The sequence below is a fragment of the Rattus norvegicus genome, chromosome 10, assembly GCF_021556685.1.
Source record: "Rattus norvegicus strain SHRSP/BbbUtx chromosome 10, alternate assembly SHRSP_T2T, whole genome shotgun sequence".
In the NCBI taxonomy this organism is placed as follows: Eukaryota; Metazoa; Chordata; class Mammalia; order Rodentia; family Muridae; genus Rattus; species Rattus norvegicus.
Window position 1 is genome coordinate 106,109,401 of NC_141543.1, and position 61,469 is coordinate 106,170,869.

Consider the following 61,469-nt stretch of genomic DNA (forward strand, 5'->3'; position numbering starts at 1 on the left):
CTCAGAAAGGCTGAGCTCAAGTGAATTCATGGTGACTGACCTGTGGTTTCCCAACATTCCCTAGTTGAGGACTCTCGTGAAAAACAGAAGGGGACATTTTCATGAGCTTCATCCACATCCACCAGAGGGGAGGAAAGGGGACAGTGGCAGGTGAGATGAATTTAGCATCGGAATCAGCATGGGTACCCACGGCTGAGTCTGAAGATGCTTCCAGAAAGGTTTAACAGAGCAAGGAGGAGCCACCATGACCATAGACGGCACCATCCCCAAGGGTTGGAATCCAGGACCAAATAAGGAGAAAATGAGCTAAGTTTCCTTTGCCTCCTCCTCCCATTCCCCCCTCCCCTGTTCTCTTCCTCCTCTTCTTCCTGACTGTGGATATAATGTCTGCCTCTTGTTCCTGCCGCTATGTCTTGTCTGCCATGTTGGACTATACTCCCAAACTGTGAGCCAAAATAAACTCTTCCTTAACCTCTCATCGGGAATTTTGTCATAACAACCAAAAAATAACTAATACAACCCCAAAGTCAAGTGGAAGAGATTGAGAGTAGACATGAACCCAAGGCCGTTAATCCCAAAACTTGGGAGGCAGAGTCAGAGGGATCTCTGAGTTGGAAGCCGGTTTCTGTCTTTCAGGACAGCCAGGGCTACACAGAAAAAAAAAAAACAAACCTGTCTTGAAAAAAAAAAAGTCAAGAAACTTGTCATAAAAAGAGCTATTTTTTTGGGCTGGAGAGATGGCTCAGTGGTTAAGAGTACTGACTGCTCTTCCAAAGGTCCTGAGTTCAATTCCCAGCAACCACATGGTGGCTCACAACCATCTGTAATGAGATCCGATGCCCTCTTCTGGTGTGTCTGGAGACAGCTACAATGTACTTATACATAATAAATGTTTTAAAAAAAAAAGAGCTATTTTTAATGGTGTGTGTGTGTGTGTGTGTGTGTGTGTGTGTGTGTGTGTGTGTGTGTGTATGTGTGGTCATTTTGAGACTAGGTTTCCCTATATAAGGCAGGCTGGCTTCAAAGTCACCACAACCCTCCTGCCTCAGCTTCCCAAATGCTGGGATTACAGGTACACACAGCCATACCTGCTAAGATGCTTATTTTTACCCATCAGTCAGGACAGGCTGGCTTCTGGGAGGTTTATGTACTCAGAAGGATAACAAAGAAGAAAACTAGCCAAAGCCCAAATCAATTGACCAGGGACAGTCTCGATCCCCACCTCAAAATAAAATGAACAGGCAGGAAACCCTCTGGACTCACTACCGGTTCTCTTTGCAGTACGGCCCATTTGCAAAATGACCAGCCTCAGAGAGTCAGGCAATATCTGGGAACCCCCTGCAGGAGACTTTGGTTTCCAAGCTTAGCTTGGTTTATATATTTATCAAATATATATGTATATGCGTGCTAGCTGCTTCCTGCTGATGTTTATTAATAACTGTGCCCGACACCAGCTCCTGGGAGAAGCCCGGGAAACCAGTCCCAAGGCTGACAGTGTGCTCTACCTCTGGGGACCCGCCAGGTGGCTGACACAGCTCCAAAGGATGTGAGTGCTTGCTTTTCTAGTTCTTTCCTGGATTGCTAACACATGGAGTCTCCTTCTCTGGTCTTTGCAAGAGCTCTGGCCTCTCAGCTTCAGCGGGGACAGATGACACCAAGGACTGATCATTACATTCAGGAAGAGTTCCAACACCATCCAGATGACAGGCACACGGGTCAGGAGAACCAGGCTCTCAGCGGCTAGGCAAGTTTAAGGCAGAGGTAGGACTAGAATCCTGTTTTGCCCAGGCCTCCTGAGGCGAGGAAAATTTCCACTGGGCTCCCGGAGTGCGTTATTGTTGCTACTGTTACCAAGAATGAAAATTGCAACTGTTTATCCATTGTTCCACCTGGCCACCTGGCCGGGGAGCCAGCCTCTTGACATTGTAAAGTGATGTCATCTGCGAAGTTCACAATAGAGAACTAACTGTACAATCCAGTTTTTTGTTTGTTTGTTTTAATTTCAAGAAACTCCCCCAACCCAGAAAAAACAAACAAACCAAAAATCCAGGTGGCTGTCGCACTTGCCTTTAATCCTAACACTTGGGAGGCAGAGTCAGGGGGATCTCTGAGTTTGAAGCTGGCTTGGTCTTTCCTGACAGCCAGGGCTACACAGAAAAAAACTTGTCTTGAAAAAAAAAAAAGTCAAGAACCTTGTCATAAAAAGAGCTATTTTTAGTGGTGTGTGTGTGTGTGTGTGTGTGTGTGTGTGTGTGTGCACCTAATGGTGCTAGTGACTGATAGGACTGATAGTTGTGAGCGGCCTGAACTCAGTCCTCTGCCAAAGTAGGTGTGCTCTAACCTTCTGAGCTGTCTCTCCAGCATCCCCCTGCCCTCATACTTGAAAAAAAATTACATTTATGTATTATGTACATGTACTAGGGTAGAGAACAACAGAGAACAACATTTGGGTGTTGGGTGTGGCCTTTCCACCATGTGGTTCTCAGTAAGACTTAACAGCAAGCTCCCTTACAGGACAAGCCATCTAGATGACCCTCAGATTGTTTTAAGTAAGCATATACCCTTGTATTGAGCCACATCCACAGCTCACCTAGGCCAAACGCAACCTGAGGCTGCAGGTGGACTCTCCTGGAAGCCATCCATTTTGACCTCAGGCTTGGTTTGCTAATCTGCCTACACCGAGGGAACTTTTTCTTTTTTTTTTTTTTAATTTATTTTTTAAGATTTTATTTTATTGTATATGAGTACACTGTAGCTGCCTTCAGACACACCAGAAGAGGGCATCTGATCCCATTACAGATGGTTGTGAGCCACCATGTGGTTGTGGGATTTGAACTCAGGACCTCTGGAAGAGCAGTCTGTGCTCTTAACCACTGAGCCATCTCTCCAGCCCCGGAACTTTTTCATAAGATACACTCTACTAAGTCAGGTGCCAAAGGGTGCAGGGCCAGCTTTTCACCCACCCTCTCACTCCCTCATCCTCTCTTCCTCTGGACAATGGGTGCAGCCGCTCACACCCTAGGCACTGGCCTTCACCCACGCGATGCCCGCATCGCTCTTGGAAACTTGAGGCTGCTGGGCGCGCCCTGGAGACGCCCAGTAACAGCTAGGCGAGCAGCGGAAGATCGTGGCCGCAGGCAAGGTTGCTTCTGCCCAGCTAGTCGCGTGCCAGGCGGGTGTCGGGAGCGCAGAAGACACAGCCAGGGGCCGCGAGCCTGGGCACGGGTGTGTGCGGAGGGGCCACTAAACGGACGCCGCTGGGCCAGGAGGAGTTCCGGACGCTCAGACTGGGGGCTACTCGTACTGATAGAAAGCGTCAGGACCAGCAGCAGTAGCTGCAACAGTAGTGCAAGGGGACCGGGGAACATCCTGGGTGGAGGCGTCCAGCTCACCCAAGTTCAGGGGACCGAGCGCAGGGGGCGGGGCGAGCACAGGGGGCGGGGGAGCACAGGGGGGCGGGGCGGAGCCCGCCGAGCCCTCCTGGCCCCGCCTCCTGGTCAGCGCTCGGGCGGCAGGCGCGTTGTTGGTTTCGGGTTGTCAGGCAGCGGAGGCGGAAGAGCGACCCGAAGAGGTGACCACAGTGGAGGTGCGTCTCGGCCATGCCAGTTTTCGCGGCCTGAGGCTCTCTGCCTATCGCAATCATGAAGGACAGCGGTGACTCAAAGGACCAGCAACTCATGGTGAGACCCCTTATTGCTTGGTTCCCCACCATCAATCCTGAAACTTGACAGCCTCAAACATGGTGACCACTGAGAGCAAGAGATGGGAGTCTGGGACTGTGCAGAACAACGGTCCAAGTTCTAGGTGGCCAGAAGGTAGGATGGTACTCCCTGAGGCTGGGAAATTAGCACCCACTCCCCGCAACCCCTGCCCAAGTTCAACCTTCTTTGGGCGAAGGCTTAGAGCTCTGTCAAGACCCAAGAGAGGTATAGCTCAGGCTATTGCCTGAGAAGGAAGCTGGTTTCTCTAGTGAACCAGAGGGCTTAAACCCAGCCAGTTCTTGCTTTAAAGGGAGATGGAGCCACATATAGAAAGACAAAACAGGGGGAGCCAGCACCAAGCATGGAGCAGTTAGTTATGGGCTGTCACCCAGACTCTGTCCGAATCAGGACTCCAGATACTTCAGATAGTCCCAGGGTCTCCTGGCCTTCGATGAATGGGCACTGGGAGGGAGTAAATGTAGGTAGAGGCCAAAGATAGATTCTTGACGATCAGTGGTGGAGGCTGTAGCTGCAAGGAGAAGAAAGCTTTGGTCCTACTCAGGTTAGGGGATAGGTGGAGATCTCTCTCCTCTCTCTCTCTCTCCCAGCCCTCTTCCCAGCCCTTAGCCTTAATCTTTGACCTGTGGAAATGGTCCTTCAACCCCAGCAGATGGTAGTCAGCAGATAGAGCAATGCCAGGAACCTGCATCTGCAAAAGGCAGCTTGTATTCAGGCCTAGGAACCAGTGCCAGACTCGGTGGCACCCTCTCTGGCAGTGAGAATGGCCTCTTTGAAAGAGTTTGCACCAAGAATATTCATTGTCATTCAAGGGTAAAGACAAAGGCCCTCCTTTCACCAAGGAGGTGCAGCCAGGAGGCTGATAAAGGCAATCTGACAGGCTGTGTGGATGAAATGAACTGGAGGTCCTTTTGGTCCCCTCAGTATCCAGCAGGCACCTCCTTTTGCTCAGCAGAAGAAATTCTCCCCACTCGCTGACTCTGTTTTTTTGGGAGGTGGGACAATGAGAGTGAAGGCCCACTATCTCTCAGTGGCCAAGAAATAAAGAGCAGAGAAGTCCTTGGTGACACTTCCTGGGAGTGTTAGGATGTGGTCACAAGTTGTTGGAAGGACAAGGGGAGGATCCCTGTCCCACCTTCACTTCCAGGCCATTCCTGCCACAGTCCACCTCCCTTCCTCACTCTCAGATGCAGACAGTCTCAGTCCCCAAGGCTCCGGATTGCAGCCCAAGGGAGTGACAAGTGTTTAATTTGGGCATGTGACTGATGAGCCTGTGTAGACAGTTTTCCCCCTTGGGGCTCCCTCTGAGGTATACAAGCTTTTGAAAAGAGACACTCAGACTCAGCCAGACACCCTGTGGACTGGCTGCCCTCTGGCTTAGGCAATGCCCTAGCCCTACAGCCTATCTTAAGGACCAAGATGGAGATGGTTGAATGCCAGAGAACACAAGCCTGTTGGGGAAGGATTCAAAGACCTTCTCATCCCTCTCTCCATGGCCAAGTGCGGTCCTATTAACCCAGGGCTCTGATCTTCCTCCCAGGTGGCACTTAGGGTCCGGCCTATCAGCGTGTCTGAGTTGGAGGAGGGAGCCACCCTCATCGCTCACAAGGTGGATGAGCAGGTACTTGGGGCTGCAGTCAGAAGCTTCAGGGTGGAGTCTGGCTCAGCTTGCTTGGCACGCCTGGCTGGACATAGAGAACTCTGTGTCTCGCCACGACAGCCTCTGGGTGGGCTGTCCACAGCATCACCAAGAGGTTTTCTTCTCTCGGGAAGACTTCCTAGATCAGCCCAAGAAAAGCAAAGAGGTTTTGGAGCCTGGGTGGGGCGCAGACCATAAAATATATTTTGGTCCACATGCTGTAGATGTTCCCATGTATGTCTGCTATCCACAGAGCACACATTTAGCTGGTCTAGCGGAAACCCACCTCTAGAACACGTGAGCTTGGCAAAGTTCTTCGCTGTCTACTCTCTTGGTCTTCATGAGAGCATGATGAGAGAGGGCATCTAAGACAATAATTATTCACAAAGAACCCACAGTAAGCTGGGAGCTGTGCCAAGAATTAGTAAAACACTCCAACATGAAAGGCCCCACACTCTCTGCTGCCGGAGCTTACTGTGGCAAGAGAAGACAGGGCATTGATCAAAGAATTAAAGCAAATATAACAATGTGCAGCCAAGAAGGGCTAGAAAAAAAGACTCTGTTGTTAAGAGAGTGAGAAGGGTTTTGGGCCTAGGCTCCCTTAAGAGATGGTGATGGAGGATTGGGGAGATGTCTCAGTGGTTAAAACACTTGCCTCAGGGGCATGAGGGCTGGAGTTTGGGTCTCCAGAACCCACATAAAATGCTATACTTGTGGGTGTACTGACCCAACTGTAGTAACTCCAGCCTTGGAAGGCAGAGACTGGAAACTCCCAGACTGAGCTAGCTGACAAGAGTTGTCATATTCATGAGCTCTGGGTTTGATTGAGAGACCTTGCCTCAACGCGCCCGGTGGGAGAGTGCTCAGAAAGGTTGCAGAGCAATTCAGGATGATCATCAACATCAGCATTAGGGTTCCATGTGTACACGTACATGCAAACATACGTACCAACACACAAGAAAAAAAAAGGGGGGGGGACGAGTGATGAACCTGGCAGCGCACGTCTGTAATTCAGTACTCATGAGACTGAGGCTGGAGGATCAGGAATCCCCTGCAATCCTGGGCTTCAAATTGAGAGCCTGTCTTCACTGGCACTGGGGTTGATTATGACAATAAGCTCTTGCCAGGTGGTGGTGGTGGCGGTGGCACACACCTTTAATCCCAGCACTCTGGAAGCAGAGACAGACAGATCTCTGAGTTTGAGGCCAGCCTGGTCTATAGAGTGAGATCCAGGACAGCCAGGGCTACACAGAGAAACCCTGTCCATGGTGATGATGATGGTGGTGATGGTGATGACGATGATGATGGTGGTGATGGTGATGAAGAAAAGAGATCTTTGGGGAGGTACTCAAGAGGGAAAATTCTAACCACAAGGACTTGCTGTGTGCAAAGCCCTTGAGATGGGGCCACGATGCAATTGCATCACAGAGAGAAAGCTAGTGTGGCCCAAGAAGAGAGGGAAGAGGTGTGAGGTGAGGGTGATACAGGTAGGACCCCAACCAAACTCTTTGCCAACATGGCCACAATGCTTGTTTTGGGTTTGCTCGGGTAGGCACTTCAAGACCAAAGTACGAGAGTGGTCCAGGGGACGGGAGCATCTTGGTGTGACAGCCTGACACTCTGTGCTTCAGAGCTGTTTCACTGGGGCTCCCTGGCTGTGCTGTGGGATGGGCTGTGGCGTCAGGAGGCACGGACTGGAAGCTACAGTGGGCAGACGCTGCCCCTCGGCCAGGTCTCAGGAAGCCCCAAACGGTTTACTTCCTTTCGCCCCTTTCCTCAATGCCCTTGGGGAAAATGGAGGTGTCTGGAAGAACCCCACATGGTGAGCAGGAGCAGAGAATGTATGGAGACAGAGCAGGAGCCCCGTCTTTAAGTGGGGGAGCACGGCCTGCTGTCTTCTTTTCCAGTGGTTTGTAAGTTTTGATGTTGTTTGTTTGAGGCAGGGTCTCGTATAACCCAGGCTGGCCTTCAACTCACTATGTAGCCAGAAATGGCCTGGTCTCCATGCTTTTCCCTCCCGGGTGATAAAATTGTAGGTGAGCACCATTATTCTGGGGGATGAAATGCTGGAGATTCGATCCAAGGTGTCGTGCATGTCAGGCGAATATTCTATACAATGGAACTACATCCTTACAAACCAGCCCCACCCCCTCTCTTTAGCTTTTATTTTTATTCTATGGTGAACCTAGCAAACATACACACACACACACACACACACACACACACACACACCTTGCTACATGTTTGCAGGTATGTGTTTGCAGGTGCATGTTTGCAGGTGCATGTTTGCAGGTGCATGTTTGCAGGTGCATGTTTGGGGGATGTGCTTGTGGCTCTCTGGGATCAAACTCAGATTATCAGCTTCACCAGCTGGCCTATCTTCCTAGCCCCACCAGAGGATTTCTTTGGAAAGTCTTTGCTTGTGGCTGGCCCAGTGCTTGGTGCACAGGAAGGGCTCTGTGAATGTCGGTTCTCTTCTGTAGAGAAGGAGGTACCCGGGAGCTGCTGTTGTCTGCTGAGTGGGGCCAACTACAAGAGTCAAAGCCCTTGGGAGGAGACACCTCCTTCTAGACAAGGCCACTCCCTATTTCTGGTTCTAAGGATATCAGGTTCACAGTTTGGGACAATGGTGGCTCTCTCAGCTTCTCCTGGCTCCCGGCCACCTTGGGGGTTGATCAATATGAAGTGATGGCAACAGCCTCTGTTCAGGACCCACGCCTGTCAGACACTGGTTCCTTCTGTGTATGAGGGCAAAAGAGTGTGTCTCCTAGCCTGGCTCTGGCCTACCCCCAGCGAGCTACACCTCCCACCAGGCCAGAGCTGGGCCAGCCCAACAGGCTGCTCCTTTGTCAGCGGAGACTCTGAGAGTGCTGTCTAAGCATTATAGGCACAGGGCTATTCATGCCACCCCCTGCACTCTGCCCTAAGCTCCCCAGTGACTTCAAAACTGGGCTTGTAGAGGAGGACCTGGCCTAGCCCCTCTCACTGCTGCCTGGGAGTGGCTACAACAAAGGCCCAGTTGACAGCCCAAGTGAGCTGTCTATTGGCACACAGGCCCTGGCAACTGGGTGTTTAGGACACAGGAACCCAAGAATCAACATGGCGGAGAGACTTCCTTGTCTCTTGTTCTAATCAGCCTCAGCTGAAGAGGGTATACCAATGGGCAGAGTTCCTAAGCATCAAGCCAGTGTGAGTCCAAGGCAATAGCTAAGTTGTTAGACTGTTTTCCCAGCTCATACTGAGACCTAGATTTAATTCCCATCACCACAAAAACTGGGCATGGTGACACAGACCTGCACTCCTGGCACTTAAGAGGTAGAGGCAGGAGGATCGGAAGTTCATGGTCATCCTTGACTACATAGCAAGTGTGGGTCTAGCCTGGGGTTACATGATGAGACCCTGTCTCATTAAGTTAAAATGATGGAGAAAGGGAAGGAGAGAGGAAGAGAGGGAGAGAGGGAGAGAAGGAGAGAAGGAGAGAGAGAGAAAGAGAGAGAGAGAGAGAGAGAGAGAGAGAGAGAGAGAGAGAGAGAGAGAACAGGTCAATGTATGTCTAGATTCTGGGAACATTGAAGTGGGTCTTGGATTTGACAAGGAGTGGCTTCCAGGGACCTAGGATCACAGAGCCCTCATCCGGTTCAGGACAGTGATCTTCATGCCTCGGTCAGAGGGTCAGTACACAATGAGTAAACATGGCCTCCACCCAGAGGAAGGGGGCATGGGAGTTACTTCTCTCAAAGACTGCCCTGTGGGGTAGCCTCTGGCCCCAGGGTTAAGTAAACCCCTGTCTGCAGCCATATCAACTCTACACCAGAGCTCTCTGCAGTCCCCTGTGGCTGCTTCCCAGTGGTCTCCCCCTGGAGAGGTGTGGTGGGATCTCCCGCCTTAAGACTAGCTATGGTGTAGTGGATCCCGAAACCAGACCCTTCAAAAGAGCCAAGAAACCAGAAGGGGCCTGGACAATATCCCAGGTAGGGGTGGGGCTCAGGATAAACAACGGCCTTCTCCGCCCACCCACCCCTCCCAAAACCTCCTCCCAACCTCCCAGGCTGTTTATCTGCAGGATTTAAACCAAGCAGTTATACATATAATCCTGTAATTAGCACTTGTCCAACTGTCTGTCTTTGGGGCCTGGTGGAGCCACACAAGGGCTCTCCAGGAGGCCTACAAAAGGCCCAGGACAAATGAGGGAAGGAAGTTCAAGGCAGGGGGGCAGAGCATGAAGCAGAATGGCTACAAGGGTGGACCAGTGACCCAACCCTGACATGCCCTGGCTTGGTGCCTCCGGGCTGCTAATAACTCCCTGGGTCTCTATTTTCTGTCAGAGGACTGAAGAGTAAACACTTGCTCTACATACCCCAGAGCCATGGAGGGGATTATAGAGAGGAAAGGTGGCCATTGTGAAAGAAAATGTCATATAGGGTAACAGATGCCAGAGGTGCAACTGGAGTTAGCCTGCTTGCTGCCTAGAGTACAATGGGGATAGAGGCTCCTAGGCCCCCTCGTTCCCCATGAGCTGAGCATAGTGGGATAGGACCAGGGGATAGTCCAAGCTTAACCATATTCCCATTGTATGCCCAGGTTGGCGGTGATTGGATCCAACTCTCTCTGTGGTCCTTCATGTCTGGCTTCATTTTTTTTTTTTAGTATCCTGTTTTCAATGTTTGTGAATATTATAGCTTTTTGTCACTGTTTTTCATGACCAAGTAATACTTTAGAATATAGAGGTATGTATCATGGACATTTGAATTGTTTGATTTTTGTTTGTTTGTTTTTTTGGCTCTTACACACAATGCTACAAGTATCCAGGGATTCCTACACTTAGCAGATGGGTGGGTACAAGGAAGAGTGTTGTTTCTTCTTCTTTTTTGAGATTTATGTTTATATACACTGTAGCTGTCTTCAGACACACTAGAAGAAGGCATCAGATCTCATCACAGATGGTTATGAAGCCACCATGCGGTTGCTGGGATTTGAACTCAGGACCTCTGGAAGAGCAGTTAGTGCTCCTAACCACTGAGCCATCTCTCTAGCCCAGAGAGAGTGCTTCTTAATGCAGACTTGTGGGCCCACCTCTCCAGAGATTTTATGTAATTCTGAGCAGCGCCTGGGGATTTTGTGGTTTACAAGGCATGTGCCTTGGGGCCCTGTGATAAAGGACTCAGCAGACTCCCTGAGAGACACCACATTAGACAACCTCTAGGTCACACCTCCCACCACCCTGAGCCTCAGGGTCCCTAAAGTCCCGCAGTCAGATGAGGTCCTGACAGGGACATCAGCCAAATGTAACTGTGCCCTCAGCAGCTGGCTGGGCTTTGGAGGCATTGAGTCTAGTAGGCTCTGCTCTTCTTGGCATGAAAGCCCCTCTCCCTCTCCCTCTCCCTCTCCCTCCCTCTCCCTCTCCCTCTCCCTCTCCCTCTCCCTCTCCCTCTCCCTCTCCCTCTCCCTCTCCCTCTCCCTCTCCCTCTCCCTCTCCCTCTCCCCTCCCCCTCCCCCTCTCCTCCTCTCCCCCTCTCCCCCTCCCTCTTCTCCCCTTCTCCACCTCCCTCTCCCTCTCCCTCCCTCTCCCTCTCTCCCCCTCTCCCCCTAATCCTAACCCTAACCCTAACTTCCCCCTCTCCCCTCTCCTCCTCTCCCCCTCTCCCCCTCCTCTCCTCCTCTCCCCCTCCCTCTTCTCCCCTTCTCCCCCTCCCCCTTCCTCCCTCCCTCTCCCCCTCTCTCCCTCTCCTCCTCTTCCTCCCTCCCCCTCCCCGTCCTTCCCTCCCCCCCCTCCTCTCTGTTTCTCTCTCTCTCCTCTCTGTTTCTCTCTCTCAGCCTCATGGGGTCCCTGTGTCTACAGATAGAAATTTGACCAGCAACAGATGTTCTTATTAACAAAACCCCAGAATCAGCCTTTCAGGTATGATCGCCACGCAGAATCGGGGTTTGGCCCTGCTTCTTCTACCTGTGGGTATGGAGTGACTGTGAGCCTGCTCTCTGGACTGAGGATGAGTCACCCTGGCGTTTTGAGTCATGGCTTCTTCCTGTTCCTCCTCCTTTACCTCCAACTGAGCCACTCATGCCCCTCCCAACGTGATGCCTTAGCTCAAGGTCATACTTCCCTTGTCTCCGAGCCCCATTTGAGGAGGTTCTCTCATCTTTGGGGATCTTTACTGTCGGGCTTTGAAACCAGGGGAAAAGAGTGGGGGCTGTTGGGTTTTACACCAGGGCCATCTTGCCCTCAAGGGGACATTTGGCAACATCAAAGCTGGGGGAAGACTGTTACCAGCATCCAGTGGGTTACGGTCCACGGATCCTGCTCAATACACATAAGACAGTGGCAGTGAAGAATACTCAATGATAGGACACTGGGTTAGGTGCCATCACCACCAGAAGCCAGAGGAACCCCAGTAAAGCTGCAATGTTGATCAAAGCCCCACAGCTCAGCAGGAGAAAGGCCTGATATGTCTGTGCAGGCACTCCTCACCCAGGAGATATCAAGAGAGCCTGGTCCCTGCTGGAACCCCTCTCAGAGGCTAGACAGCCTCTCCCCGGGGTAAAGCCCCTCTTCTCTGCAGTAGTTCAAGGTTCTGAGCGACTCTAGAAGTCCTGATCACCTTTGTACTGGCCTAAGAGCCAGGCCAGAGCGAATTCATAGGAGGGGAGACCCACAGCTGCCAGGTCCCAAGGGCTTCAGGGTGGCTGAGCCTGCAGCTATGTGGGTGTGTAGGCCAGTGCCATTCAAGTTCAGACGGATTTTCACAGACAGGGAAGGCTGGCGAGCCGCCTGCCTTCTGCTCTTACCATCTCCCACCCGTGTCTTCTGTTAAGTTTTCTGGCCATGTCTATGGGAGTCCCCGATGCCTGTGCTACACCTACTTTGGGTCATGGCCACACCCAGTTCTCTGAGGCAGGGGAGCCGCCTTGAGTGAGGATGGTGCCTTGGGTGGTGCATGAGTTTGCAATGTGTAAGGAAGTTCACGTGGCTGCAGGGACTCAATGACAGTTATTGTCTCATAGGCTTGCTGGCCAGACGGCTCTGCAGAAAGAGTCTGTGTATGGGCTTATAGATGGCTCTGTCCACCCTGCCTCTCCACACCACCTTCCACCTGTGCAGAAAAGTGGTTCTGTTGTTTGTTTCAGCCAGAGTCACCCTGCCTAGACCAGGTTGACTTAGAACTTGCCATGCTCCTCCCAACTCTGCCTCCTTCATGGATCACACAGCACAACCATCGGTTTGGCGCTGTGGGTCTTTATGATTAGGTGTCCATCACAGCTGGGCCGTGGAGGGGACTCACAATACATAGAACTGTGCTCTTTACACAGGGCACTGGTTGGTTAGATGCAAGGTGGTTTGGTTCCGGGACCCAGATCCCTCACCCTCAGCCCACCCATGCCTGCTGCTTCCGGTGAGTGACTGTTCAGATAGCTGCCTGGAGCAAGTGCTCACCCACTGGGGGTTTAATTGTGTCTCCCATCTCCACCCCAAGTCCTCTAATCCCAGGACCCTAAACAGGGGCTTTTTTGGACATGCCTACTCATGAATGTCGTTACTTACATAAGGGTGAGGTCATAGTAAGAGTAAGATGGACCCTTAAGACATCAGACGTGTCAGGCTGGGGGTGCAGCTCAGTTGGTAGACTGCTTGTCTGTCATGCATGAAGCTCTGAGTTCGATTCCCCGACACTGTATAAAACTGGGTGTGGCGACACACTCTTACAATCTTAGCACTCAGAAACAAAGGTCATCTTCGGCTACATAGTGAGTCTGAGGCCAGTCTGGGCTAGCCAGGCCAGCATGGGCTAGCCAGGCCAGCATGGTGGCACATGCCTTTAATCTCACCATTTAAAAGGAAGAGGCAGGTAGATCTCTTGAGTTCAAGGCCATCCTGGTCTACATAGTGAGTTCCACAGTACTACACAGAGAAACCCTATCTTGAAAGAGAGAGAGAGAGAGAGAGAGAGAGAGAGAGAGAGAGAGAGAGAGAGAAGACCAAAAAAGCCTTTAGCCTGGTGCCTGGACATCCCAAACTGCCCCTAAAGGCAGCTGTATTGAGCAAATGTCCTTGGACCTGTGTTGTGTACCATCAGCCAGGGTGGCATTCAGAGGGTTCCAAAGCCAGGGTCATCACGAGCTTACAGCAGGGCCTGGGTCTACCGTGTGAGGATACCCAGGAAGCAGTACCAAAGCAAAACTGCAGGCTTTCTTATGTAATAGTGATTTGCCTGCGTGCATGCCTGCAGGCCAGAAGAGGTCATTGGATCCCATTACAGAGGGTTGTGAGCCACCCTGTGGTTGCTGGGAATTGAACTCAGGACCTCTGGAAGAGCAGTCAGTGCTCTTAACCACTGAGCCATCTCTCCAGTCCACAACTGCAGGCTTTCTTTCCAACCTGAATTTCTTCCTAGAGACCAGAGACCATGTCCGGCCTTTTACCTCCTGGCCTTCTTGCTCATGTTTTTCTCTTGAATGTTCTTCTGCCCCACCTTTCTTGGCTGCCTCCTGCTCAACCTTGAAGACACTTTACCAAGGTCGTCTCTTCCAGGTTGCCTTCCTGTGCCAGCAGGGCTGTATCTGGGGATCTCTCCTCCGTACACCAGCTCTCCCCTGGTTATGAATCTGAGTGTGTCAGAAAGCAAGACACCAGGCCTCATTCTCCTATTTCTCTAAGGCCTTTCCCATGTATGGGGCACATTGTAGGTGCTTCACAGATGAATTGCACTGTCCTGAATACCCCAAGCCAATCTCCGTGGCATCCCAGGCTTCCTTCCCAATCCTTTCTGGCTCAGCGATGGTTTACCTGGTCAAGGGGCACAAGGGCTCCCTTGTGCACTGTGACAGTCAGAAACAACATTGATAATCCGGGGTCCTGACAGATGGATCCCAGACAAAGCCCTCATTAAGTGGGATGGTGGCATGTGGGATGACATTTGGTGCTTTGATGCGGGAGCATTTGGTCATCAAAGAAACTGGGTGTCCAGGTGGACTTGGCAATGCCTGAAAGTCATATAAAGGCCATCTGTTAGAGTAGGTGACAATACATGCTGTTCACCCCCTTCACCAAAGCCCCTTGAGGCTCCTTGCCCACAGGAACCCCATTACTCAAAATGAGAGTTGTTCTAGCTGGCCCGCTCCTGTTGCAGCCCTCAGGAACCCACGCCAGAGCCCATGGGGCCAGGTTTTGTCTTCATCTAGGTCTGAAATCTGAGCAGGCTCAGGCTGATGACAGCCTGGGATAGGGCTTAAACCCTACAGAAGGCTTGGAGGACTTTAGGGCTGATTCCCTGAGGAGAGGCCAGTGACTAAGGATAGGTGACCTCCTAGGCAACAGTGTACACTGAGATCACAGTGGCTGCTAGCTTTTGGGGTGGGCAGGCAGAGTTGGTGGCTTTTCCCTGCACAGGACCACCACTCAAGCACCCAGCCTGTCTGTGACCCTTCCCTCTAGCCAGCTCACCTGAAGCCCCATCTGATTGACAAAAACTTCTGTCTCCTGAGGAGACACCCAACCCTGGAGAACCACAAAGGGGGGGAGGGTGGTTGCTGCTGTCTGGGGTGAGGTGGATGCAGGAAGCCTAGGTGCAGGCCTGCTCCAAGTATTGGGTGGAGGAAGGGAGGTGCTGATCCTAGGACAGACATGAAACGTGGAGACAAATCTGCTAGAATCCCAAGGCCCTGGTCCTCCTAAATCTTTAGTCCTGACTGGGAGACTCAAAGGAACCCACTGAGACCCTCCCAAGCTCCTGAGTTTAGTTGAGCATGTAAGCTGTTGTCCTGCCACCTCACCTTCACGACCAGCCTCTGTTGCTTGCTGATGCCTTTCCATGCCTGGCCTATTCACAAGTCCTTTGGAACAAGTCCTGGCTCTCCTGCTGATCCCTGGGAGTGGTGAAGGTGGGGCACAGCTACTGTCTCTGCCTTCCTCTTGGTCCTCTATGAGGACCCAGCTTACGCATGTGTACTGTGTCATTCCCTAAGGCCAAATGAGCACACAGGGCTAATGTGAACAGCGGCGGGTGGGAGCTTGGGGTGTTAAAGCACCCACAAGCCCCTGTGACAACAGAGGGAGCAGGGTCTGTTAGGGAGGGCTCAGAGGGTGAGGTGAGCAGGTACCAGCCTGAGAGCCAAGTCCATCCAGCTCTACCATTTTTAAGCAACTAGATGCTAGGCTCTGACCGCCCTGTCTGAGAGTAATAATGAGAAATCCATGTTGAAGGGCTCAGTTAAGAACTGGTATTGAGGGACTGGGGATTTAGCTCAGTGGTAGAGCGCTTACCTAGGAAGCGCAAGGCCCTGGGTTCGGTCCCCAGCTCCGAAAAAAAGAACCAAAAAAAAAAAAAAAGAACTGGTATTGACTGGGTGTGATGGTGCATGCCTGTAATCCCAGGCTGAGGGACGAGGAGGACTGCTCTAAGCCCAAAGCTAGCAGGGCTACAGAGCAAGACCCTGTCTTGAAGGAAAAGAAACCAGAACAAAGAAACAGTGCTTGTCAGTGTGCCCCAAGATGTAGCGTTAGTGTGCCCCAGGAGTGAACAGCAGCGTGCACGGGGAGTGAAGCCGCCCTCCTTGTCCTTCCCCTCCCTGGTAGAGGATCTAAGGCCACCATCTGGCCCCTGGGAGCAGCCCCATCTCATTAGGTAAGGATCATGGGACGGCTTATTTCCCTGGGCTGTCTGGCAGAGCCTGGTGTCTGGAGAACTGTGCCTCTCAGGGCCAACTACCTTGTGCAAGGGAGCCTCAGATGTTGCCACTCCGCCTGTCCTCTGCTTGTTCTTGCCATGATACATTTGATAGCAGAGTCTTGGGGTGAGGGCAGTTGGTGAAGTCCCTTCTCCTGCCTCCACGCCTACTCTTCCTCTTCATGACTCCTTGAAAGAGGACTCAGCATGTGTTGCACACTGTTCCCCTGGGCTCTTCATAGCCCTGAGGGAGATTACAGCACCATTTCTTCCACTGGGGAGGAGACTGAGGCTCAGGCAGGTCCCCATGGAGGGATGGGGCCACCCCGAGAATGAGAGGCAGGGCTAGGATTCAAAGTGCATCCCTAGTGTGCCTTGGTCCTCTCTGAAACTCAGACTCTGCCCCAGGAGTAGCTGAGTGTTTTCCGAGGTTCCCATCTTGCATCCTGTTCTAGACCAGGAACCCAGCAAAGACCCAGCCACTTGTTCCATGTTCCCACTCAGAGCTCTCTTGGCAAAGCTCAATACGGGAGCGGGGGGTGGGGAGCACCTGGGCAGAATGAAGTGGGCTCAGTGACTATTCTTAAAACAGGGGAGGGGCCCAACCAGCCTGTTCCACACCTTAATGTATGTGTGTGGACACATTCAGAGTACAGCTGACCTCACCCCACAGGGGTGGAACACCAGCTTCAGGTCCTGCGGACTCTCTAACCCCAGGTCTTGGCTAGGAATGTGGGGTTGTATTAAGTTCTTATAGGAGGGACCTAAGCCCACCTGCTTTTTTCACACGAGTCACCCAACTGTCAGCAGCTCTCGGCCTGCCTTGTTCTGCATCGGACTAGAGGCTGGGCGTGGAGGGCCAGGCAGGGTCTTGAGGGCCCCGGGGCTGCAGAGATGCAGTTAAGAGCCTTCTGGTTTGGGGTCAGGGTCCTGGGTTCTGAGATCTGACCCTCCACAGGCTAGAGTTTAGCTTGAAATTCCTCATGTGTCAGGCAGGACCCCGCAGCACTTCACCGTCACTGAAATGGGACGAAGCGAGGCTGTGGTGGACGTGGAGGTGGGAGTGGGCAAAACAGATCTCAAGACCTTGCCACAAAAGATGTGTGGCCATCCCTCTCCTGGGAAAGACAGCATGAGGGTGGTACTGTGGTTAAGGGAAGAGACCTTGGATCCGAGGTTCACTGTTAGCCGCCCCCCCCCCCCACACACACACAGAGAGAGAGAGAGAGAGAGAGAGAGAGAGAGAGAGAGAGAGAGAGAGAGGGAGAGAGAGTTCTCTGCTGCTAGTCACTCATCATCAGAGAGGTTTTATCTCCCAAGCCCAGATAGTGCTGGGAGAGGTCTACATGCTGTAGGAACTCCGTGTGACTGTGGTCTCCCTTCTCGGGTACATTTGCAGATGGTGGTTCTTATGGACCCGATGGAGGACCCTGATGACATTCTGCGGGCACACCGGTCCCGGGAGAAGTCATACCTCTTTGACGTGGCCTTTGACTTCACTGCTACCCAGGTAAGGGGAGAATGTGGTCTGGGAACACAGGAAAACAAAACCTCTCCACACTTCGCCCTGCAAGGACAGTCCTCAGGGGACCTGCTCACTCTTCTCCAACACTTGCTCAAGCACCCACTTCCCAGAGCCTTGCCCATTTGTGAACGGTTTGCCTGCAATGCCTCCCTCCTGCGCTTCTGCATGGCCCGGCATCACGTGACAGCTTGCCCATACAACTGCAGGGCCGCACAGAGGGCCTCCTGCAGAAGCACGCTTGGTTAGTTAACACTCAAATCCCACTTTGCATAGAGCAGCTACATGAGACACCCCCACAGCTGGCCTATAGGGGCCTGGGGAGGAGAACCGCGCAGCCCATCTGGTGAGGGGAGGGCAGGCGGCGGGCAGACGCAAGAAAATCCGACACCCTCCTAGGGATCCTATCTTGCTTATCTTCCGGATGCTCAGATGTTTCTAAGAGCTGACTGCACCCTCAGAGCAGGGAGTGTGGTAGGGGAGCCAGCTGTAGAGGAGGCTTCTCAGGTGTCCTGAGCCCTCTTTGCAGGCTGGTGTCCCCCCTGAGGGGTGTAAGCAGAGAGTACCTTCCTCCACTTTCCACACCCTCTTACCTCTCTGGCTTAGGGCTCCAGGGACAGACACTCCATCTGTTCTCTGCGAGAAACGGCCTGTAGGCACTGATGCCTTGTCCTATCCATCTCTCAGACCTCTAACAAGTCCCTTCCCTCTTCCCTGCAGGAGATGGTGTATCAGGCCACCACCAAGAGCCTCATCGAGGGTGTCATCTCAGGGTACAACGCCACCGTGTTTGCCTATGGCCCTACAGGTGAGGGGGAAGCCCAGACGTAGGCAAGAACTACAGCACCCTTCTTGTCTCCCCTGGGAGATCAGAGAACCAGCCTGGCCCGAAGATGGTCAGGGGTAGAGGGAATGAGGCAAACCTTGCCTCACCCAGGACCCTTCTCCCCCAAAGACCCCATTCCTCAGCTATGGGACGGGGGTCGGGGGAGCAGCCTCAAGGGCAGCTCAGGGTTGCCAGAACACTTTCCCAATAAGGCTTCATCCCCGGCCCCTGCCCTGCTCACCATCAGTCTGCCTTATCCAGGCTGTGGGAAGACCTACACCATGCTGGGCACTGACCACGAGCCAGGCATCTATGTTCGGACCCTCAATGACCTGTTCCGGGCCATCGAGGAGACCAGCAATGACATGGAATATGAGGTATCCATGTCCTACCTGGAGGCAAGTCCACACCGGGCTTGGGTAGGAGGTACATAGGACAGGGTGGTCCACCTCCCTAGAGCCAGTCACTGGCAGTCCCTGGGCAGCTCCACATGGCTGTCCCACAACCCACACATATAGCATTAGCCTCACTTGATAAAAACTGAGACTTGAGAGCCAGGCATGGTGGCACACGCCTTTACTCCCAGAACTCAGGGGGCAGAGGCAGCTGGATTTTTTTAGTTCAAGGCCAGCCTGGTCTACAGAGCAATTTCCAGGACAGCCAGGGCTACACAGAGAACCCTGTCTCAAAAATAAATAAATAAATAAATGAATAAATAAATAAATAAATTTATTTTTTGAACCCTGTCTCAAAAATAAATAAATAAATAAATAAATAAATAAATAAATAAATAAATAAATAAATTTTTTTGAAACACAGAGAACTTAGGCCACAGACTTGGGAGCCTGTGGCTCTAATGTGGCATTGCGTGCCACAGTAGCAGTTTGGGTACCATCCTCTGAAAGCACCCCTCCTATGAGCCCATTCCTTAAGCAAACATCAACCCATTCTGGATTTGATGGGTTGAGAGGTCAGGGGTGAGCCGGGGCTTATCTAAGCCAGCCAGCCAGCCTCCATCTGGCTCCTCTGGGAGCTGATTATCTCCAGGGCGATGCCTCAGAAAGAGTAGTGAGGGAGCAGCAAGCGGGTCTTGACTCAGCCAGCTGGGCTTGGTTTAAAGCAGGTTGGGGGAGGGAGTGGAAGCAGGGGGTGGTAGGGTGGGGGGATGGTTGCCTAGCAACATTCTGAGTTCCCCCTTCTGGCCAAAGCTCCTGCATAGATCAGGTCCACATGTCCTGCCCAGGACTGGCCTCTCTGTGGAGAGAGCCCCAGATGATCCTGAAGCCTCCTGCAATGTTGGCTTTGAAACCTCTATCATCCTGTAACGGTAGCACTTCCCCGAGTTAGGACTTCTCTCACACCGCCTGGGGTCCAGCAAACAGAAGCACGAGGTCCTGCTCCAGGCCCGGACCTCTTATCGTTCATCTCCCTCCTCCTCTCGCACTGTCCCATCAGATCTACAATGAAATGATCCGGGACCTACTGAACCCGGCCCTGGGGTACCTGGAGCTGAGGGAAGACTCCAAGGGGGTGATCCAGGTGGCCGGGATCACCGAAGTGTCCACCATCAATGCCAAGGAGGCAAGTCGCCAGCAACTGGCTAGGAACCACGGGCAGGACAATCACTCTGAGGGGAGCAGAACAAGGGACCAAGGCCAGGGTACCACTAGGACAGAGATACCCTGAATGGTGGCAAGAGGTCACACCCCCCCCATCATGCCCTAACATAATCATCCTAGTAAAGAGCCAGATCTCAGAGCCTCTCTATTTACAGAGAGACCTGCTTGCAGAGAACTGCCCGGACCCCTTAGCCCACGCTGGGAGGCTAATAGGCTGGACCTCTCGCGCCAAGCCCAGGCTGCTCTCTACAGGGTCCTCACCAGTCATATCCGTCTCCCCTTCCCAGATCATGCAGCTGCTGATGAAGGGGAACCGGCAGAGGACACAAGAGCCCACAGCTGCCAATCAGACTTCCTCCCGCTCCCACGCTGTGCTCCAGGTGGCTGTGCGCCAGCGCAACCGGGTCAAGAACATCCTCCAGGAGGTGCGGCAGGGCCGCCTGTTCATGATTGATCTGGCTGGCTCCGAGCGTGCCTCCCAGGTAAGGCCTGATCAGTGGGCACAACGGGGTGGGGAGGGGGCATGGCTTCCCAGAGGCAAGCAATAGGGTGGGGTGGGGCTATGCAAGGGTGATGGCCCTCCGGCTAAGGTTAGCTTTCAGAGGAGGAGGGACCTCAGGAGAGGCTAACGAGATAGGGCAGTTGGGAAGGCAGGATGTCTCCAGGATGGGGAGGAGTTTCGGGGAGGGGTGTGGCTGAATGAGGCTCCGGTGGGTTAACCTCCTGGGCTATAGTGATACCCCTTGCCATCTACCCAGACGCAGAACCGGGGGCAGCGCATGAAGGAAGGAGCCCACATCAACCGCTCTCTGCTGGCCCTGGGCAACTGCATCAACGCGCTGAGTGACAAGGGCGGTAATAAATACATCAACTACCGGGACAGCAAACTCACCCGGCTCCTGAAGGTACCAGAGCAAGCTAGGCCTGAGCTCTGTGGTTAAGAGCAGGCCTGCCGGGCCACACCCAGACAAAGCTCAGCTACCCCCACTTGGATTTCAGACGAATGTCTCACGCAAGAAGAGTTGAGACGACCTTAACTAAACCAGTCCCTTTGCTGTGAATCTGAAATTTGATTGCAGACAGAAGTTCTCTGTGTTTCTGGCAACTGTAACCAAAAGCACGGGTGGGGAAAAACAAACACAGGCTGTGTCGGACTGCCTTCCGGAGCTGTGAGCCAGTCAAAGAGAACCAAGACTCACCTAGATTTGGGGCTTTGTGGTGGTCAGCCCTGTGGCCTCTGGAGCTGCTCCTTGCTTGGAGCCAGTTACTCATGGCGGAGCCACCCGTGGCCTTCAGTTGTAGACATGGGAATCAATGGGCGCCCAGACTTTGCTGGGTTCAAGGGATTCTCCCCAGCCCTAAAGTCTCCCAGTGTGTCTGTGAGTTAGGAAGGTTACAGTTACAGACAAGGAAACGGAGGCACAGACAGGCTAAGGAATCTCCCTGTAGGCTTACATTTATAAGCACTAAATCAAGACCCCAGCAGAGGCCTGTGGGTCTTGTATCGGCCTGCCATGAAGATTGCATCCACAAGCCAGGGAAGTGGAGTTATATGGAAATGATCACCACTGTATGCACGTGTTTATGTTGTATGAGTGTATGTGTGTGGGCGGGGGTGTGCATGTGTGCATTGTGTGTGTACATGTTGTGCGAGTGTGTGCGTGTGTGTGTGTACTCGCATGTCTGTGACTGTGAGTGTATGTGCATGCGTATGTGCATGTGTATACATGTGTGTGCACCCAGGGTGTGGTAAACAGCCTTGGGGAACCTCTGGGGAGGGTGTCCTCCAGCTAACCAGCTCCCTGTCCTCACCAGGACTCGCTAGGGGGAAACAGCCGCACCGTGATGATTGCCCACATCAGTCCAGCGAGCACTGCCTTTGAAGAGTCCCGGAACACCCTGACCTACGCCGGTCGAGCCAAGAATATTAGGACTCGGGTGAGGGCCCTTGGACTACCCCCTAGACACACCCTCCTGGACTGAGATTTGAGGTCCAGAGAGGATCCTTGCCAGCCGCTCCACTCTTCCAGCAGTGACCTCCTTACCCAGACTGACATCACTCCAAGCCCTTTCCCTGCATTCCCAGAAGCTGCCTGCCTGCCTGGAGCCCTTAGCTCCCGAAGGCTCTCTTCTGCCTCTTGGTCCAGGCTCGTTTCCCCCCACCCATCCCTCTCCTGTCTCTTCCTCTTAAGAGGTTTACCCAGTCTTCGGTGTGTCCAAAGTGTGTCATCACCACAGTGGCCATCAAAGGCTGCCTTAACGATGTCCCATCTGACCTCAGAACCAGGCAGGAGTTACAGTCTCCCTACCATACAGTTTAGGATGAGGGACCTTGGGGACATAAAGTGACTTCACAGCTAGTAGAGGATAGGCCAGAGGCGGGAGCGCTGAGCCTGCCTGGTTTCCGAGTTCATAATGGACCTCATGTTCTCTGGTAAGAAAGTCTTAGCCTTTGTGTGTTTGTGTGTGGGGGTGGGGATGGCTAACTTTGAAGTGGTGTGCAGTGAGCTTTCTTTCAATGTCTACAACTCCTCCAACACTGCCCTGCAGCTACCAGGCTCTTCAGGGGGACAGGCTGCATGATCGTGACTAGTTAGTCAGAGGCAGTTTATCCTGCCAGGGTAGAGAACACTGCAGCCCAACATTCAGAAGCAGAGACAGAGGCAGGGGAATTAAGAGATCAAGGTCATCCTTAGTTACACAACGGGTTCAAAGCTAACTTGGGCCACGTGAGACCCTATTTTTCTTCTTAAGGAGATTAGTTTTTAATTGATGCTAACAGTAGGAAGCCGAGGCAAGCCAGGGAAAGAAGTAAGGATGGGCTGTCTGTGGTGGGTATGGGGAGACCAGGAGGCTTGCCTAACTAAAACAGGACACTCATACAGAAACGGTATAAACAGGGGGAAGGATATCATGGGGCTAGAATGATGGTTAATGGTTCAGAGTTCTTGCTGCTCTTCCAGAGGACCTGAGTTCAGATCCCAGCACCCACATCAGGCACAAATGCCTGTAGCTCCAGTTCCAGGGGGATCTTATACCTCCTCCTGGCACCCACAGTCATAGGTGCATACTCCCCACACAGACACACGCGCAGACACATAAAATAAAAATAAAAGATAAAAATCTGGAAAAAAGAAAAAGAAAAGGATCTTAGCAAGACCTTAGAATCTTAGCAAGAATCTTAGAAAACCAGGTGAAGAAGGGAGCCAGTGGGTAGGGGCAGAACTTTAGGATCCAACAGAGCCATACAGATGTTACAGATGGAGGCAAGGAGGAGACCATTACTGTTGTTGAAAAGAACTGGCAGGGGTTGGGGATTTAGCTCAGTGGTAGAGCGCTTGCCTAGCAAGCACAAAGTCCTGGGTTGGTCCTCAGCTCTTGGAAAAAAAAAAAAAAAACTGGCAAAGGGAAAAAAAATGGGAGAAGCAGTTAGGAGCACTGGCTGTTCTTCCAGAGGACCTGGGCTCAATTCCCAGCACCCATGTGGCAGCTCACAACTGGTCTGTAACTCCAGTTCTAGAAAGCCTATGGCACCAGGCACGCACGCATCGGTTGTGCATGCATGGAAGCAAAATACCCATGCAAATAAAACAAATACATTTCTTAAAGGGGAAATGGAAGAAAAGAGAAAGGAAGTCCCGACTCTTGGGGTGACTGTACCCCTTCATACCTCATCCCGGGCTCCCTCCAGGTGAAGCAGAACCTGCTCAATGTCTCCTACCACATCGCTCAGTACACCAGCATCATCGCCGACCTGAGAGGCGAGATCCAGAGACTCAAGTGCAAGATCGACCAGCAGGCTGGGCGGGGCCAGGCCCGGGGCAAACTGGACAGGGGTGACATCCGTCATATCCAAGGTATGCAGATGGGCCTGAACTGGGGGCCTGAACTGGTCTCAGCAGCCCTCTCTTAAGTGTCTGTATGAGGTTATAGGGCCAGGCAGCATTAACCCTGGCTCCTCTTGGCTGAGTGGCCTTGAGCTAGTTATCTTGGAGCCTTCCCCTGTAAAATGGGACTACACTGTTTGCTTTGCAGAGATGGGGTGGGATGGCATGAGGATATTATATGGGGGCTCCCCTGTCGGGCTGTAGAAGGCTCGCCACCCACTGAGGCGTGCGTGCTCACCGCCATGACGGTTTTCTAAAAGATGTCAGAGAAACAGGCATTCTAAAAGATGGCAGAGAAAAATCCTTGTTAGTTGACACAAAGATACTGTGAGGGCGAGCAGAATCTCGGTTCTCAGAGAAGAACCAGAGTCGGGAAGATGCACTGTGGGAGGTGGGTGTGGGAGAAGAGGAATCTGAGAAGTTGGAAAGGAGAAGCACTGGTCCGGGAAGAAACTGAGGGAACAGAGCCTCAGGCGGGTCCGAGCTGGCGGCCCCTCTGCTCACGCCACTCCCCCTCCGCAGCTGAGGTACAGCTACACAGCGGGCAGGAAGAGCAGGCGGAGATGGGGCAGCTTCGGGAGCAACTCATCAGCGCCTTCCACGAGCAGATGGATGTGCGACGGCGCCTGCTGGAGCTGGAGAACCAGGCCATGGAAGTCCAGATTGACACCTCCCGTCACCTACTCACCATCGCCAGGTATGCTCGCCCCTATCCTGGGACCCTTTAGACCCACCCAGGTTCAGGTTTGGCATGGGGGAGCCTGGAGCTTAGAAGCACAGGTGAGCTGAGCTGAATCCTGTGTCTCTTGGTGGGGAATGCTGGCAGCTGGGAGCATGAGAAGTCACGCCGGGCTCTCAAGTGGCGGGAGGAGCGAAGGAAGGAGTCCTACACCAAAGAAGACAGTGAGAAGGACTCAGACACAGGAGATGAGCCAGATAACCTGGAGCCACCCGAGGTGGCCTCAGCCCGGGAAAACATCGCTGCCCTGGTGGGCGAACAGAAGAAGCTGCGCAAGGAGAAGGTGTACGGGGCTTGGGGGCAGAGGGCTGGGGAAGAGGGAAACCCAGAGCTCAAGCCACAAATCTTGGGTGTCCAAGTCGCTACACCTCAGGGTACTTCATATTTCTCATCTCTAAAATGGGAGCAGCCGTGATGATACCCAAAAGGGGTCGCTGGAGACAGTTAAACTAATGCTTGGCATAAAGCAAGAGCATGGTGATCAATATAACAACAGATGTTTACCTTCTGAGTTGGAATAGGGACGTCACAGGGCATGGGTGAGTCAAGTGGGCACAAGGGCACCGACGACTTGCAAGACCCAGAATAATCTTAGAAGGCTAGCCTGGGCTTGGAGTACCAGCCAGAAGGCCTGAGACCAGTGGCTGTCTGGACTGGTGGGACTGGTCTGGTGCTGACCCTTGCTGCCCTCCCGCAGCTGGCTCTGGAGCAGCGCTGTCGGGAGCTGCGCGCGCGTGGCCGGCGCCTGGAAGAGACGCTGCCGCGCCGCATCGGCTCCGAGGAGCAGCGCGAGGTGCTCAGCCTGCTGTGCCGCGTGCACGAACTGGAGGTGGAAAACACCGAGATGCAGTCGCACGCTCTGCTCCGCGACAGCGCCCTGCGCCACCGCCGCGAGGCCGTGCGCCGCCTGGAGCAGCACCGCAGCCTCTGCGACGAGATCATCCAGGGCCAGCGGCAGATCATCGACGGTAGGGCCCCACCGACCTCGCAGGCCTGGGGCGTTGTCGCTGGGGCTGAAGGCCCATGCCGAGCCCTCATCCCCCCCTTACCCCGGACAGACTACAATCTGGAGATTCCCCGGCACCTGGAGGAACTCTACGAAGTCTACCTTCGGGAGCTGGAAGAGGGCAGCCTGGAGCGGGCCACCATCATGGACCGTGTGGCCTCCAGGGCCCTGCAGGTGGGCTCGTGGGTAGGCCGACCTAAATTCATGTGGGGAATCCCACCAATCCAGCCAAGTTCCAAGAGGAATTGCGCCCTCTCTCCTCTCTTCTCCTCCCCTCTCCTTCCCTTCCCCCTTCCCCCTCCCGCCTCCCTTCCCTCCCTCCCCACCTTCCCAAGCCTGGATGAGGTTCCCCCATTCCTGGGCAGTACTTCCTGGCCTGGCTATTTTCCCAACCTAGGGTCACAAGGTCAGGACTGCTCTCTGAGACTTCACAATTACTTAATCCCAACACTTGGGAGGCTGAGGCAGGAGGATTGAAAGATCAGCCATTACTGTAGGACAGGATTCTATCTCAAACAATAAATGGATAGATGGATGAATGGCTTAATTCTTTTTTTTTCTTTCTTTTCTTTTTTTCGGAGCTGGGGACCGAACCCAGGGCCTTGAGCTTGCTAGGCAAGCGCTCTACCACTGAGCTAAATCCCCAACCCCGAATGACTTAATTCTAAATATCAAGGAACCAATGGATGCTCTAAAGGACCAGGGCACTGAGACTGCCTAATGGTCTGTCTCCTGCTTGCTGGGGATGCAGAGCACAAGCCCAGTGTCCTTCCACCCCACCCTCACCTCCATCTTATAGCCCTTATGGCTCTGTGCTGTTACGTGGCTCAAGGCCTGGTCTTCTGACTGTTCGCTCTTGTCTTTGCCCCTCTCCCTTCCCACCATACACACAGGACAGCTCCTTGCCCAAAATCACTCCAGCAGGGACCACACTGACCCCGGACTCTGACCTGGAGAGCGTGAAGACACTGAGTTCTGAGGCCCAGTGCCCCCAAAACAACACCCTACCCCCACTTGGCACAGACAGGTGAGACTCTCTGCCTGAGGGATGTCAGCTCTCCCCCCCCCACCCCCCCCCACCCCCGAGCCAAGGGCTGGGGGAAGGGAGATGAAGCTAGAGGCACACGAAGCTGTGACGTGGGTCTGCAGCCAGGATTTGTGGGTTCTCCCTCCCTTGGCACCAACAGGTTTTTCTCTGGGGTGGGGGTGGACTTTGGTGTGACTAGCCTGGCCAACAGCTGCCTCCTCCCGTTCCTCTGCCAACTGCAGCGACTCCTACCACATGTTCAAAGCCAGTCCCAGGGCCTGGCAGGTGAAGAGCTCCTCTGTACCTACTCCGCCTCCCATCCAGGTGGGCAGCCTAGTGACCCAGGAGGTGAGCTCTGGGTGCCCAGCAGTGGGTTGAATCCTTCCAAAATGCCTAGCACCTCATGAGGCTGGCCACACGGCCTCTGTAGTGTGGAGTCCCAGATGTCTTCAAGGCCTTCCCCTCTCCAAACAACTTACCCGTAGGCCCCACCACAGGACAGCCTGGGCAGCCAGATCAACTCTTCCCCAGACAGCAGTGAGAACCTGTCAGAGATCCTTCTGTCCCATAAAGGTGAGTGTGCCCGCCCCGCCCCCGGCCGCCTGACAAGGTCTAAACCGCTCAGATTGTAAAGCTGGACAATCCTTTCTACTCTCTGCCCTGCTGAGGGTCCCCATTCCCTGGCTTTATCGGGATTAGCCACCTGCTCAGGGACATGCAGAAGATGGGGCACAATCAGAAATTAAAATGGGGATACCTGGCACCCCCTTCCCATTAGCAAATTCTAAAATTCAACCCATCCCTGCCCCCTAGACTACACCCACTGTCTAAAATATGTGGGGGTTTTTTGGAGGGGGTACTAGGAATTGAACCTAGGGCCTCACACACAATAGGCTGGGGTTAAGGGCAGATGCCACCACCTGGCTCACTTTTAATCTTGAAATCAGATCTAAGTTGCCTGGGTTGGCAGGCCACCTCCTCCTCCTCCTCCTCCTCCTCCTCCTCCTCCTCCTCCTCCTCCTCTTCCTCCTCCTCCTTTTCCTCTTCTTCCTCCTCCTCCTCCTCCTCTTCTTCCTCTTCTTCCTCCTCTTCCTCCTCCTTCTCTTCTCCTCTTCTCCTGAGACAGGGTCTATGTAGCCCAGGCTATCCTGGAACTCACTGTGGAGACCAGGCTGGCCTGGTCAAATTCACAGAGACTGTCTGCTTCTGCCTTCCAAGTGTTGGGATTAAAGATTTGCACCACCATGTCCAGCCAGCCTTAAACTTTTGATTTTCCTGCCTCAGTCTCCGGAGGACCTAAGATTATAGGCCCATGACACCAGTCCAGACTCCCAGTGTTTCAGTTATTCCTTGAAGTTGCCCCAGGGTAATCATTTTGCAATCCATTTACAAATGAAATTAAGATTCTGGGAGTTCGCCCCAAGCTTCTCAAAAAGTCGGCAAGTTAGGGTTCTGGAGGTGAGTTCTGTGAGTCCTGGCTCTCGCTCACTTTTGTCCCGTGCGGAAGGGGTATGGGAGATGGCCTTGACCCTGGATTTGCTATCTGCTATAGAGAGGAAAGAGATCCTAACCCGGACCAAGTGTATCTCCGTGAAGGCCGCCCAGCGGCGCTCCCGGGCTCTGGGAACGGAAGGGCGCCACCTGCTGGCACCTGCCACAGAGCGCAGCAGCCTGTCCCTGCACTCGTTGAGCGAAGCTGATGACGTTCGTCCACCGGGTCCACTGGCCTGCAAGCGGCCGCCCAGTCCCACACTGCAGCATGCTATCAGCGAGGACAATCTATCTAGCAGCACAGGCGAAGGCCCCGCCAGGGCGGTAGGACCTCGAGGTGATGGCTCTGGGCCCTGGGTGCGTGGCCAAAAGAAATGCCTCAGCAAAAAAAGGGAGGAGTCACTGGAGGCCAAGAGGAGGAAGCGGAGGTCTCAGTCCTTCGAGGTCACGGGACAAGGGGTGAGGCTAAGGGCAGGGGGGAAATGTCTGCACCCGTTACAAATGGGTAGGGGCCTGAGAGTTAGCTCCCCCAGAAGCTACACTTCCATCCCTTTACTACACCCAGAGCCCTGACTGGAAACATAACTACCCCCAGGCTGATAAAATAGCTAGGACTGGGTTCTGTAGCTGAGCCCGGGACATCTCTCCGCTCCATTTCACTGTTTTCCAACTGTACAGCTGTCCCGTTCCAAGACACACCTGCTGGGGCCGCGTCCCTCGGAGGGCGTTTCAGACCGCAGGATGCCAGCGTGTGGACGGCCATCCCCTGGTGTCAGGCATTTGGGGAAAGTCTCTCTGCCTCTGGCCAAGGTCAAATTTCCTCCAAACCAGAATACAGGTCAGTACTAACAAAAAAGGGACTGAGGTGGGAGAGGCCTTGACCAGCTCAGAGGGGAAACATACAGGCCTTCTGGCCATATCTAGAAGCATGATTCAGGGAGCAGTACTGCTGGGGTTGGCAAACTGAGACTGGTCCTCTTACGAGTTTGAGGCCACTGGGTGGGGGATGGGAGGAGGAAAGACATTTCTCAACTAGTGCTGCCTTTACTTCTGTCATAGGCTCTGGAAACCCTTCACCCCTTCTTGTCCCCTCCAACCAAGCTGGTGTTTCCCGTAGAGCTACGCGTGGGCCCAACCTGCCTCATGGCTCAAGCACCTTTGGCAAAGATGGCCGCCTCCAACATAACTGAGGGGCCCTGGTACCTACTATTCTGCCCCCAAGACTGAACGGGGTGTAGCAGGGATTGGGAGTGGAAGCTGGGCAGTTGGGGATCCCGTGGAGCAAGAGCTTGGAGGGCTGGGCTCCCATGACCCAGAAACGGTTGGGCTGCCTGCACAGCTCTTCCATGTTCACTCTGCCACTAGAATGGGAGATGAGTCCCAGAGACCCGGCTTCCCAGCCCGGGACAGAACATTGTTGCCAAAAACTTATACAGACCTGAGGCCAGTCTCGGCTTCGGCTTCGGCAATGGGGGAGAGGAGCTGTTAGTAAGACAGGACTTGGCCCACCCCTGGGCTTGGCTGAAGATGGGGGATGGGAAGGAGCCCACAGGACTTCACATAAGGAGGGGAGGGGATGGGGAGGGAGTCTGGTTTTGTAACTTCTTTGTTGCTCTTTTTTTTTTTTTCTTTCTTTTTGCCTTTCTTTTAAATAAAGTCCTACTGGGGTTTTGATGGCTGTGTTGGGAGCGGTGAATGTGCAGTGTTGGGACTAAGACTCGTTTAGATCCTAACCCTTTCTCTCCCAGCACCCCACCTCCCTCGGCGCACACCTACACACAACAGGGGAATGGGTTTTTTCCTCAGGATGCCAAGACTCTCCCTCGCCAGAAGGATGGGGCTAGAGCTAGGTCTGGTTTTCAGCCGTCTCTCAAGGGCCATTCCACTAGCCTGGACCATTCGTTAAGAGGCCAGGGATTTGGTGACAGTGACAGACCCCCCACAAGCCACAGCGGCGGCTGTCCCCTGGAGATTGCAGCACAGAAAGTTACCAGCCTCCTATGCGGAAATTCCTATCTGAAAGGGAGATGGCTCAGAACCAACAACCCCTAAGTCAATCAGTCCTCCCCGCCCTAATTCATGCACAGGTGGGGTCTCTGGCAGGGAGATGCTCAGTGGAGGGCATGTGAACCCCAGACTTTTGAGAGCCGGAATGGCTTCAGTACCTGGCCTCTCTGGGCATCGGTTTATTCTTGACCAAAAATGCTGCCTTCAAGTTATCTGGGAAAGGCACTCCTGAAACCAGAGCCATCTTGTCTACCACATTCACCTGCCTCCACCCTAGTCCCAACCAGCTGCACTTGGTCACCCAAGGCCCAGGCCAAAGTCACTTTAACAACGTGGAGCGCCACCCAGGTCAAGCCTTATCTCTTAATCCAGAGACTAACTGGGAGTCCGGATGAGGGTGTGGTACACCGGCTTGACAATGAGATGGAGATGCAGTGCATTCTCCACCAGGTATTCGGAGTTGCGCCTCTGCAGATCTGCGTGGGCCAGGAAGTCGCCAGCCTCCTCGCTGCTCTGATGGAAGCTGTAGGCGTGGCGGACCAAGAGGCGGCCCTGATGGCGCGCACCCACCAGCACGGTCTTCTGGAAACTCACGCCCGCCGCGTCCCCACCGCTGCTAGCCGGCGTGACCACCAGTCGCGGCCTCCCATCTTCCGGGCGCGCGGCGGGCAGCGCGGTACCCGCGGCGTCCGCGTAGACGGGCCGCAGGCTGACGGGTAGCCAGCGCGGGGAGAAGAGCACGTTCCAGGTAATCCGACGACCCGCGTCGTGGCCGCTTGGCCCCAGCTGCGTCTGGAAGCTGGTGCTGCGATCGTCGCGAGCCGGGTTGTTGATGACCCATGGGGCGCCCCAGGCCGGGGCGAGGTAGTTGCGCGGCAGGAAAGCACTGCTGTTCACGTGGAAGAACTTGGCGTAGTGCAACGGCGAGGCGGCGTGGAACTGATAAGCCTGCAGCAAGAGATCTGCCACCGCCGGGCCGTGGCGCGCCAGCGCGGCCGAGCGCGCCTGCAGCTGGAACAGCTGTGCCGGCGGGATCATGGGGTAGCGGATGGCGCGCAGCGCTCGCTCGGCCACGGTGGGGGGCGGCCGCGTTCGGCCCAGCCACGCCTCCAGCGCGTGGAACAGCTCCAGCTCATCCTGCAGCACCAGGTCCGAGCGCTGCAAGAGCTGTGCCAGCAACTCGGGGCTCACGGCGCCCCACTCCGCGCTCCCCGCCACGGCAGAAAGGTTCCAAGCCAGGAACTGCAGGCAGCTCTCGCGCAGAGCCTCATCCCCGGTGCTCACTGCATAGTGGTACCAGCCCACAGCGGGGCCCGCGCCTCCCGCCAGGTGCGCGCGCATGTAGTCGGCCACGCCTCGCTGCAAGGATGCTACTCGGTATTTGGTGGCCAGCCTATGCAGTGGGATAGCCTGGGCCAGTAGTACCGTCAGCTCACCACAGTACAAATACCTGCAAGAGAGTTGGAGAGGGACCCGTTGAGATGGCACAGCAGTTAAGAACACTTTCCCGGAGCACCGGAGTTCGGTCTCCAGTATCCATCCGCACTGGGTGCCTGGAAAACCATCTGTAACTCCAGCCCTCTTCTGCCCGGAGCAGGGCACCCATTTACATGCGGCATACACTCATACAGACACACAAGTTAGTAATATGATTTAAAAAAAATAAAAGTAGGGATTGGGGATTTAGCTCAGTGGTAGAGCGCTTGCCTAGCAAGCTCAAGGCCCTGGGTTCGGTCCCCAGCTCCGGAAAAAAGAAAAAAGAAAAAAAAAAAAAGTAGAGATCGGAAGATCGGTGGGGCTGAGTCTTGTCAAGGCCAACCACACCACCCCAGAACCTAGAGGGGACACAGGTTTATGTAAGGGATAAACGGGATGAATGGGCCTTGAGGCTTCCCGTGTTTCCCTCCTGACCTGTTCAGTCATCTTTAGCTTCTGGTACTGTGGAAATCATATGGATTTATTGAGCATGTACACGTCTAACGATAAGCGCAAACGAGAAGGGGCTGCCAGTAACCGTGGTGTCCATAGTCTGGATTTAGATGCCCATCTGACTTCCTCCTTGCCGTTAGACAAGGCAAGTCCAGAATGTGGAGAGGCAGTGAAAAATCTGGCTACACAGTACACGGCCGACCCGTGCTACTTCCTGTTCCAGCTCTGGCTTTTCCTCTGATCCCCTTCCCCTCTTAGTTATGTTACTGTCTTTGGTTCTCTTACAGCGCTGCCCCCCTTACAGCGCCGCCCCCGCCCAGCCCCCGCCTCATTCTTCCTGGCAGTCTCAGTGGCACACAGCACCCCGCTTGGCTCTGTGGGAAAACCTTCCGTTTTATCCCTATTCCTGTTGCCTGGAACTCGGAGGTGCAGCTTGTCTGAGCGGTTAGAACAGGGCTACCTCCTCAGACCATTTTACAATTTTGCAAGGCTTTCCCTGTGCAAGAAGGAGAGGCAGAGGCCGTTGACCTTTCCACTCCTTAAGCTTTCAAAGGCCCGTGGCCATTTAAGATACTTGAAACTGACCAAGAGTCTGTTGCTTCTGTAAGTGTTCTTAGCCAGGTTTGAAGTAGTTCAGAAGGGACCCCCAAAGTACAGAAGGGACACGGGACATAGCAGGGAGGCCAGACTTCTGTGACCCTGAAGGCGGAGAGGCTGGGGGGCTGCGGTCAGGATACAGCACGGTGCCCTTTCCCTGCCATACCTGATGAACTTGTCAAAGACGGCAGCACAGTCCCCCGGTTCCTGCAGCACCACCTCACTCTGGTTGCTCAGCAGCTCCCGGAACAGCTCACTGTGTAGCCCCAGCAACAAGCGATGGGTGTGGAAGGCTCGGACCTCGTCCGTGCCCACAGCTTGTACTCGGAGGACGACATCACTGGCGTTGCCGTGGCGCAGCAGGTCCTGCAGTCGCTGGAGCAGCATGTGGGAGTGGTTGATGGAGATGCCTGCTGCCTCCCCAACCACATCGGCTCTCTGAGCTGCAGCAGGAAGGGACATGGCAGAGCCTGAGAAGGCACCCAGCCTGGTGCTTCCAACTAAGGATACAAAGGGACGAACTGGTGGCTCTGTGGCAGTGTGCAGGAGAAGGCTGAGAGGCCCAAAGAGGGAGCTGTGTGCACACACAAAGTACATGAGTGCCCAAGGGCTAATTCATCCTGGGTGTACATGGTGACCCCAGGCAGATTCAGGAGTACGTTCTCAGAAGAGCATGTTCTGGTCGGGCAGAAGTCAAGGACCAGTTGCTGCTTCCATGACCTGATGTCCATGGTTCTTGAACCTCAGGTGAGGGTGAAGAAAACCCCGGGTCCCACCTCTCTCACCAGCTCAAAAACCAGTCAGAGGTGGCACAGCCTTGGGTACTGAGAACTTACATGGCTGCCGCCAGTTCTCACACTCAGGACAGCTCAGGGGCCAGAACAGATATGTGGTAAAGACACATGTGAAAGGGTGAGACAGAAGGATAGCCCGAGTTCAAGGCCAGCCTGGGCTCCACAGCCAGTATCAGATCAAGTGTCACTGCTTAACAAGACCCTGTCTAAAAGTGGGGCAGGTGGGACGTCAGATGGCTCAGTCAGTAAAGGCAGCTGCTGAGGACGTGGGTTTGATCCTGGGGACACACATGGTGTAGGGAAAGAACTGATTCTTGAAAGTTGTCCTTTGACCTTCAACACACACACACACACACACACACACACACACACACACACACACACACACAGAGAGAGAGAGAGAGAGAGAGAGAGAGAGAGAGAGAGAGAGAGAATAAGAGAGTAAAATAAATAAAATGTAATTGGGGGAGGAGACTCCTGGAGAAAGAGACAGAGCTCCGTTGGGAAAATGACTGACACAGAAGCTCGAGGGCCTGGATTCTGTCCCCAGAACCCAGGTAAAGCAGCTAGATGGAAAGGCCATGCTTGTAACCCTAGCACTGTGGAGGCAGACAGGTGATCACTGAGGCTCTCTGGTCAGCCAGCTCAGCCTATGCAATGAGCTCCAAGTCAGTAGGGGAAACTGTCTCAAGATCCAAGGTGGACAACACCTGGGGAAACATACCTTGGCCTCTGGCTTCCACATGCACATTCAGCACACACACATACATGCACATGTGCACACACATACACATACACATGTACACACATACACATGCACACATATACATACACACATACATATACACATATACATGCACACATTCACACCACATACATATGCATATACACATATATGTGCATCTTCACACATACATACTTGAACAGTGAACATATACATTCACACATACACATACATGCACACATTCACACATGCACATACATACACACATATAAACATATACATACACACACATGCATATACACATATACATACATACACACCACATGAACACACATACACATGCACATACACACATATACATACACATACATACACACATACATGCACATGCACACGTGCGCGCACACACACACACACAAATCAATTTTAAAAATAAACAAATGCCCAAGTGAGCAGCTTGGAAACAGCCAGGGAGAGAGTGCACAGAGACAAAGGGGTACAGCCAGCCCTAAAGACCTCAGTGGGGATGGGCTGGTGGAGCTCATGGTCAGGGACAGTGTTAGGGAGACCACAGTGAGACTGAAGCTGGGACAGCAGGCATAGGGTTTTTGTCTATTTTCTTTTTAGCTTTTTGAGATAGGGTCTCTTGTAGCTCAGGCTAACCCCAATTCATTATTAGCTAAGGTTGGCCTTGAACTCTTGACCCCCCTCCCTTGTCCTACATGCTAGGATTACAGGAATGCATGACCAGTCCCCAATAAGAAGCACTGCCCCAGCCCTACTCAGAGAGACAGTAAGGGACCCAAGGAAGTACCAAGGACCGAATGTTGAAGGAATAGGATTCTAGGGGTAACAATGTTAAAACTAGCCTCTCCCTTCCAAGGAGGCCTGTTTCTTGTGTTCCCAGGGCAGCTATGGGGTCAGATGGGGACACATGCTGAGTTATAGAAAAGACAGCCCCCAGCCAGAGCAGCGCAGGGAGCCTTGCAAACTGAGAAAAGCAGGCGGTTAACAGTCTGACAATTGCAGAAGGGCACCAGCAGGCAGCTCTTGTGTGTGTGCGCGCGCAGGCGCACACAGTGGGCACAGGGCCTATGTGTGGATTGTTGAAAGGAAGGCTCGCAAGAGTAAGCATCTGTGTGTGGGAGAGGGAGACCCAGCAAGGGAGAAAAGGAGCAGCTGCTGGTGGTGAATTTCCCAGCCCCGCCTCCCCAGCTGCCACTCTGAAGGACCTGAATGCTGATGGCGTCCCCGTGCAGCCTCTGCCTGGACCTAGCTGCCTGAGACAATGAACAATAGAGGGTCTTTTGTCATTAAGACCCCTGCCTGCTGGCCAGCCCCTCTTTCCCTTGAAGTCCCCTTTCTCTTTGTCCCCTTTCTCTCTGTCCTCGGAGATGTCTAATCTCTCCATGTTCTCTGGAGCCGGCTGGCGGGCTCCACCTCCTGGCCAGCCCTATGTAGCTCCTAGCAGAAGTTCTTACCCCCAACCCTTACCTTTCTCCTTACCAGGCACCTGATCCCTGTACTGCCCACTCACCTGCACGAGTGGCCAGTCCCACCAAGGCCAGGATAGCCCAGAAGCTGCCCCAGGACCCGGGCTTGCAGGAGCCTTTTCTAATCATCTTTGTGCTCTCTCCCTAAGTCCACTGGAGGGACAGTCAAGTCCAAAGCACTCCGATCCCATCCCTCCTCCTTATATAGGATCCAGCAAGAGGACAGAACCCCCTTCCCTCCTCGCCTCCCTCCCCCTACCAGTCTCTGCCATGGATTGGTTGAAGCTGGCCCCTGCTGTTGCCTAGGCAACTACTTAAGCCAGAGTGTGGCAGCCCCAGGGGCTATTGTGCAGGCCTGGGTCCCCAAGGGGAACAGATCCGGACACCCTCCCCCGCCTCCAGACAACCCAGCAAAGCTAGCTGTTCCCCTCCGAGGAAGTTTTAAGCTCTCTGAAGGGCAAAGCAAAGGGCTTCAGGACCCCTGGCAGCCACCAACCCTAGGGCCCCAGCCCCCAGGCCCAGCCTCCATCCTGGCACCGAGCATATTTGGCAGTGTCCTGGTGAGCTGGCTGCAAAGGGAGAGCCTGGAGGAGGCAAGGAAGAGCTGGCTTAGGGCTCTACCCCTCCCCCTCCCCCATTTTAGGATGGATCAATTATCCAGAGGGGAGGATAAGGACCTTGAATAGGGGTATGGATGGGGTAATGGGGATTATTCTCTGGCTGTTTGTTGAAGAAAGTTCCCCGTCATGCTCTGGAGAGGATGATGAGCCTTTAGAAAAGCTGCGGAGGGATTGACTGTCTCCCACCAGGAAGCACTATACTGTGGCCTTTGCTCTAGGAACACAGCCCATTCCTCTACCAAGACAGCCTGAGTCTTCAGTTCACACCTATGCATGACCCCACATTTCGAGGTTCCCCTCCCTAGAAGGTGCCTTTCACCAGTTCCAAGAAGGCATGCAGCAAACTTGGCACCATAGTTCACGTATAGAGAAACTGAGGCAGGGAGCTAGATTGCAGTCTCAGCTAGACAGAACAGAGAAATGCCCTAAAAACAAAGGCAATGGAGAAGGGGAGGGTGGGGTCTAGAGTCCTGTATATGTGTGCTCATGTCTATGTGTGCATGATGCATATGTCTGTGTGTACATGTGTTCATATGTATGTGTGTTTGCATTCATGTGTATGTGAATGTGCATGCATGTATATGTGTGTGCACACATGGGTGTGGGCATATAGTGTGCATGTGTATGTATGTGTGTGCACACGTGTGGATTGTGGAGAGCTGTATGTTGTGCATGTATATGTGTGTGCATGTGTGTGAGCACACATGGATGTGGGCATATATTGTGGATATGTGTGCTTGTGTGTGCATGCACACATGGGGGTATGTGTTGTGCATGTACATGTGTGTGTTGAGACCTCACTTTCACATAGAATCTACAGGATTTGCTCCCACTTCCTTGCGAGAGGGACTCCCTTGAGGTTCATGAAACATGGAAGTCAGAGGATCCTGGGAAATCTGAGTTTCTCAGAGGCCAGATCCTGCTCTAAGGATGGGTTGAAACTTGTTGCCCTTGCTCTTTGGATCCCAGGAACTAGATTCATGCGTTGGGTTCCATCTCTTTCCGGTGCAGAGATACCCAACAGCTTCACCTCCTGGAGCCACAGAGAAAGCACAAATTGGGTCTGGCACCAGCGTTGTCTGGGTTGGCAGAATAAGAGCTGTCCAACTTAGCAGAAACACCTCCCAGCTGAATGAACTCTCATGCCTGGTCTTCCTTGTTCAGCTGCACCATGGGTCCCCCACTGGCTGCCTGCCTAGCTTTCCCAAAGACTGTACAACACCTAGGCTCAATTGAGGCAGCCAGAGCCTATGTGGATCAGGGCTGTCCGGTCATGGAGGCAGCATCACTCCCATGCACAATGCCCATCAGAAGGAATGATTGTTTCTCAGTAGGCATGCTTCATCCCCCTCCTTGGCGAACCTCCATTAGATTCTCGTGATGCCTGGTCTACCTGCACTGACATCTCCTGTGCTCCCCTAAGGACCTGGAATACCCAAGAGCAGAACTGGACATTCTGTTTCCTCAGCAAACCAACTGGTCGTTATGAATACTCCAAGCTATGATCTCTGACTGACATCTCAAGTGTGATGGACCAAGAGGTCTTAGGCTATCAAGAAGACCGTCTGTTCCCCATCTCTAACAGGCCCTTCCCATGATTCCAACTTCCCTCAGCCTTGCCTCTCTTCTAATGATTTAGAAACTGACCCACGGATAAAGTTTCCATTGCTACAGTGTGTGTAAGTGTATGTGTGCATGCATGTGCTATCTATTCATACATGTCTGTGGTGAGGGTGTCTCAAGACTAGATATGTGCAGAAGAGTGCTCAGCCTACACGGTCTTCAAGGTGACAGATGGACAACATCACACTTTATTCTCTGCCATCCATCCCACCACTCCCATAGTCTGGAAGCTCCATCACTCCTTGAGCACAAGTCTAAAGACCTCGTACTCGAGAACATCCCCACAGAGGAGCCAGTGAAGTGTGACTCCCTGCCCAGAGTACATATGCACTGTATAAGGGACTCGTTTATGCTCAGCCAGAACAGACATGGCATGGGCATTAATGTCCATACAGTCAGGGTATCTCTTCTTGGAAGCTATGTCAAGCCCAATAAATGATCTCCATGTAGCAAGGTATCTCAAGAGGGTCTAGAAGCAACTGGAAACTTCTATAGTCGTGGAAGGGTGAGTTTCTGAATCTTTGCAGATTCAGAAGAAGGTGAAGAGCAGACTCTGGACACTAAGCTTGAGGGAACATGAAGACCCAGACTGTCCCTACCTAGCAGCCTCCTTACACTCATGTCTTCTATCCCCTCACTTCACTGGGCAAGAAATCCCAGGCTGAATCCACCCAGTGGACCCACTAAAGATAAAAGAAAGGCCTGGTGAGATGGAAGCAGGAGAATCAGGAATTCGGGGTCAGCCTCTGCTACATAGAGCACATAGGGCCAGCCTGGGCTATAAGAGATTCATCTCAAAAGGGTAAAGAATCACCCTAAAGTCACTCAGGTGCTGTGGACAGCTCACAGTGGCACAGCTTCTCACCTGTTCTCTCCCTTGGTCACATCCTTCCCCAGCCAACACAGCCAGCCATCTACTCCATAGACCTCTCTTCCATGGAACCTCCGCTTATTCCCAAGAACATTGTGTGAAGGAGTGAAACAGAACAATCCTAGGGGAGACAACAACGGGAGGAACAAACCTGAAATCAAATCCCAATGACCATACCTGTGATTCCCACCAATGTGCTGACCTATGGTTCTTGGTCTCCTCTGTGTTAACACAGATAGGCAGTTAGCTAAGTGGGGCTGCCATTAGGATGAGCAGTGGCAGAACAAACAGATGTGGGACCCGTGGATGCTCCCTCCAGGTAGCTCTGGATGGATGGACTGGTGATGGGTGAAGATGTTGAGAACCAGGAAATCAAGGTGTGTTGCTGTTGGATGACAACATCTTTCACTTTACACAGCCAGGTAGATGCCTAAGGGCAGTTCCTTCGTCTGAGGTGTCAGTGTTGCACCCTGGCCACTGACATAGATACAATGTAGGAAGAAACTCCCTCACCAAGAATAGGAAACACTGTAGCTGGGCTTGGTTACTTTGTGGCTTCTTCTTTCTTCCCCCTTTCAATCCTGCTAACACTAGATAAGAGAAGAAAAAGGATAGGGAGGAAAGATATCCCTGAATAAAGTCAGGGGTCAGAGAGGGGGTAATGTCATTGTTAGACTACTTCCCGTTGACTAGTGGCCTCAAATTCCTTGATCTTCACCGTCAGGATATCTAATTTCTTCTTGTTTCTTCTTTGCACACAACTACTTAATAAACGGTCAACAACGGCAACCAGCAACCTTCCACCTCTCCCGGCCCTAGGATTCCAAATGTCACACAATTGTAGAAACTATCTGCTGCTGGCAAATTCATGCCCTTGCTAGAGCATGAGGCAAATCATAGTCAGCTGATATGGACACTCTGAAACAGCCCCATATCCTGCACCTGGGATTAAAACAAAAGCATTCTTTTTTTTTTCTTTTTTTCAGAGCTGGGGACCGAACCCAGGGCCTTGCACTTGCCAGACAAGCGCTCTACCACTGAGCTAAATCCCCAACCCCAAACAAAAGCATTCTTTTTTTCTTTTTTCTTTTTTTCCGGAGCTGGGGACAGAACCCAGGGCCTTGCACTTGCCAGACAAGCGCTCTACCACTGAGCTAAATCCCCAACCCCAAAAGCATTCTTATAATAGTCCTGCACAGGCTGTATACCTCCTGATGACTTGGTGGTCCTATTTCTGCCACCACCTGTGCCCAGTCAGGTACTGCTACTCCATGGAATGTCAGTGCTGATGGTGCTGTTCCCCTGGTTATGGATCTTGTAGACCCCAGCTCTTGTTTTGCGTAGCTCAATGTCATTGGCAAGCATGACATCTCCTGTGGGGTGTGAAGGGTCCTGGAAGTCTTGTGTCCCTGAATTATAGCATTTTCTGTCTAGAAAGCTACACTTTTACCTTGAAGATTCCAAGGCAATTAAAAAACTATATTTTTTTTTGGTTCTTTTTTTTCGGAGATGGGGACCGAACCCAGGGCCTTGCGCTTCCTAGGCAAGCGCTCTACCACTGAGCTAAATCCCCAACCCCCTATTTTCTTATTTATATGTATGAGTCTTTGCCTGAATGTATGGCTGTGCATCATGGGTTAGCTTTTCTTAGGCTCCGCCCAACAGTTACCTAGCAACAGCCAGGTATAAGCCTGGTTTGCCATAAAAGGACTGTTTGCCCACCCCACCCACTGGCCTCTCTCTCTCCCTCCCTCTCTGCCCCAATGTGTACCTGGATGATTTCTTCTCTTTCTCTTATCTCTTTCTGTCCCTTTGTTTCCCACATCCCCCTTCTCATGTCCCAAATAAATTTCATTCTATACTAGACCCGTTGTATGGCTGGTACCTACCTGGTGGTAAGGGTGGGGTTGGGGGCGGTGTGCCTCAACATGGGCCTACTAAGGCACTCCCTCCCACCACATCATGCCACTGCATTGCAAAACATACCACCACGTGCATATAGTACCCCCAGGAGCCAGAAGGGGACATCAGATCCCCTGAAATTGGAGTTAACAGATGTTTTTGAGTTCTGGGAATTGAACTCTTGTCTTCCAGAAGAGCAGCCAGCACTCTTAACTCCTGAGACTTCTTTCCAGTTCCTTCCAAGGCAGTGTGTGTGTGTGTGTGTGTGTGTGTGTGTGTGTGTGTGTGTGAGAGAGAGAGAGAGAGAGAGAGAGAGAGAGAGAGAGAGAGAGAGAGGTATGCTTGGAGGCCAGAATACAGTGTTAGATTCCCTGGAGCTACAGTTCTATAGAAGGTTGAGAGCTATCAAACATGGCTGTTGGGAAAACAAACTCATCCCATGGGAACTGAACTTGGGTCTTCTGCAAAAGGTGAATCAAGCCACCCCCTCCAAATATGATGGATGGATAGATAGAGAGAGAGATAGGCAGATAGATAAATAGATAGATAGATAGATAGATAGATAGATAGATAGATAGATAGATAGGCAGACAGATAGAGAGATGCAAAGATACTTTCACAAGGAGGGACCCAAGGGCAAAGATGGCTGAAGGCACAAATGTGTTTTAGCAAACATAGCTTCCCTCCTCTCCTCTGTCTTCGCCTCATCCCTGGTCCAATGCTCTGGTTATCCATGTAGGTCACAGGAGAGTGGTAACGGAGAACACTGGGCACTGTCTAAAGAGCACTAAGCTTCCCTACAACGTTTATCCTGCAAAATAAAAATAAATAAAGTGGGAGCAGAATAGGGAAATAGGTAGTCCCCTCAGACATGATTGACCTTCCCAGCGCCAGTCTTTGACTCACTCCTGCCTCGTGGTGCAGGGAGGTGGAAGTCTGCTGGGTCTGTCTGGGACACTTGTGTTTTTTCTTAGCTGAATTCCCAACACTATACTTGGAGACTCTCCTGAGCAGACAGCACCTACCTCGGTCTCATTGCTGCTAAGGGGGCTTGGCAGAACCTTTCGGAATCCCTGTGTGGCCACCAGGGGGAGGCGGGGGCAGGTAGCAAGGCTTCTGCTCTGAGAATAAAAAAGAGGCTCAGGATCAGGTGCTTAGCTCCAGCCCCAGGCATGGGATTTACCTCAGGGAACCTGAAAATGCCTGACATTCTTGCCACAGTTCCTGGTACATTTCCAGAAGCTAGACCACAGTAGTGGCTAGAATGAAAATGGCCCTCGTAAGCTCGTATATCAGCACACTTAGACAACAGTGAGTGGAACTATTTGGGAAGGATTGAGAGGCGTGGTCTTGTTGGAGGAGGTGCATCCCTGGGGATGGGTTTTGAGGTTTCCTAAGCCCAGCCCAGGCCCAGCCTCACTCTCTGCCTGCTACCTGAGGATCGGGCTGTAAAGTTCTCAGTTACCACTCCAACATCATGCCTGTCTGCCTCCCACCATAATGATCATGGACTGACTAACCCTCTGAAACTATAAGCCAGCCCCACTTAAATGCTTTCTTTTATAAGAGTTGCCTTGGTCCTGATGTCTTCTTATAGTAGCAGAAAAGTAACTAAGACAACCATGGAAAGTGACTCCAGGGTAGACTTGAGTTGTACACCCCAGGCAGTACCACTAAAGTCTGTCCTGATGCCCACAGTAGGCCGACCTGGTTATTCCTCATTCAGGTGCAGGGAGCTGCTCACCAGGGACTCCAGCTTCTTTGCAGGTCGCCGGCACCGGCTGGTGTTTATTTACCAGGGAATGGGGTTCCTGAGAGCTGCTTGGCTGCACCACGTCCAGGGGAAAAAACAGCTTGCTGGACCACAGGGTCCTGCGCTCCTCACCCTGCAGGCAGCCTTGGCAGCCTTCTGCTCAGGGCAGCACAGCACATGGCTTCCTGCTAGTCTTTGTTCCAACGTCCGCTGTCCTCTGGGTAACCTGGACCTCATCCCACCCTTCCACTCTGGCTTCTACAGGTGAGACTCTGAACCTAGCTCCTGAGACCTCCCTGGGGATCTAAGCCCTGCCTGCAGCTGCTTTCCTCTAAGGCTTTGTGCTAATCTCCCAGTTCCTGGACACAAATGTCCTCCTTTCTGGCAAGCAAGAGTCGTTCCTCATGTGGGAACCCCTAAAACCGGCCCCTTGTATCTTTTAGCCTCCCCCAAGAGCCTCAACTTCAGGGTGTGGCTGCCCCCACTGAGTAGGCCAGTTTACGGTGGACCCTTGCACACAAGGCAGCTATCTAGATGTAGGCCTCCCTTCCCTTTCCCCTAAGCATAGAAAAGCCTTGCCCTCAGCCTTTCTCTCCCGAAGGCCCTTGCCTAGCAAACCTTCCCCACCAGTATTGTTTTGTTCCTACTGGATCCACACGCGCACCTCCACCGAGGACTGGATGGCTGAGGCCCTCCCCTTCTTTCTATCTCTCCCCACCCCCACTCTCCCACTCTTTGTACCAACAGACTCAGAGCTACTGGGAGAAGCATTGGGGCAAATAACTCTTCCTCAGAGAGCCAGTGTGGGGCCAATAACTCTTCCTCAGAGGGCCGGTGTGAGAGACACGGTTGGTGATGTTGCAAGTTGCTGCAGAGATCCCGAGGAAAAGCTGCTGGTGACCTGGGTGGGACCCAGGACCTGGAACTATGGGACTTGAGGGACCAGAGACAGGTAAAGCCTTTTCAAATGGGAGAAGGAGTAAGTAGTAAGACAAAGGTCAGGTATAGGAGGTGAAGCTGGGTGTGGAGAGGGTAATGGAGAGGAGAGGGAAGTGGGAGAACCGAGAGGTGGGAGGGAGCCCCCCTCTCACGCTTAGCTTCAGCAGGAAAGTAAAGCCTGTATGTTCAATTCTAAAAAAGGCTTGAAATGGATCCAAGGTGACTAGAGGCCAGCGCAGATGTGTAGGGGTCCTGGTTTCATACCAGCCCCTAGACAACTGCACCACCCAGTTTCCACATGGGGCAGTCTGGGTCCTTGGAGCATCAGCTGTGGTAACCTGTGAGGAAGGACGCTCTTGGGCTTGGGACGAAAGGGAACCCCTTCTGTCTTTCCTGAGAGGGACTGGCTGTTTCATGGAACTGAGCAGTGCCTGGGACCCGGGTGTCAGACTCCCCCAGAATCCTCATTAAAGGAGCAGCTGTTCCAGTCCCACTCCAGCCCCTGCGCGTCCACAACTACCACGGGGTAGCCGGTCTCCTTGGTGGCAGGGATGACGATGTGGGGGAAGAGAGGTTGCCACGGCCAATGACCCTCCCCACTGATAAGAGAGCAGACAGGGGGCGGAGGGGGTGAGATACCATAGAGATAGCGGCTGCATTTGTCTGGGTCTGTCCCAGGACTCCGCTCAGATCAGCACTGACTAGAAGCTGCCTTGGGGTCAGGCAGGGGCTGCTGTTCTTCAAACCCCAGTGAAAAGAGAGCAACATCTGTGGCTCTGCCTTTCCATCCTTCTTAGCTGCGCAGCCACAAGTGACCCTGCTGTCTACCATCAATGGGAGTAACCCACAATACGACAGTGTGGACGGCCACTGGCCAGAGACCCCAGAGAAGTCGCCCTGCGTGGCTGGTATCATACCTGTCATCTACTACAGTGTCCTACTGAGCCTGGGGCTGCCTGGTGAGTGGGGAGCCAGGATCCGGGACCTCAGGCTGAGCCAGAACTGGGGTCCCTCCTTCAGCCATTGCCAATTCTCCCAAGATAGGTGAATCACAGAGGATCTTTGAGGCACTGTCGAAGACCCTGGGTAGCCACTGTGCAGAGTGGAGCCTGAATGGGGCGGTGGTGGTGCTGGTGGGGTGCATTGATGTGAGAAAGGCCAAGTGGGTTTGTTTGGGAGGTACCCCCTAAGTCTAGTAAATAAATCTGTGCCGGGACACCTCTGCTCTGAAGGACATAGAACATCTGAGAAAGACTAGGTTGGAAAGCCAGTGTGGATGCTCACCCAGACGAGGGCATCTAGTATTACCAAGTCGGTCCAAGTTGGCCTTGATCTGACAGGGCAAGGCTGACCAGATTATGCAACTCGACAAAGTAAGCTTCGTTCTGATACGATTTTTGCTATGGGGACCGCTTAAATCCAACATAGCTCAAACACCAGGTCAAGGCGGGTGACAAAAACCTATTGTACTCAAGCCACTGCTGATCGATCAGGGCCACAGAGCAGACTCAGGAGCTGAACTGCGACAAGACAGAATATCGCAGGATATTTAAGCTTGCCGATCATAAACATCCGTGTCAAGTTATTGTCACATTTTTCCCCACCAATCTGGGTAGGAGTTGGTTCCTGGGCTGGTGAACATGGACTTAGTTTGACAGGGCCAGCAAGATGGAGAAGTTGTCCCTGGACTCAGGCAACTGTCCCTTTACAACAGAAGCTGTTCAGCTATTGGGAAGTCCCAAGCTCCCCGAAGGGCCTGGAATCTTTAGCTCACCTCTCCCCTGTGAGTAAATGGAGTCAGTAAACTGGTAGTACTTAGAATACGTTACTTCTGCTCGTTCCCAGCGATTTGGTTTTGCTGTTACAGGAGACAGACCCCAGGATCTGTGGCATGCTAGGTGGATGATCTGCCACTCAAACTAGACTTGCAAGCAGTTGAAGGGCTTGGCCCTGACTCATCTGGCTGAGTGTTTGTCTAGCACGCACAAAGCCCTGGGTTGCCCCCCACCCCCAGCACCACATAAAGTGGGTATAGTGGCTCACACGTGTCATCTAAGCACTTGGGGGATGCAGTCAGGAAGATCAGAAAGGTTCAAAGTCATCCTCAACTCGACAGAGAGTTTGAGGCCAGCTAGATCTGGGAGAGCAAAACAGGAAGTACAGGGCCAACCTGGCTACCCCGTGAGTTCTGGGCCAGCCAGGGCAACTTTGTTAGACCCTGACTCAAAATACAAAGTGAGAAAGAAGGCTAATGCACTAGGACATACTGCATTGAGTCTAGTGCTTGCCTGGCCCTAGATTCAGGCCCTGGGTTCAGTTCCCAGTACTGCGGGAAGGAGTAAGAGGGAACTGGAAACAGGAAGGCAGCGATGTCCTTTGTACTGACCAGTGGGAGGGACCATACAAACTAACACCCCTTCTGATGCCTCTGACCTCTCTCCCTTCCGCGACACGGGTCTCCATCAGTCAACGTCCTGACTACAGTGGTCCTGGCCCGCCTTGCTGTCAGGACCAAGAAACCCTCCTACCATTATCTCCTGGCACTCACAGCCTCAGATATCGTCACACAAGTGGTCATCGTCTTCATAGGCTTCCTCCTGCAGGGAGCCGTGCTGGCCCGCCAGGTGCCTCAGGCCGTGGTGCGCACGGCTAACATCCTGGAGTTTGCTGCCAATCACGCCTCAGTCTGGATTGCAGTCTTGTTCACGGTGGACCGCTACAACGCCCTGTGCCGCCCCTTGCGCCATCGGGCCACCTCGTCCCCAGGCCGGACCCACCGCGCTATTGCCACTGTCCTTAGCGTTACCCTACTGACCGGCATCCCATTCTACTGGTGGCTGGATGTGTGGAGGGATGCAGACCCTCCTAGCACTATGGACAAACTCCTCAAGTGGGCTCACTGTCTCATCGTCTACTTCATTCCCTGCAATGTTTTCCTGGTCACCAACTCTGCCATCATCCTTCGGCTACGGAAGAGGGGCCAGAGAGGGCTGCAGCCATGGATGAGCAAGAGCACAGCCATCCTCCTGGGTGTCACTTCTCTCTTCGCTCTCCTCTGGGCACCGCGCATTTCTGTCATGCTGTACCATCTGTATGTGGCTCCTGTTCACCGGGACTGGAGGGTCCACCTCGCCTTGGACATAGCCAACATGTTGGCCATGCTCAACACGGCGGTCAACTTTGGCCTCTACTGCTTCATCAGCAAGACTTTCAGAGCCACAGTCCGACAGGTCATCCAGGATGTCCACATGTCTTGTGCTTTAAAGTCACAGCCAAAGGGAACGGTGACAGAACTTGTGCTGAAGTCTGTAGGGGCAGAGTTATAGAGGTAAAGGGGCCAGGCTAGACATCCCAGGAGCCTTGGGGCCACCTGCACAGAGATCTTTGCAATTGTTTTGGTTTGGTTTTGGTTTTTGGAGACAAGGGTTTCCCTGTGTAGACTTGGCTGTCCTGCAACTCTTCTGTAGACCACGCTGGCCTCCAACTCAGAGGCCTCTCCCTCTGCTTCCCAAGTGCTGGGGTTAAAGGTGCATGCCACCGCCACCTGAGGAGACCTTTGCAGTTGTATTCATCAAAACAACTCAACAACTTTGCGATCTGGACGAGCAAAGGCTCCTGCTTTGGATGACTCGAGGTAAAAAGAAGAAAAAAAAAATCAGTCACCTTATCAGTGACTTAATCCCAATTGCAGTTTTCTGGGGGAAAGACAGTTCTCTCCTGACCCACACATCATAATAGCACATACGGGGCAAATGCTAATGTGAGCTGAAGGAATGAATAGAAGGATGGATGGATGGATGGATGGATGGACAGATGGATGGATGGGTGGATGGACAGACAGATAGATGGATGGGTGGGTGGATGGGTGGATGAGTAGATGGACAGACAGATGGACAGACAGACAGATGGATGGATGGATAGATAGATGGACAGGTGGACAGGTGAATGGCTGAGTGGATGGACAGACAGATGCACATATTCATGTAAACCTAGCCTGCCTCCCACTCCCTAAACTGGTAGCCTCTGGCTTCGAGTGGTAAAGTTGGAGTCTGAAAAGGAAAACTATCAGTCAGCATTGGTGGCCTTTCCTGGGTTGGGGGTGCAGGTGTTTTTGGCTGAGCAATGGGAGGTGCCTAGTTAGGAACAGAGGTCCCGGTGTCTTCACACACACTGGGCATTCCCAGGCCTGACCCAGCTAGGGAGAAGCAACCCCTTTGGTTTCAGACATCCTAATTCGATTCTGAATTTCTCCTTGCATCAGCACCACCAAGGGTGTCTGAGTCTCGCTTTGGACACTTAGAAACTAAAACACCACCTAAAACTAAAACCCACCGCCACCCTCAGCCTTGGAGAAAGGTATTTCTTTTGCACTGGGAGGGAGGCTGAGGGGTGGGGTTGACTCTTGCTAGGCCCCTCTTGTTGGCACTGCCTACCCCCACCCCAACCTGGGGCTCCACAGGAAGAGCTCGGCAGATGGACTGCCCACCTGCTGCAGGCTTTGGGTAAACACATTAGCCGCCAGCTGCAGTGGCTGAGCTGACCTCTCTCCTCAATAGGAGCTTGGAGCTGAGCCCCCACCTACCTTGGTTGCCACTGACTGAATGACCAAGCAATAGAGCTGATGTAGGCCAGGCACACAGTTGGTGCAGAATAAATGCTCCGTCACACCTCCCCGCCCCCCCCCCACACTTCCTCTCTTACTTGTCCAGAGAGTTAAGACACACCCAGCGCCTTCGACCATACCCAGAAAGAGGGTAACAGCTCTCATCCCTCAGCCACCATTCCCAGTTCCATTAAGCACTGAAAAAGCCAAAGTGTGTCCCCAAATGTGTCACGAACACGTACTGGCAGAATTGCTTGAACCGAGAGTTGGTTTCTAGTCTGGATGCAGCTTTGGTGTGCTGGTGCGTGTTGGTCGATGCTCTAGGCCTTTGGGGATGGGGCGGGATGTTTCTGACTGTACCCTGTGAGGGGTAGCTACGTGTGTGCTCTAAGCCACCAGGTCTGAGACGAGGGAAAAGGCTGGACTCTGGAAGCTGACCCAACTGCTACTTGGGGTGAGCGTGTACCACCACCGTGGGCACCGAGCGTCAGAGTCTCCACTGCGCACACACAGACGTGTGCAGGGCAACCTGTGTTAGGTATTTCTCCACTGGTGAAATGAGCCAATTTAAGCCAGATTAGATTATATTAAAGACAGGTTTATTGGGAAGCTGCTCTAGGATGGGCGTCTGGCCCCGAGGGTCAAGGCCAGGGAAGTCACGACGGGAAAAGGGGGTGAGGGGGAGAAAGGACATGAGCACAAAGAGAAGAGGAGGAGGAGGAGACACCAAAATGTCTGGATTACATAGGGAAGAGTCGCTGGGAGAAGGGCAGCCCAATCCGTGGATTGGAAAATTCAGGGTCTGCCAGGTAGAAACTGAGGGATGCTGGGAGAACCTGGAGGCCAGGTCTGCTTTGATATGTAAGATGTGCACCTCAGTTCCTGGTCCCAACCAAACAGGGTGGATGCTTGGGGCTCTCTTTTCTGCTTAGGGTAGAGGGAGTACAAGGGCAGGCAACCAGGGAAGAGGGAACCCCTAGAGGAGTGAATGGTATCTGTCTCAGCTCAGACCAACCCATCCACGCCCCATATGGGGTCTCTGGGAAGAAAGCAAAAGTTATCCTTGATTTTCAGTCAAATGAAATACTGAGTTTCTTACTCCCCGGTGGGAAACACTACCAGAGAGTGCCCAGGATCAGGGGCAAGCAATTGTCCTCAGAGCCGGCAATGAGAACCACACCAGGGGGCTTGGCTTAGCTACAAGATGCTTCTGCCAAATGTCAGGTGCTCCCACCTCAAGAGAGGCCAGAGAAGGCAGTGTTCTCGGCTATCCTTCCTCCCCCCACAGCACTGAAACTTCCCCCAAATGGCTGGAGAGGTGCTGTTGAGGCAGGTAGAGATCAGCACAGGTGGGGTGCAGAGAAAGGCCATCCCGGGGATGCTTTGCTCGGTTCCTAACTTTCTAGTCCTGGGCCTAACAGATTTGGGACCTAGTATCATGTTTCCCTAATAAAACGCGTAAGACACTAGGCACTGTGGGGCACCCACGGGTGGTCTCAGCTGCTTAGGAGGCTGAAGCAGGAGGATTACTTGAGTCCAGGAAATGGAGACAGACTAGGTGGCCTATCCAGGCCCTGTCTAAAAATAAGTAAAAAATTTGCGCCTGAGGAGATGGCTCAGAGGGTAAAGTGCTCAGCACGCAAGTGTGAGGTATGGAGTTTGGATGGCCTGAAGGAAGAGGAATCTGAACACACCGGAAATGGGAACAGGAAATCCTCAGGGCGAGCTGGCTAGCAAGACTAGGCGAACTACTGAGCTCTCGGTTCAAGAGCCCCTGCCTCTCACGGAGTGGAGAGGTGAAGCATAGCTTTAATCCTAACTCTTGGGGAAGGGCAGGAAGAGGCAGGTTTACCTCTGTGACTTCCAGGATACACAAAGAAAGCCCATCTCGAGAGAGAGAGAGAGAGAGAGAGAGAGAGAGAGAGAGAGAGAGAGAGAGAGGAGAAAGACCCTGCCTCTGCCTCCAGATATAAGATGGTGACTGCAGGAAATCACACACAGTGCACATACACTCACACATGAATGCACACACATGACTGAACAATGCACACAAATACAAAACAAGTTTTTAAAAAGATTTTCCGAATAAGGAGAAAATGCATTGGGTCACAACTTTCAACATTTTGTAGCTGGGCATGATACTACCGTACACCCCTGTAATTTCAACACTAGGGAGGTGGAGGTAGCACGTCGGGAGTTCATAAGGAGTGTGAGGCCGTTCCGAGCTTTGTGAGAGACTCTGCCTCCAAAAAAATATAAAAAGGTGAATCAATGAAAGGTAAATGACAAGGGCTATCAAATATCTGCTATTAGCTGGGCATATTGACACCATCCATGCCTGTAATCCTAGTGCACGAGAGGCTGAGGCAAGAGGATCATAAGTTTGAGATCAGTCAGGGTTAAATATATAGGGTTGTGTGTGTGTGTGTGTGTGTGTGTGTGTGTGTGTGTTTGTGTGTGTGTGTGAGAGAGAGAGAGAGAGAGAGAGAGAGAGAGAGAGAGTATGTGTGTATAGTTATATATAATCAACCCCACCAAAAGATCTGTTCTTGTTTCCTTGTGCACTTTTGTTTAGGGCTTTGGGGGTTGGCAGTTGAAACAAGACCTCACTATGTAGCCCAGGGTGACTGGACCTGGGAGGAGAATAGAGAGATTCCCCTACCATAGCTGCCTGGGTGCTGAGGTCACAGTGTGAACCTCCACACCTTCTTTTAAGCATTTCTTTTACCTTGGTTTTTCAAGTCAGGGTTTCTCTGTGTGGCCCTGCCTGTCCTGGAACTCACTCTATAGACCAGGCTAGCCTCAAACTCAGAGATCTGCCTGCCTCTGCCTCCTGAGTGTTGGGACTAAGGGTAGGTGCCACCACCACCCAACTAGCTTTTCTTATTGATAAACTCTCAAGTGGTTTTCTTGACGGGGGTTGGGAGGAGTCCTCTCCCCAACAGTTTGTCCTTCCCCTTCCCTCCCAGCCCCAAACCCACTGATGGAAAACCACTTTGGAGTCATCAAGTCCTTCCTTACGGTCCTGGCTTCCTGGTGACCACATCATGTTGACTATCACTTAACTACGTTAGCTCTAGGTATCGTTACTTGTCAAGGGTCTCTCATTTATTCCCAAGTGTTTTTTTTTTTGAAGGGGGTGCTTTGAGACAGCATTTCTCTATACAGCCTGGCTGCCCTGGAATTCACTTTGTAGACCAGGCTAGCCTAGAACTCAGGGATTCACCTATCTCTGCCTCCTCGGTGCTGGGACTAAAGGCGTGGGCCACCGCTGCCTGGCTCTTCCCAAGTCTTTGTATGGCTTTTACTGGTTTGATTGGAAGTTGGCTGAAGAACGGTTTTCTGGACCCATCTCATTCATTTTCTAAGACTGACATCACAAAGTCGGACAGGCTGTGGCTTGAACAACAGAAGTGAATTGTCCCTCAATTCTCAAGTCCAGGGTCAGGGTGCTGGCTGACAGATTCACCTTTTTGTTTTGTTCTTGAAGGAAAGGGTCTCATGTAGCCCAGGCTGGCCCCAAACTCACTGTGTAGTTGAAGATGACTTTTTGTACCAGCCAGCATACCCCAAATCAGTGCTGGTGAGCGCGTGCACGCGCATGCATGCACGCGCACACACACACACACACACACACACTCCCACTGAAGCTGAAATCTGGAGCCTCAGGCATTCGAGGCAAGCACTCCACTGCTGAACTATGTTCCCAGTCCTAACTTCTGAATTGAGACCCCCCACACACCAGCTGTCTAGCCTGCTGTGCTGAAGGACTGCTGTGCATAGGACAGTCTTTGGCATGGGATTATCTCAGGAATTCTAATCCCCCAGTCGGCCTGTCCCGCAGCCTCAAAGAGCTGAGCATGGGCTCGGCCCCTGTTGGCTCATCCAGCAGGGGGCGCTGCAGGACTGCCTGGCTGACCCATCAGGCCCAAGAGTCAGAGGCTCTTTCAACTGGCTTTTATAGGGAAATCCAAGTGACCGACTTAGGGCCCACAGCCAGCGGAGAGTGGAGAGTTAGTGGTCGAGAAGGGTCAGCTCCCCCTTGTCTTTGCTTCCATTCTGAAGTGACACCCCCTCCACCACCCTTCTCACACGCACGCGTGCGCATGAACACACAGTGGCTTCCTGAGCACGGCTGTTTGAAGAAGACCCCTTTCATCCCCATCTGCAGGGCCCAGGTCCTCTTGCTGACCTCAGCAATGCTAGTCTTCCTCGCTACCGCGGGGAGTTTAGTCCATCTGGGCTCATTCGGTCCGGTTGGGGTCTTCAGGGTCTCACTTGCTCTACCCCAACTCATCTCTACAAGGACACTTACCTCGTCCCATAAGAATGGTTTCTGTCCTGGGCAGCACTTGGGCATCTTGCTCTGCAAGGGAGTTTGAACCTGACAGGAAGGTGGATCATGCGCGGTGAGTCAAGAGCAGAGGAAGAAAAGAATGGGTTCTCAGCGTCCCAGCCCCACCACTGTTATCCCTGGGGCCCTTCTTCTTGACCCCAAAGCAGGAAGGAGTCTTTGACACCCCCCCACCCCCGACTGCTGGATTCTTGTAGTTCCTTGTGTGGGCAAGTGTTGGAGGCAGACTCGAGCAGAAGGAAAGGTGGTCCATCCGGGACCTGGTGATAGCATATCCATCCCCACTCCAGCTGAGACCTTTCCCCAGGGTCCCCAGAGTCTATCCAAAGAGCCTAGAAGGCCAGAGATGGTGGATGCCTATCATCTTAGGACCGGGGAGGCTGAGACAGAAGAATCATGAGTTTGAGGACTGCATGGGCCTATATAATGAATTTGAAGACAGCTTGGGTTATAAAAGGCCCTGCCTCAGACAACAGATGATAGCTCAGACAGACAGACAGACAAGTAGAGATTTAGCTTCGTCAGTAGAGGGCCTGCCCAGCACTAAATTAAAAATTACAACAGGACAGGTATGATGGCATAGGAGCCTGTGCCCATAATCCCAGCATTTGGGAGGTACAGGAAAATCAGGAGTCCAGGATAGCCTAACTACATAGCAAGTTCACAGTTAGCCTGAGATACAAGAGACACTGTCTCAAAATAATAATAAGTGTATAAATAAATACATAGCCAGAAACGGAAATCAGGGGCTGGAGAGATGGCTCAGTGGTTAAGAGCACTGACTGCTCTTCCAGAGGTCCTGAGTTCAATTCCCAGCACCCACATGGTGACTCACAACCATCTGTAATAGGATCCGATGTCCTCTTCTGCTGTGTCTGAAGACAGCTACAGTGTACTCACATACATGAAATAAATAATTAATTCTTTTAAAAAAAGTAAATCGACTTTTTTTTTTTTTTTGTCAATTTGACGTAAGCTAGGGCCATCTGAGAAGAGGGAAGCCCAACTGAGAGAATACCTCTGTCAGACTGGCCTGTAGACAAGTCTGTGGGGCCATCGTCTTAATGATTGGTGTGGGAGAACTCGGCCCACTGTGGACAGTCCATCCCTAGACAGGAAGTCCTGGGCTGTTTAAGAAAGCAGGCTGAGCAAGCCTTGGAGAACAAGCCAGTAAGCCGTGGCCCTAGGTGACCTCTGCTTTAGTCCCTGCCTCAGCTTCCCTCAGTGATAGACTGTGTTGCAGAAATGTTAGCCAAATGAACCTAAAGGGGGTCGTCCAGCTCTTTGAGTATTTGAGCAGTAGAGCCCCCACCTGCTTTTTTTTTTTTTTTTTTTGACTCAATTTCCTCCCTCTCGTCATTGGGTGCAAGAGAGGCAATGAGGTACAGCTTTTCTCCTTCCTACATGCCAGGCCTACTCTGTAACCCCCAATGAGAGGAGCCTGGACCTCTATCTCCCTAGCTGTTTTGAGGACCTTCCTGAGAATAACCTTGGGGTCCTTCCAGGCAGTCCAGCTGCCCCCATGGCTGTTGGCCAGTGGAAGACTTAATCCTGTCTGTGGTAGCTTCTTCCTGGTTCCTCCTTGATGTATATTTAGCAGGCCAGGGAGGGTGGGCGTCACAGGAATGCTAACCAGGATGTCCTGGCTTGTCACACCTCCCAGAGGGTGGGAGCAGGCCGAGCACTAGTGAAGTTAATGGGTACTGAGGCAGCTGGCTATTCACCTCTCACAAGGAGGATGGTTTGTATGTTTACTAGCAGTGTCTGCACCCCTCCCCAGAACCCACATATAATATACATCTTGGCTTCAGAGGCTAGGACCAAGGACTTGGCCTTAGCTGATCGCCCTCCCCAGGGCAATCTTCCTTCTTCCTCTTTCTGAGCAAAGGGAACACAGCAGGCAGATCCAGACAACCCCGAACCCCAACACACACACACACACACACACACACACACACACACATACACAGACACACACACACACACACACACACAGACACACACATACACAGACACACACAGACACACACACACACATACACAGACATACACACACACACATACACAGACCATACACAGACACACACACACAGACACACACACACACAGACACACATATACACACAGACACACACACACAGACACACACACACACAGACACACACATACACAGACACAGACCATACACAGACACACACACAGGCACACACACAGGCACACAGACACACACACACATACACAGACACACACACACAGACACACACAGACACACACACAGACACACAGACACAGACACACATACACACACAGACACACACAGACACACACACATACACAGACACACACACATACACAGACACACAAACAGGCACACAGACACACAGACACAGACACAAACACACACAGACACACAGACACAGACACACACACACATACACAGACCCACAGACACACATATACACACAGACACACACACACAGACACATGCACACAGACACACACACAGACACACGCACACAGACACATGCACACAGACACACACACAGACACACAAACACACAGACACACTCACACACACACAAACACACACACATACACAGACACACGCACAGACACACAAACACACAGACACACTCACACACACATACACAGACACACACACACACATACACAGACACAGACACACACACACGCATACACACACAAAGACACAGACACACACACACACACTGTTCTGGGGTGCCTTCTCCTGACCAGTGGCCCTGGCCCAGGGATACCTGAACCTTTAGGAGGCAGAGATTCTATTTGTTTGGGTGAGCAATGGGCCCATCCTGAAGTGGTCCAAGAATCATCAGCCATGAATCCAGGCCTGACCCACCCTGGATCGAGTCTCTACTGACTCCCTGAGGAGGAAGCATTACTTTTCCAGTTCTAAGAGTGTGGTAGCACAAGCATGTGATCCCAGTCCTCGTGAGGCTGAGGTACAGGCAGCAGGGTCACCGTCAGTTTGAGGGCAGCCAGGTTTGTGTAGCAAATTCCAGTCTAGCCTGGGCTACCAATTAAGACCATTTGTGGGGGGAAAAAAAAAAAGGCGGGAAGGAGCCAGGCTGGGAGATAGCTCAGCTGATAAGGAGCTCAACTGGCAAGTTTGATTCCTGGAACCCATGTTAGGAAAATCTGGGTGTGGTGATTTATACCTGCAATCCCAGTGCTAGGGAAGCAGAAACAGGTGGATCCCTGGACTCCAAGGCCAGTCAGACCACTGGTGAGGTTCCAGGCCAGTGAAAGAGCTTACTAGAAAGAAAGAGAGAAAGAAAGAAAGAAAGAAAGAAAGAAAGAAAGAAAGGAAGGAAGAAAGAAAGAAAGAAAGAAAGAAAGAGAAAGAGAGAAAGAAAGAAAGAAAGAAAGAAAGAAAGAGAAAGAGAGAAAGAAAGAAAGAAAGAAAGAAAGAAAGGCAGGCGGGCGAGAGGGAAGGCAGGAAGGACAAAGGAAAGAGAAAGCAAGGATAGGAAAGAAGATAGGAAGGAAGGAAGGAGGAAGGAAGGGAGGAAGGAAGGGAGAAAGAAAAAGGAAGGAAGAATAGAAAGAAAGAAAAGGAGGAAAAAAGAAAGCTAGATAGGGGTTGGGGATTTAGCTCAGTGGTAGAGCGCTTGCCTAGGAAGCACAAGGCCCTCGGTTCGTCCCCAGCTCCGGAAAAAAAAGAAAAAAAAGAAAAAAAAAGAAAGCTAGATATATGATAGATAGATAGATAGATAGATAGATAGATAGATAGATAGATAGATAGTGGGGTGAGGGGAGCCAGGGAGATAGCTCAATGGGTAATGAATGGCTCAGGGGGTAAAGGCACCAAACTGACATCATGAGTTTGATTCCTGAAACCCACATAAGGCGAGAACTGACTCGAGTTCCACAAGCTGTGGCACGTGTATTTGACCCCACCTCCTTCAAATATACAATACGGACAAACAGAAAGTTTTAAGGAGTGTGCAGATGCTACAGCTTGCTTGTGGGCTCAGAGGACGACTCTGTGGAGTCAGTTCTCCCCTGTCCATACAGAGAAGGGTCCAAGGCACTGAATTCACATTGCCAGTTTGTGGGGCAAGCACCTTCACCCACTGAGCCATCTCACCAACCCATTAAAATCAACAAACATGGCCGATGCCTGAGGACAAATGACATCCACAGTTTTTCTCTGGCTTCCATACTGACAATCACCTGTGTGCATGTTCATGTGATCGCCTATGCACACACATGCACACTCACTAACACATGCATGCACACACACACACTTGTACATGTATGCACACAGGCACACACATGCACACTCACACATGCACACACAGAGACATGCATACGTACTAGCACATGCATGTACACAGGTACACACACATACATGCACAGAGACACACACATATGCATACACACAGACATGCACATGCTCTAGCAGTGCATGCACACAGACACACACATGCATGCACACAGACACACATGCACACTCACACATGCATGCATGCATGCATGCACATAGGCACACACATGCATACTCGCATATACATGTACACACACATTGTGAGGTGTGGAAACCATCCTCCCTCGGTTCTGAGCTTGTCAGTCCTTTTAAACTAATCTCCAGGCTTTGGGAAGTGAGTCCTTTTGTGCCTTGCCCTCAACTTCTGCTTCAGGGCTTTGGCCAGAGTCTCAACAGCCGATGTTCATGATCCCTATGAGAGAACCTTGTGGAGAGGCAAACGGAATGAGGGCCCTGGGATTAAAGCAGCTATGCTTTCGCTCACTCCCGTGACTTCCTGGACCAATCACGGTGAGACTGAAGAGTATAAATCCCTTAAGTGGCAAGAGGCCTGGCCTCTGGGAGAGGGAGAGCAGGTCGTCTGCCATGAGCCTGTCCACTGCCTGACTCAAACAGTACAGGCGGACACATCCTGCTTGATGCTGGCCTGGGGTTCTGGCAGACGACGCTCTAGAGCAGCAGCTTCAACCTTCCTGATGCTGTGACCCCTTAATACAGCTCTTCATGCAGTGGTGACCCCCAATCATAAAATTATTTTTATTACTACCTCATAACTGTAAATATCTGTTTCCCAACGGACTTAGGGGACTCCTGTGAAAGGGTGGTTTAGTGCCCCTCCCTGCAACTATCAAAGCTATGGTTCCCAGAGAACTTGGAATTTCCTTGAGAATCCAGGGCCAGGCAGAGGAGGAACATGTCTCCCAGGAAGAGACTTCACACAGCTCTGACAACCTGCAGAAGACTGGGGCCCAGGCGATGATGCTATATGAGGCAGGCACCTTACCCAGGAATGATGTAAGAGGCACCTTACCCAGGCCTGCTAGCCATACACACCCCTTGCCCTCATTAAACCTAAACCTGAAAGCGGAAAGGGAGGGGGAAATGATCTAATGATGTAATTATAGCATGATCTCCAATGAGCCGGGCGGGGGTTGTGCATGCCTTTTATTCAGCACTCAGAAGGCAGAGGCAGAAGGATCTCTTGAGTTTGAGGCCAGCCTGGTCTACAGAGTGAGTTCCAGGACAGTCAGGACTATATAAAGAATCTCTAGAGAGAGAGAGAAAGAGAGAGACAGAGACAGAGATACAGAGACAGAGACAGAGATACAGAGACAGAGATACAGAGACAGAGATACAGAGACAGAGACACAGAGACAGAGACAGAGACAGAGAGACAGAGACAGAGATACAGAGACAGAGACAGAGAGACAGAGACATAGACAGAGGGACAGAGACAGAGAGACAGAGACAGAGAGATAGGCAGAGGGACAGAGACAGAGAGATAGACAGAGGGACAGAGGGAGAGCAAGTGCAATCCTCTTCAACTCCCCACTGTAGCCGTATTGAATAATCAACTTTCTTTGCTCTTTGCTATGGCCTGATGAAGATAGTGAAGATGGCGGGTGGAGGCTAGCCTATGAGAGCGAACAGGGACCAGACTCCATATTAACAACGCCAGTAATGAAGAACTCAAGCCTCAGATATGGGTGCACAGAACTCCATGACACCCCCACAGTCTCTGTCCCTTGGCCCATGTGACTCCTGGGACTCCCTTTCTTCTGTGGTTACAAGGGTAAAGGCGCCAGCCATGGGGAGCTGATGGTGCCTGGCCATTAGGTGACCTCGGTGCTAGGTGGCCTGACTTGTCCTATCATAGCCCTGTGGCCTGGGCTGACACCCCTCCTCAAGACCCAGTTTCTGCATCTGGAAAGCAGAGGCAGGCACTGACCCGAGAAATCTAACCCAGCCTTTTGTCATCTGGATTCTTTAGAGACCAAGAAAAGCCAGGATTAAGGTCGGCTCCCCTGGGCTCTCCTGGTCCGGTGCACGCAGGCGGCACCTTGGTTCTGTGAACACAATTAAAAAAAAAAAAAGGCAGAAACTACTTCCTGTGAGGCTGGCTGCGCTGTGGGCGGCCTGTAGGATTCCCACTTCCCTGAGCCTCCCTTATCCCCTGAGTATGACCTCAAGGGGGAAGGACGACTCCTACAAAGAGAAAAGGTTAACAGGTGCAGGCTGTTGATTTTTCCAAAGCTTGGTTCTGCTTGCCCCGGGCTGAGTACTCCCCCAGAGATTTGCAGAAGGAGCATGGTGGCAATCTGAGGACTGCTTCTCCAATCCCAGAGCCTGGGGACACCCAGCCAGCCTCCTGGTTAGACAGGATGTAGCCCATCACCTGAGTGAATCCAGGCAAGGGTAGTGCCTGCATATCCCATCACAGTCTTGCTGACTATCACAGGGGAAAGGGGGTGGGGTGGAGTTGGGGGGAGGGCAAGGGTTGGGCAGGCTTCCGTAAGTGTGCAGAGGGCTGGGTGGGTGGGAGCGGGGGCATGCAGCTGGGTGCAGGTGTGTGTGTGTGTGTGTGTGTGTGTGTGTGTGTGTGTGTGTGTGTGTGTGTTGGTGGTGAACATGGGTCACATAGTTTCATAGACTGGATCTTGGATGCAATGAAAGGGAAACCAGGCGTGGTGGTGCACACCTTTAATCCAACACTTGGGAGGCAGAGGCAGGTGGACCTCTGAGTTTGAGGCCAGCCAGGCCTACACATTGAGTTCCAGGACAGTCAGGGTTACACAGAGAAACCCTGTCTTGAAAAACCAAACAGGAAAAAGAAAAAGGAAAGGAAAGGGGGAGAGGGGGCTGAACTCACCCGAGGTCCTTGCCTCCTGCTGTTTGCCGGTGGATACAAAGTGACTAATTGTCTCCAGCTATTGTGACTTCCGGGTGGGGATTAGGGTCAGGACCTCTTTTTTCTAAGTTGCTTTGCTCAGGGTGTTTTATCACAGCAAACAGAAATGAAACAGCATCCCGGTTACTAAGTGCTTAGTTGGGAAATGGACCTGCGTGAAACTCAAAGCAAGAGGGGGAGGGTCCTAAGGCGGAAGCTCCCTCTATTACTGGCTTGCCTTACAGACATCATCAGCCGCCCCCCTTTCCTTTTCTGCAGAAACTCTAATAGGGGCTAAAGGGGGAAATACCATGTCGCTGAGCAGGCCGAGGCGAGAGAAACAATGTAGAAGTTTAAGGGCGCCAAGAGGGTAGAGTTGCAGGAAGCCAGAAGGCTTAGCGGCGACAGGATGACAAAATGACAGCACACTTGAGTGTCGAACCAGTTGCTCATCGCCGAGTCAGACTGGCAAAGGGCACACGCTGTTTCCATTACGAATAGATAGTGGATTATGGGTGTTGGTGGGGAGAACTATGCCCATGGGCTGCTGTCACATCAGCAGGACTTTGGTAGCAGATGGCCTCCTCTCTGTGGTCTGTCATCTTTCCTGAAGCAGTCTGTAATAACACGAAGTCGGCTAATGGTTTCCTAGGCCTCCAGGATGAATCCTTTAGCTCAGCATGGCCTGGTTTCTGGGTTTCCCGGTGTTCCTCAGTCCCTCCTATCCCTAAAGCCAACTCCCAACAGACTCCAAAGGAGCCTTTGGGTTGCCCATACAATGCTCTCAACACCTAACACAGCACCTGACCAACACATGGGGGGAGGGGTAGCAAGCCATGTAGCCATCTTGACTTAGAAAGGAAGCAAAGGCAAGACACGCAGAGACACACGCATACATATGACTGCTTCTCACTGCTGGAGTTGTGCTGCCTCCCGTCCATCCTGGTTCATTCGTCCTTTCTTAGATTTATTTATTTTTTATATAAATGAGTACTCTGTAGCTGTCTGCAGACACACCAGAGGAGGGCATCAGATCTCATTACAGATGGTTGTGAGCCACCACGTGGTTGCTGGGAACTGAACTCAGGACCTCTGAAAGAGCAGTCAGTGCACTTAACCACTGAGCCATCTCTCCAGCCCCATCCTGGGTTCTATTGTCACTGTATAAACTCTTCAGAATTTTGGAGTCTCCCTGGACTCTTCAACTACCTGTGGTCCTATTGCCCTCCGAGAATCCTGCCATGCATCCTGCTGCCCTCTATGGCATCCAGTAGAAAGAGAAGGTGGATGGTTACACAGGTGTCTCACAGGAAGCCAAGCATCTGGTGTTTGATGCAAACAGAGGGACCTTGTTGAAATTCCTCAGGGCCCAAAAGTCCTCAGGGAGGAGGAGAGGCAGAAGATAAATGTGGGACAGGCCTGTAGCTCCTGGCGGGGAGGAAGGAAAGTCACAAAAGGGTCCTTTTGGTCTCTGGCACCCCAGGATCCTCCACCCTACTGCAGCTAAGAAAACATTCCAAGAGCTTGTTGCTGCTGGTGCCCACATTCCTGTGTAGTTGGGGGGCGGGGAGGAGGCCAGTGGGAGAGCAGAGGCTGCTGGCCCCTACCTAAGCTTGGCTACAAAGAGTAAGCAGGGAAAAAAAAAAAAAAGAGTAAGCAGTGAAAGGAGCTAGAATCGAGTTTTTAAAAAACCCCCGGAGATAACAATAGGGACCTTTACAGAACCTGGAATCCAAGAGTCTGGCAAGAGGCCATGTTGAAGTGGTTATGAGGAGCCCCACAAGCAGGGTCATCCAGATCCCCTGTCCTTCCTAGCATGAACCATCTATGGAAACAAATCAGGAGCTACCACTTTGGACTGGGCTAAAAGTGGGCCAGGAAATGGCTGAGGTACTGCCAAGTCCTGTGGCCTGCAGTCACTGGGTCTGGGC

At 52.4% G+C, this 61,469-nt stretch overlaps 3 protein-coding genes across 7 annotated transcripts; 2 read left to right on the forward strand and 1 right to left on the reverse strand.

Moving 5' to 3' along the window:
- Nucleotides 1-3,499: 3,499 nt before the first annotated feature.
- Kif19 (kinesin family member 19) lies at nt 3,500-29,807 on the forward strand. 4 transcript variants are annotated; one of them, XM_087572510.1, is made up of 20 exons: nt 3,500-3,680; nt 5,260-5,340; nt 17,416-17,526; nt 18,259-18,346; nt 18,626-18,762; nt 19,820-19,945; nt 20,271-20,465; nt 20,742-20,888; nt 21,799-21,921; nt 23,675-23,840; nt 24,393-24,567; nt 24,697-24,892; nt 25,307-25,577; nt 25,668-25,789; nt 26,509-26,642; nt 26,885-26,966; nt 27,128-27,215; nt 28,195-28,592; nt 28,812-28,971; nt 29,193-29,807. In XM_087572510.1, the coding sequence occupies exons 1-20, from the start codon at nt 3,642-3,644 to the stop codon at nt 29,321-29,323; spliced, it is 2,970 nt and encodes a 989-aa protein (XP_087428636.1). In that variant the 5' UTR covers nt 3,500-3,641; the 3' UTR covers nt 29,324-29,807.
- A 479-nt stretch (nt 29,808-30,286) lies between these two features.
- Nucleotides 30,287-35,855, reverse strand: Btbd17 (BTB domain containing 17). Of its 2 annotated transcripts, none has more exons than NM_001440265.1 (3): nt 35,722-35,855; nt 32,833-33,109; nt 30,287-31,590 (listed from the first exon to the last, which is right to left on the reverse strand). In NM_001440265.1, exons 1-3 carry the CDS (start codon nt 35,804-35,806, stop codon nt 30,516-30,518), a joined length of 1,437 nt encoding a protein of 478 aa, NP_001427194.1. In that variant the 5' UTR covers nt 35,807-35,855; the 3' UTR covers nt 30,287-30,515. The 2 variants fall into 2 exon arrangements, with proteins under 2 accessions (NP_001427194.1, NP_001427193.1); NM_001440264.1 differs by having other exon boundaries at nt 32,833-33,166.
- Nucleotides 35,856-43,373: 7,518 nt separating this feature from the next.
- Nucleotides 43,374-46,711, forward strand: Gpr142 (G protein-coupled receptor 142). The gene is given in 3 exon segments (NM_001398873.1): nt 43,374-43,398; nt 44,183-44,344; nt 45,852-46,711. Coding segments are annotated over 3 exon segments (1,047 nt in total).
- Nucleotides 46,712-61,469: the final 14,758 nt, after the last annotated feature.

Excerpts from the sequence above, each read along its gene's own strand:
- Kif19 (XM_087572509.1), top strand. The coding sequence starts at position 3,642 with ATGAAGGACAGCGGTGACTCAAAGGACCAGCAACTCATG. Across the intron at positions 23,841-24,392 it reads TGACATCCGTCATATCCAAG|CTGAGGTACAGCTACACAGC; the intron begins GTATGCAGATGG and ends CCCCCTCCGCAG. Across the intron at positions 28,593-28,811 it reads TCGAGGTCACGGGACAAGGG|CTGTCCCGTTCCAAGACACA; the intron begins GTGAGGCTAAGG and ends CCAACTGTACAG.
- Btbd17 (NM_001440264.1), bottom strand. The coding sequence starts at position 35,806 with ATGATTAGAAAAGGCTCCTGCAAGCCCGGGTCCTGGGGCAGCTTCTGG. Across the intron at positions 33,167-35,721 it reads GGGACTGGCCACTCGTGCAG|TTGGAAGCACCAGGCTGGGT; the intron begins GTGAGTGGGCAG and ends TTGTATCCTTAG. Across the intron at positions 31,591-32,832 it reads GTCTTTGACAAGTTCATCAG|GTATTTGTACTGTGGTGAGC; the intron begins GTATGGCAGGGA and ends ACTCTCTTGCAG.